Source organism: Aquarana catesbeiana, linkage group LG13 (genome assembly GCF_042186555.1).
Source record: "Aquarana catesbeiana isolate 2022-GZ linkage group LG13, ASM4218655v1, whole genome shotgun sequence".
NCBI classification, from domain to species: domain Eukaryota; kingdom Metazoa; phylum Chordata; class Amphibia; order Anura; family Ranidae; genus Aquarana; species Aquarana catesbeiana.
In genome coordinates, this window is record NC_133336.1 from 125,780,589 (window position 1) to 125,852,677 (window position 72,089).

Genomic DNA, 72,089 nt, shown 5'->3' on the forward strand with positions numbered 1-72,089 from the left:
TTTTCTGGGTGCTGCCTGAAGGTGAAGATGACGCCATTCTTCTGCGTGTGGGAGTGTTGCTGTTTGTGGGTTCTGTCAGATTTAATTTTAAAAGGGTTTGTTGTAGTTCATCTGCTGATCTGCTTCTGTAAATTGTACCTTGGTAGTTAAATCTGACTGAAAAGGGGAAGCCCCATTGATACATAATGTTGTGGCGTTGCAGTTCCATTAGTTGGGGTTTCATGGATCGTCTTTTAGTAATAGTAAGTTGGGATAGGTCAGCAAAAATTTGATAATTGTGTCCTTGAAAATTAAGTTCCTTTTTTTCTCTTGCAGCAATTAGTATTTGTTCTTTCGTTCTGTAATAATGAAATTTTGTGATTATATCACGTGGGGGTCCATCTTTCTTTTTGGCTGTGAGGGCTCTGTGTACTCTGTCCAGTTCTAAACGTTCAATAGGGATATCTGGCTTTAGTTCTTGTAATAGAGCAGTAATAGTAGATTGCAGGTCTGTCACAGTTTCAGGTATTCCCCTTATGCGCAAGTTTGAACGTCTGGCTCTATTTTCATAATCTTCGAGCTTAGTTTGAAGTATTAAATTCTCTTTTTTTAATTGTTCCAATTCTGTTATATTTTCTTGGGTTGTAATTTCAATTTCATCCATTTTTATTTCTAAGGCTGCGGTGCGGTTTCCCAGCTCTCTTATTTCTTTGGTTAGGCTTTTTGTTATTTGGTCTGAGGTTTGTTTTAAAGCCTTATGAAGCATCTTTTCAAATTGTAATAATATTACTGGGGATGCTGAGGAGGCTTGTGGAGAAGTTTGTGAGAGGATTTGTTCTGTATCTGACTCAAATGGAGAGTCTTGCTGTGACATTTTCTGTCTGTGAGAGCGCCCTGATGCTGTATCTTGTGAGGTGACTGGAGCTGCTTCAGCTGCAGTGAGTGCCTGTGAGCTCTTTGTGAGGTGATTTTTATTTCTGCCACGGTTTCCTCCCAGTACCATATTTCCTGCCCAAACTTTCACAGTTTGTTCCCTGGGGCAAAAAGGTTCAAATGGATACCTTTTGAGCCTGCAGGCTCCGCTTTGTCCTTCTCTTCTCTCCTCAGCGGTGTGGAGCTCTAACAATGCATGTCTGCTCTGCTAGGCTCCGCCTCCTGCCCCCTTGTAGCCAGTTTTTAACCCATCTACTCACTCTATGGTCCATGCCAACGGACCTTATTTTGTACAGTAAACATTTATGGGCAACTGTGTCAAATGCTTTTGCAAAATCCATATACACTACGTCTACGGGCCTTCCTTTATCTAGATGGCAATTCACCTCCTCATAGAAGGTTAATAGATTGGTTTGGCAAGAACGATTCTTCATGAATCCAAGCTGTTTACTGCTAATGAGTACCGTTCTCATTACTAAAATCATGTATATAGTCCCTTATCATCCCCTCCAAGAGTTTGCATACTATTGATGTTAAAATCTAAATTTAAATGTATCGCCACAAGATGGCGTTTTGGATACAGATAAGTATGCCAATTGTGCCAACGTCTTAAATATATTGCAAAATTTATTCAAGAGAAGGAAACATGGACTTTAGAGGCACATCCATAGGATTGAAGTACAAAATAAACTTTTATTTTAGTTTAATATTCACATTGTTGACATCACATGTTAAAAACAAAACATGGTGTTTGGTCTATACAACGCTCGCACCACCTAACACAACCATTACCACAGTGAAACAGATTGATCAATAATGATTCAAATGAAGTGATATCAATAGAAGGAGCAGCTGGTTGGTGGTAGAGACGTAGCAAAGAAAACTCTACATGTTACATGCCCTTATGCGCTTCTCCAGGAGCTTGCAATCTAATATATACATGAAAACAGTAAAAATACTTCAAAAACAAAGACAGCCAAATAATGTATCAAAATGAAAATATAACAATTATTTGATAATAATAAAGTAAACAATAACTAACATGTCAAAAGACACACCCTATCTGTAAAAAACAGCCAAAGTGGCTATATAGAGTTCAAAAGGTGCTTCCCGAAAAAATCCTTATAAATTGTGTGGTAATCACCATATCCTCAACGGCCAAACTAGGGAACTTTGAACCAGGCACTAGTACCATACAAAGGGAAAGCCCAATATGGCTTTCCCTATGTAAAGTCCACTTTAAGTGTAAGAGGCCAGTGGAGCTACAACAGTTGTAATGCTAAAAAAGAAACAAAAGGAGGAATTTCATCAGTAACCTAGTGAGCACTATCAAGATAGAGTAACAAGACCTTGTTTAGAAAAAGGAAAAAGCCTTGTATCCAAAGAAGTAGACAAGGCACATGCAATGCATAACCTACCCAGAGCTGGTAAATGTAACGAAGACCCACCATCCTTACCTCTCCAGAGTAAATCTGTCTCTGTCTGAGAGGTGCTATGGCTGCGTGTATATATGCCCCGACCGGAAGTGCGTCATTCCCGAAACCAGAAATGATGTCGCCCGGAACCAACCGCACGCTAGTGCGCATGTGCCAGACTCCCCACTGATGCAGGTAGGGCGGGACACTGTAACAAAAGCAGGGAGGGACCAATTCAAGCAGAACAAGTCCCTCAGCTGCCTCAGTCAGGCAGCAACAAGTGTTACCATGCATACGGCGCTGAGCGACCCTACAACTGGGAGATGACATCCATCACACTAACCACAGGCCACCAAAACGGGGTTGAGCAGACAGATCGACATGCTAAAAATAAAAAAAATAAAAATAAAGCAAATATTAGTGATAAATATACATAAATGATTGATTGAGACAGCAACAATCCAATATTCAATACGGACAGCCCAAACAATAATTGTTTAGGTCATTATATAATGCATATTTGAGAACTTTTCACCATGATACAGGACAGCAATGGAGATAACCATATGAAAACAAGCATCGTATAGCATCATACCAGAGTCAATCTAGAAATTGTCATATAATGTAGGTCAATGAGGACCAGCAAACTACATCAACCATAACCAAGAGTATAACTCAATCAATTTATATTATTATAAAGTGAAAAAACATGCAGCAATTAGACTCTAAGATGTCAAGTATCAAACAGGTTCTAAATACTAGTTATAAGTTGAAATATATATATATATATCACCCAAACGTCAAATTTTAAAGGAAGAGCTTATATGACTGGGTTTCATTTATCCCTGGAGCATATGTGACAGCTAAACACTCAATCCACAATGTCTCCTTTTGAAGAATAAGATTGTCCCATTCTCCTCCTTTTGGACATTTGGGAACGACGGCCAGAGCAATAAACGAGACACAGGATGTGTCGAACTTATGGTACAAATCCAGATGTCGACTCACTGGAGTCAGCATTTTTCCATTTGTTGATCCGTGATCGTTTATCCTTTGTCTGAATTGCCTGGCCATCTTGCCCACATAAAAAGCTCCGCATTTGCAGAGCATCAAGTAGACTATGCCCTGTGTATCACAATTGACAGGGAAGTTTTGGTCAAACATTTACCCATTGGGAGGCAAGAACCTATTACCTATATTCACCCAGGGGCAGAATGTGCACCTGCCACATCTATAAATGCCTCTGGGAGGTCTACGGACTTTGGAGTCGGCAGAGTAGTGACTACAAACAAGTCTGTCATGAAGCGACGTGGCTCTCCTGAAAGTTATCTCAGGGCGTAGCCCAATGTATTTCCTCAAAATTGGATCCTCATGTAGCAGATGTCAATGATTGGTCATAATATGTCTTAATTTGAGGTGTTGAGAAGAAAATCTTGTGACATATTTAACTGTAGACTGACTATCGGAAATCCTAGCTCTATACAACAATTCATTGCGAGACTGATGCATTGTGAATATAAATGAAACTCCGCGCCAACCTTAAATGAATGAAAAATTATAAAAAACTGCTGCTCCCCTGAGAGAAGTGAATACTCCTAGTGATATGTGAAAAAGTGAGGATAGGGGGCGCTGTGATCATTGACTGGTATGTGATCTAAACCAAACAACGAGGCATCCTAAAAATACAATCTTAGTGACAAAAATATAATCAGAGTGTATTTGTAAATTGTCCACCTGGACATAAAATCACTAAAGTCCATCCATAGTGACAAACAATTGTGAATCAGTGAGAATCTTTTAGGGAAGTCCACATACAACAATAAAATCCCAATCTTCCAAATGTGATGATATCTTCCGACACATAGTAAATATTCCTTCACCAGAAATAACAATCGACACCCAATGTGACTGGATAAGTGATCTGCTTACCAGATCTATTTGACCTCTTTCCTGGGAAAGACAGTCAAATAGCACTTTTGCAGGATTGTGCCTGCTCACATAGGTTGGACTGGAGATGATAGGAACCTTCCTCCTCATGGGTAAAAGCAGGACATATAGAGAGAGCAAAAGACATCCATAGCATAAAACCGTTTATTGAGTAAAATTATAATAAAAAATAGCCAAATGGCTCCTTACATTTAAAAGTGCATAACCCAGCACTGGGGCTGCTGGCTTCTCATAGAGAGTGGTGTATGGAGTCACCTCTGCGTCCACCTCCGTGGATGGCGTGCGTTCCAGCGGTCCGCACCGACAACCAGCTGCACCGGATGTGGCGTAGGCAAGACAAAAAACTTGACCAGGTACCGCCTCAATGTACGTTTTGTGATTGACGTCCTCAGGAAGCGTACCTGGTCACTGGAGGTCACGGTTTAAATAGTGGAAATGGTTGCTATGTAGAGGTGTTTGCGCAGCCTCAGTCCTGCTCAGGGAACAGAAACGAGCCAAATCTCCATTGAAATCTCCGTTGCCATAGACAACGTCCAATAGGACGAAACGTACGTCGGAAGGCAGACGCACTGACGTCATCGTTTCTACCCCACTGTGAACGGGTGCATGCAGGCCGGCCGGCTGATTTACAATACAAGCTGTTACTCGAGATTTTAATGTGAGTGTGCTACTTTAATTTTTTATTCATTAAATTGTTTATACCGATTCACACTATGGAGGATGTGTCTTTTTTCCCCCTGGGTTCCTCATGCTGAGTTTTTGGCTTGTATGTTGGAGAGTTCCGGGTGATCCTCCCTCTATGTTGTGATCGTTGGTGGTGTCCCCGCTGAGTGGATTTCATACATAAGCCTTATGAAAGCTTGCCTTCGGTAAGCATACATCCTTATAGGTGGCGGATCCTTCTCACGAGGTGTTTTTTGTTCATCAAGCCCGTAGTCACTATTGGTGAAATTATTTGCAATAAGGACTGTCTTTATTTGAAGTCACTATTAGCCACGGACTTATTCCTTTTTTTCTCATCATTTTTTATTATTCTTTTTTTCACCAATTTATTTGCCTATAGTCACAATATTTAATATTTATAATATTAATCACGATCATGTTGTGTTGATATTTGGGTCTAAATTATAATATCTTGTTTTGTTTATAACGCTATAATCAAGGTAATAGGTTGATGGGTATTTATTCACTATAAGATTTATAGCGCAGTTCTGTTGACTGCTTTACTAATTTGATTCTTACCTATGAATGAGAACTGCAGCTTAGGGGTGTAGGGAAGCGCAGTATTTTTATTGTTTTTGTCGATTTACCACCCTTGTCTGCTGGCTTTATTACCAAATCAGAATTATTTTGTAGTTTAGATAATGCCTGTCGTTGTATTGATGTGAGATTTCATTAGGAGCAATGACGAGACGCTTAATGTCACTAACTACACTACACAGAAAGGCCTATATTTGGGGATTAATTGTAAGATCTGGGAAATTCCTAGATTTAGGTTTAAATTTTCTTGCTGGTATTGCAGTGGGTGCTTTCAGAGGAGAGCCAGCAACTGAATCCTCAGTGCCGTCGTTCTCATCCAAAAGCAACATTAAATCTCAGAGGGCTCGAAAGTCCTACATTTTAAAATGCTTGATAGTGTCAGAGACTTCACGTTCCTGTTTGGATCGCAACCGATCCTGGTTGAAAATACATTTAAATGTCAAATTTCATTAAATGTCAAATAGCTTCATATTTATCCAAATCCTGCAAGGGAAAGAAACGAAGTCTATATCTCAGAACCTGTATTTCATGTTCCGAGAGATGGTAAGAGGTAAGATTTAAGATATCCAATCCTACTTTGGAGGCAGGTGTGGTGTGGAAATTTGAAAATTCCGAGTGGGAGTACTGTAGGTGGCTGGTGTACCACAAGTGTACTCTGCTGCATGAACATTTGTAACTGTGTAGTAGGTGTAAGTGTTGGTGTATGTGAAATAATTTGGGTATTAGCTTGTAATAGTGTATTACCATTAAAAATTGGTATATTTGAACCAGAGGGAAGATTGGTCATAGTCTTAGGCGCATTAGATGTAGTAGGAAGTGCATTATGTGAGGTTTGGGTATTTATGATTTGTAATGCTTGTATAGCCGTAGTGCCCATGTATTTAGTTTGTGATAGGTTACCCACACCACTAGTAGAGGGGGCACCTAGACTTTGTGCATAATCAAAAGTAGTGTTGTCTATATTGTCTGGTCGTTACGCTTACGTGATCCCGACTCATGCATTAAGGTATTTCCTCCTCTCCTGTTTGGTGGCTGTGAAGGAAAAGTAGACAAAGAGGAATCAGATTCTGTATCTTCATCTGTAATACCAGTTTCATTACCCCTACGCTGGATTTTACGATTGTTTCTAGGGCAATTCCCTTGGGGGATTTTGCCAATGACAGCGTATACCTCAGAGAATGACATCCTATCCTTGACCAGTTTATTTTGTTTTTAAAAATAATATCCTTGCTAATTTTGGTAATATATTCCTTAACTTCTTGCCACCATTTAGTGAACTGAGTATGGTCTTTCATGTGTTCATTGGTGGATTGTAATAACAGTATCTCCTGGTCAAGGCTATTAAGCTCAATCTGGTATTGGGTAATTAGGAGTTTCATAAGATCTGAACTACATTGTGTTAATATTTTCTCCCAGATTAACTTAAGTTTCGGAATTACATTGTGAAAAGATGGGTACAATTGCATACGTAGGCCCAGGGGACTGATATTTTCCTTTACATATTGCTGAAAATAATCCACATGCTAATGTAAATTTGATTTCTTCTTTAAAGTGGAGTTCCATCCACTTTTGAAAGATGGTCTTAAATGAAAGACCACCTCTCTACCCCTCGTTTTGGATGAAAAAAAAAAAATTCTTCTACTATCGTACCTTTTTATGAAGTACAGCCTGTACTTCCGATCCATCCGGTCCGTGGCGCAGGACGTCATTTATTTTTGTGCGGCGAGCCCCCCCACTGTCTTCTGGGACCTGTGTGTATTCCAGAAGACAGCTGGCCACAACGCTGCGCGACTCGTGCAGGTGCAGTAGGAAACGGGCAGTGAAGCCGCAAGGCTCCACTGCCGGTTTCCCTTAGTTAGAATGGGGGCACCTGCACCTTATCCGATGGATGGATCGGCCTTGGGAGGGGCCGACATTGCAAGCTCCCTGGACAGGTAAGTGTCCTTATTAAAAGTCAGCAGCTACAGTGTTTGTAGCTGCTGACTTAAAAAAAAAAAAATTGCAGGTGGAACACTGCTTTAACAACCTTTTCATTTTAGTCATATACTGATTATTCCCTATTTCTTGGCCTGTATTTGTATCGCAAGTGGTTTGAATCTTATTCATATAGCCAGTCCAAGTTGTACCTGTAAAGTCCATATCTTAATAGTCTCAAATAGAGATCCTAAAACACTGGATTGTTTAATATCGCTATAAAAGATAATGAATTGTATAAACCATCAAAAAGGTTTGGGTGCTTCCACGCTATTAATTGACATTTAAATGTATCACCACAAGATGGAGTTGTGGATACAGATAAGTATAAGTGTGCCAACGTCCTAAATATATTGCAAAATTTATTCAAGAGCAAACATGGACTTTAGAGGCACATCCATAGCATTGAAGTACAAAATAAACTTTTATTTTAGTTTAAAATTCACATTATTGACATCACATGTTAAAAACAAAACATGGTGTTTGGTCTATACGACGCTCGCACCACCTAACACAACCAACTATTACCACAGTGAAACAGATCTATCAATAACAATTCAAATGAAGTGATATCAATAGAAGGAGCAGCTGGTTGGTGGTAGAGACGTAGTGAAGAAAACTTTACATGCCCTTATGCGCTTCTTCAGGAGCTTGCAATCTAATATATACAGTATCTCACAAAAGTGAGTACACCCCTTACATTTTTGTAAATATTTTATTATATCTTTCCATTATATCTTTTCATGTGACAACACTGAAGAAATTACACTTTGCTACAATGTAAAGTAGTGAGTGTACAGCTTGTATAACAGTGAAAATTTGCTGTCCCCTCAAAATAACTCAACACACAGCCATTAATGTATAAACCACTGGCAACAAAAGTGAGTACACCCCTAAGTGAAAATGTCCAAATTGGGCCCAAAGTGTCAATATTTTGTGTGGCCACCATTATTTTCCAGCACTCTACTAACAGTCTTGGGCATAGAGTTCACCAGAGCTTCACAGGTTGCCACTGGAGTCCTCTTCCACTCCTCTAGGACAACATCAAGAAGCTGGTGGATGTTAGAGACCTTTGCGCTCTTCCACCTTCCGTTTGAGGATGACCCACAGATGCTCAATAGGGTTTAGGTCTGGAGACATGCTTGGTCAGTCTATCACCTTTACACTCAGCTTCTTTAGCAAAGCAGTGGTCAGCTTGGAGGTGTGTTTGGGGTCGTTATCATGTTGAAATACTGCCCTGCGGCCCAGTCACCAAAGGGAAGGGATCAAGCTCTGCTTCAGTACGTCACAGTACATGTTGGCATTCATGGTTCCCTCAATGAAATGTAGCTCCCCAGTGCCAGCAGCACTCATGCAACCATGCTTGAATGTGGGCAAGACACACTTGTCTTTGTACTCCTCACCTGGTTGCCGCCACACACGCTTGACACCATCTGAACCAAATAAGTTTATCTTGGTTTCATCAGACCACAGGATGCGGTTCCAGTAATCCATGCCCTTAGTCTGCTCGTCTTCAGCAAACTGTTTGCGGGCTTTCTTCTGCATCATCTTTTGAAGAGGCTTCCTTCTGGGATGACAGCCATGTAGACCAATTTGATGCAGTGTGCGGCGTATGGTCTGAGCACTGACAGGCTGACCCTCCCACCCCTTCAACCTCTGCAGCAATGCTGGCAGCACTCGTACATCTATTTCCCAAAGACAACCTCTGGATATGACGCTGATCACGTGCACTCAGCTTCTTTAGTCGACCATGGCCAGGCCTGTTCTGAGTGGAACCTGTCCTGTTAAACCGCTGTATGGTCTTGGCCACCATGATGCAGCTCAGTTTCAGGGTCTTGGCAATCTTCTTATAGCCTAGGCCATCTTTACGTAGAGCAACAATTCTTTTTTCAGATCGTCAGAGAGTTCTTTGCCATGAGGGGCCATGTTGAACTTCCAGTGACCAGTATGAGAGAGTGCGATAACACTAAATTTAACACACCTGCTCCCCATTCACACCTGAGACCTTGTAACACTAACAAGTCACACGACACCAGGGAGGAAAAATGGATAATTGGGCCCAATTTGGACATTTTCATTTAGAGGTGTACTCACTTTTGTTGCCGGCGGTTCAGACATTAATGGCTGTGTGTTGAGTTATTTTGAGGGGACAGCAAATTTACACTGTTATACAAGCTGTACACTCACTACTTTACATTGTAGCAAAGTGTCATTTCTTCAGTCTTGTCACATGAAAAGATATAATAAAATATTTACAAAAATGCAAGGGGTGTACTCACTTTTGTGAGATACTGTACATGAAAACAATAAAAATAATTAAAAAAAAAACAAAAAAAAAACAAAGACAGCCAAGGAGGCACCCAACCTAGAAGGCATGTGATCATAGGTGAACAAGACCCAATTGTAGGGGCCTATATAACTGTAGAAGTATGATCTATTAAAGCAGGTAACAGCTAGCATATAACAGGGAAAGGAAAACAACTTACGGTGCATAATATACGAAACAGTATACGCAAGCAAACCTGGTGGGATCATCCACCAATCAACGGTTCTCATGCCTTAAGCAATATAGAGCTCTAAAAGGAAGTGCACAAATATATATATATGTCTATACGTATAGAAGATCAAAGCATGAAAGACACACCCTATCTGTAAAAAACAGCCAAAGAGGGTATATAGAGTTCAAAAGGTGCTTACCAAATAAATCCTTATAAATTGTGTAGGACGGGGGTAATCACCATATCTTTAACAGCCAAACTAGGGAACTTTAAACCAGGCACTAGTAGTACTATACACATGTAAAGGGAAAGCCCAATATGGCTATCCCTATGTAAAGTCCACTTTAAGTGTAAGAGGCCAGTGGAGCTACAATAGTTGTAATGCTAAAAAAGAAACAAAAGGAGTAATTTCATCAGTAACCTAGTGAGCACTATCAAGATAGTGTAACAAGACCTTGTTTAGAAAAAGGAAAAAGCCTTGTATCCAAAAACGTAGACAAGGCGCATGCAGTGCATAACCTACCCAGAGCTGGTAAATGTAACGAAGACCCACTGTCCGTACCTCTCCAGACAGAGTAAATTTGTCTCTGTCCGAGAGATGCTATGGCCGTGTGTGTATACGCCCCGACCGGAAGTGCGTCATTCCCGAAACCGGAAGTGACCTCACCCGAACGTGCACCAACCCGAAAAACCGGAAGTGACGTCGCCCGGACCAACCGCACGCTAGTGCGCATGTGCCAGACTGATGCAGGGAGGGCGGGACACTGCAACAAAAGCAGGGCGGGACCAATTCAAGCAGAACGAGTCCCTCAAGTGCGGCAGTCAGGCAGCAGCAAGTGCTACCGTACATACGGCGCTGGGTGGCCTTACAACTAGGGGATGACATCCAACACACTAACCACAGCCACAGCAAATATTAGTGATAAATATACATACATGATTGAGAGAGCAACTATCCAATATTCAATACGGACAGCCCAAACAATAATTGCTTAGGTCATTACATAATGCATATTTGAGAACTTTTCACCATGATACAGGACAGCAATGGAGATAACTATATGAAAACAAGCATTGTATAGCGTCATACCAGAGTCAATCTAGAAATTGTCATATAATGTAGCTCAACGGGGACCAGCAAACTACATCAACCATAACCAAGAGTATAACTCAATGAATTTATATTATTATAAAGTGAAAAAAACATGCAGCAATTAGACTCTAAGATGTCAAGGATCAAACAGGTTCTAAATACTAGTTATAAGTTGAACTATATATTTATATATAGCACCCAAACATTAGATTTTAAAGGAAGGGCTTATATGACTGTGTCCCACACGAGCGGGGTATCGAGACGATCCGCTTCTTTCTCCAGGAGGAAGACCACCACCAGTGGAAATATAATGAGTTTGTATTAGACCTCCTTCAATACATTCTGACCCATAACTGGAGCATGGCCATGGGCACCTGTTGTGCCTCGGCCTAAGCCAACCTGTACCTGGGGGGGTGGGAACGTAATCTGTTCTCCAATGATGTATTATCTTTCTTTAGAAACTATATATTATGCTGGATGTGCTATATCGATGATATCTTTATTATCTGGACTAACACTTATGCCCCGTACACACGGTTGGACTTTGTTCGGACATTCCGACAACAAAATCCTAGGATTTTTTCTGACGGATGTTGGCTCAAACTTGTCTTGCATACACACGGTCAAAGTTGTCGGAAAATCCGATCGTTCTAAACGCGGTGACGTAAAACACGTACGTCGGGACTATAAACGGGGCAGTGGCCAATAGCTTTCATCCCTTTATTTATTCTGAGCATGCGTGGCATTTTGTCCGTCGGATTTGTGTACACACGATCGGAATTTCCGACAACGGATTTTGTTGTCGGAAAATTTTATATCCTGCTCTCAAACTTTGTGTGTCGGAAAATCTGATGGAAAATGTGTGATGGAGCCTACACACAGTCGGAATTTCCGACAACAAGGTCCTATCACACATTTTTCGTCGGAAAATCCGACCGTGTGTACGGGACATTAGGCATCATTGGAGGCTTTCATTGAATCCCTCAATCACAACTCATTTAATTTAAAATTTACTCTTAGCCATGATACTTCTAAAATCAAATTTTTAGATCTTACCATCTTTAAGGATAAAGACAAGTAAGTCTTTACGTGTACGTCTCCTGGAAAGGGGGTACAGCAAGACTACTCCGTCGGGCATACAATGAAGCAATGCGTCAGTCTCGCAACAAATTCATTCATTTAAGGTTGGCGCAGAGTTTCATTTATATTCACAATGCATCAGTCTCGCAATGAATTGTTGTATAGAGCTAGGATTTCCGATCAGTCTACAGTTAAATATGTCACGAGATTTTCTTATCAACATCTCAAATTAAGACATATCATGACCAATCATTGGCATCTGCTACATGAGGATCCAATTTTGAGGAAATACGTTTGGCTACACCCTGAGATAACTTTCAGGAGAGCCACGTTGCTTCGTGACAGACTTGTTTGTAGTCACTACTCTGCTGACTCCAAAATCCGTAGACCCCCAGAGGCATTTATAGATGTGGCAGGTGCACATTCTGCCCCGGGTGAATATAGGTAATAGGTTCTTGCTTCTCAATGGGGAAATGCTTGTCCCAAAATTCCATGTCAATTGTGACACACAGGGCATAGTCTACTTGACGCTCTGCAAATGCAAAGCTTTTTATGTGGGCAAGACAGCCAGGCAATTCAGACAAAGGATAAACGATCACGTTTATTATTCAACAAACGGAAAAATGCTGACTCCAGTGAGTCGACATCTGGATTTGTACCATAAGTTCGACACATCCTGTGTCTCGTTTTTTGCTCTGGTTGTCGTTCCCAAATGTCAAAAAGGAGGAGAATGGGACGAACTTATTCTTCAAAAGGAGACATTTTGGATTGAGCATTTAGCTGCTACATATGCTCCAGGGATAAATGAAACTCAGTCATATAAGCCCTTCCTTTAAAATTTGACGTTTCGGTGCTATGTATATACATTTCAACTTATAACTAGTATTTAGAACCTGTTTGAACCTTGACATCTTAGTGTCTAATTGCTGCATGTTCTTTCACTCTATAATAATATAAATTGATTGTGTTATACTCTTGGTTATGGTTGATGTAGTTTGCTGGTCCCTGTTGAGCTACATTATATGACAATTTCTAGAATGACTCTGGTACGACGCTATACAGTGCTTGTTTTCATATGGTTATCTCCATTGCTGTCCTGTATCATGGTGAAAAGTTCTCAAATATGCATTATATAATGACCTAAACAATTATTGTTTGGGATGTCTGTATTGAATATTGGATTGTTGCTGTCTCAATCAATCATTTATGTATATTTATCACTAATATTTGCTTTATTTTTAAATGTTTTATTTTTAGCATGTCGATCTGTCTGCTCAACCCTGTTTTGGTGGCCTGCCTGGTTGGCTGTGGTTAGTGTGGTGGATGTCATCTCCCACTTGTACGGCTGCCCAGCGCCGTATGTATGGTAACACTTGTTGCTGCCTGACTGCAGCGCCTGAGGGACTTGTTCTGTTCGAATTGGTCCCTCCCTGCTTTTGTTGTAGTGTCCCACCTTGCCTGCATCAGTGGGGAGTCTGGCACATGCGCACTACCGTGCGGTCGTTCCGGCAACGTCACTTCCGGTTTTGGGTTGGTGCACTTCCAGTTGATGTCACTTTCGGTTTTGGGAGTGACGCACTTCCGGTCGGGGCGTATATACACGTGGCCATAGCACCTCTCAGGCGGAGACAGATTTACTCTGTCTGGAGAGGTACGGACGGTGGGCCTTCGTTACATTTACCAGCTCTGGGTAGGTTATGCACTACTTGTGCCTTGTCTACTTTTTTTGGATACAAGGCTTTTTCCTTTTTCTAAACAAGGTCTAGTTACTCTGTCTTGATAGTGCTCACTAGATTACTGATGAAATTCCTCCTTTTGTTTATTTTTTAGCCTTAAAACTGTTGTACTCAACTGGCCTCTTACACTTAAAGTGGACTTTACATAGGGATAGCCATATTCGGCTTTCCCTTTACATGTGTATGGTACTAGTGCCTGGTTCAAAGTTCCCTAGTTTGGTTGTTGAGGATATGGTGATTACCCCTGTCCCACACAATTTATAAGGATTTTTTCAGTAAGCACCTTTTAAACTCTATATACCCACTTTGGCTGTTTTTTACAGATAGGGTGTGTCTTTTATGCATTGATCTTCTATACGTATAGACATATATATATATATTTGTGCACTTCCTTTTAGAGCTCTATATTGCTTAAGGCATGAGAAACCGTTGATTGGTGGATGATCCCGCTAGGTTTGTCTTTGTTTACTGTTTCATATATTATGCACCGTAAGAAGTGTTTTCCTATTCCTGTTATATGCTAGCTGTTACCTGCCTTAATATATCATACTTGTACAGTTATATAAGCCCCTGCAACTGGGTCTTGTTCACCTATGATCACATGCCTTCTGGGTTGGGTGCCTCCAGAAAGGGGGGGTAGTGAGCAGACTCTTTGACATGTTAGTTATTGTTTACATTATTATCAAATAATTGTTATATTTTCATTTTGATACATTCTTTGGCTGTCTTTGTTTTTTAATTATTTTTATTGTTTTCATGTATATATTAGATTGCAAGCTCCTGAAGAAGCGCATAAGGGCGCGAACATGTAGAGTTTTCTTCACTACGTCTCTACCACCAACCAGCTGCTCTTTCTATTGATATCACTTAATTTGAATCGTTATTGATCAATCTGTTTCACTGTGGTAATGGTTGTGTTAGGAGGTGCAAACATCGTATAGACAAAACACCATGTTTTGTTTTTAACATGTGATGTCAATAATGTGAATTTTAAACTAAAATAAAAGTTTATTTTGTACTTCAATGCTATGGATGTGCCTCTAAAGTCTGTGTTTCCTTCTCTTGAATAAATTTTGCAATATTATTGATGTTAGGCTAACTGGTCTAATTCCCAGGGATGTATTTTGGGCCCTTTTTAAATATTGGTGCTACATTGGCTTTTCTCCAATCAGATGGTACCATTCCAGTCAGCAGATTGTCAGTAAAAGTTAGGGACAATGGTCTGGCAATTACTTGACTGAGTTCCCTAAGTACTCTCGGGTGCAAGCCATCTGGTCCCGGTGATTTATTAATGTTAATTTTCCCAAGTCTAATTTTTATTCTGTCCTCTGTTAACCATGGAGGTGCTTCCTGTGATGTGTCATGAGGATAAACACTGCGGTTTTGGTTACTGAAGCCCCCCGATTCCCTCGTGAAGACTGAGGAGAAGAATAAATCCAACATCTTCGCCATCTCCCCCTCCTTTGTAACCAGATGACCTTCCTCATTCTTTATGGGGCCAATATGGTCTGTCCTCACTTTTTTACTGTTTACATACTTAAAGAATTTCTTGGGATATTTTTTTGCTTTCCTCCGCTATGTTTCATTCGTGTTCTATCTTAGCTGCCATAATTGCACGCTTACATTTCTTGTTGCATTCCTTATAAAGTCTGAATGCTGATGATGATCCCTCAATCTTGTATTTTTTTGAAGGTCTTCTCCCCTGCTTTTATATGCATTTTTACATTGGAGTTAAGCCATCCAGGACTTTTGTTTGCTCTTTTAAATTTATTACCCAATGGGATGCATTGGCTAATGCCCTTATTCAATATGCTCCTAAAGCAAACCCATCTCTCCTCCGTGTTCTTTGTTCCAAAGATTTTATCCCAGTTTATGCCTTCTAGCAAAGTTCGTAGTTTAGAGAAGTTGGCTCTTTTGAAATTCAGTGTCTTTGTATTCCCCCTATGTTTCCTATTTGTGTGATTTATACTGAAGCCAATTGCCACATCCGTGATCAGGTCTGTATTGTTGGTAATCAGTAAATCCAGTAATACTTTATTTCTAATTGGTGCGTCTACCATCTGAATCATGATTGTTCTGCAAGACATTTAGGAACGGGCGAGCCTTAGACAAATGCGTGGTTCCCTCCGCCCTGTCTATGTCTGGATAATTACAATCCCTCATTATGATAACACTTCCCATCCTTGCTGCTAATCCAAATTGTGATAGGAGATCCGTCTCCCCCTCCTCCCTCAGGTTAGGAGGCCTATAGCATGCTCCCAGTATTAATTTCCCCTTAGCTTCATCCCTTTGGAGCTCTACCCATAAGGATTCCACCTCATCCCTAGCTCCCTTAGTGATGTCATCTCTCACATTCATTTGTACATTATTCTTGATATATAGGCATACCCCTCCCTCTTTTTTACCCTCTCTATCCCTGCGATAAAGGGTATACCCTTGAATGGTTGCCAGCCAATCATGAGAGCTGTTGAACCAGGTCTCTGAAATTCCCACAAAATCCAAATCCTCCTCGTACAACAGTATCTCTAGTTCACCCATCTTGTCCGCCAGATTCCTGGCATTGGTGAACATACCACGTATTTTAGACCAGTCGCATACTATCCTCTTGTTGGGTGTTCTGAGATTGCAACTAGGACTTGTTACTATACTTAACTTGGGTTTATGTGCTTTAGTCAACCTACCACTGATGCCCCCAATACTACCCTCTGGAATATGTTCCCCGCTGACTATCGGGGACTACCTCTGGGCCCTCCCCCCGTCACCTAGTTTTTGGCCATCTTTACTCCCAGCTGATCTGCACCCTCTTCATTTCGTGCAGTCTGTCCCTTCTATAGTACTGGTGATCGACTGAATAGTCGGCCCAGTCCTCCAGGAATCCAAATCCCTCCTTACAGCTCCTCAGCCACTTGTTTACTTCCCTAATCTCCCTCTGCCTTTCTGGTGTGGCTCGATGTACCAGTAGTATTCCAGACAATACACAAAATGAGCAAGTGAAATAAAGTGTTCAAAGTGAGCAAAAAAATGTGCTTATATATATATATATATATAAACCTGCTGCAAAACCTAATAAGTGTTCACAATACACAAAGCAAAAATAATGATTATAAAGTGATCTTGTGCAATGGTGAATCAGCTTCAAAGAAGCTGACAATAATGGGAAAATCAATATAAAAATCAATATATAACAATATATATGTTAATAAAGTTCAGAGAAAACAAGGAGATGGTGGGTCTTCAAAAAATGGTGAAAAGTGAAACAAGAAATGACAGGAGTCCATACACAGATGCAGGTAAATATATCAGTGTGAAGACCCCCTTTTCAATATATCCAATTCTAAACTTCAATTGCATCTGTGATGTATATCCAACAGAAAATGAGCTCACAGAACTCTCACCTCAAATCTGTCAGTAACCAGCATCAACACCATATCATCAGCCTTTAACCCTCTATTCTTCCATCTTCCACTAGGGCGTCTCCATCTTTAAATGATTCTCCAGGTAACACACACCGAATAAACATGATTTGCATTGCAGTTTCTTCCCAAATACAACAGCTCTTTGTTAGATAAGTTTGCTAGGGAAAAGGCATCTGAATATTGTCTGCAGTCTGGCAAGTATTTGACTTGAAAAATCATGTGCTGATGCTGGTTACTGACAGATTTGAGGTGAGAGTTCTGTGAGCTCATTTTCTGTTGGATATACATCACAGATGCGATTGAAGTTTAGAATTGGATATATTGAAGAGGGGGTCTTCACACTGATATATTTACCTGCATCTGTGTATGGACTCCTGTCATTTCTTGTTTCACTTTTCACCATTTTTTGAAGACCCACCGTCTCCTTGTTTTCTCTGAACTTTATTATCATATATATTTTTATATATTGATTTTTATATTGATTTTCACATTATTGTCAGCTTCTTTGAAGCTGAGTACTGATTCACCATTGCGCAAGATCACTTTATATTCAACAAACTGTGTTTGTTTGTAGCCAGGACTAAGGATCCTTCAGCGCTAGCCTCAGATGCCTTGATAATTCCCTGGTCTCAGTTTAGGCTAATCTATGCCTTTCCTCCAGTGCAAATTCTGCCTCATCTGCTCAAAAAGATAAAGTAGGAGAGAAAAACTGTGATTTTCATTGCACCGGATTAGCCCAGAAGAAACTAGTACACAACATAATCAGATTTCTAGCAGATGAACCCTATCCTATTTCCAACAGGCCAGATCTGATATCTCAAGGCCCTCTCTTCCATCCTGCTTTTCAATCATAGGCTTCAAAAAAGGGTGGTCTCGGGGGCGACGTTGTCTGGGGGGGTGCCGCCAATGACTTGAGCGGCCGAACGGGTGGGGGCTTCAGTGCTGTCCATGACCCGACCAGGGGGGGTGTCGACGGGTTGTTTGCCACCCCCCTAAAAAACCCACCAGCCGCCACTGTTTAAAGGACAGTCTCAGCTTTGTCCATTCTCTTTCAAAGACTTCTCCCTTGTAAAAACTTTTCTTCAAGGTGTATCTCACATTAAAGTAATTGTAAACGATCACCTTGTAAAACAACCCATTCAGTTTAAAATAGAAATGAAAGGCAAAACATTTGTGATCACATTCCCTCTGTTCTGAGCTGCATAAGAGCTGGGGGGGGGGGAGCAGCTGCACACTGAGCTTCCCAGTGAAAGGCTGTGCGGGGGGGGGGGCATGTCAGGACAAGTTTGATTATTGGAGGAGAGCAGGCTAAGTTCTCAGCACAGCTAGAGAACTGACCACGATGTGTTCTTCTGCTTAGTGTGGTCAGTTTCTAATAAGAAGGCAGAGGAACTGGCAGAAACACCAGAGATTTCACACAAAGGAAGCAATACAAAGATATTAGGATATTTTTTCATGCAAGTGCATGGTACAGCAGGCACAAATCAGGAATATGAAATGTTGGTGTAACAAACGCTTTATGTCCTTCTTGCAGCACCCTGTGCTTTCTTGTGATATCAACTTGGTTCTTTCCGCCCTGCAGAAACCACACTTTGAACCCATCAGTGATATTCCCTCTTAGAACATCTCTCTTGCAAAGTAGCGTTTTTGGTTGCTAAGGTGTCTGCTAGATGTGTCTCTGAGTTGGCAGCCCTCTCCTGTAAGGAGGCATTAAGACTTCACAAAAACAAGGTTGAAATATAACATTGGTGCAGCGCTTAAAGTGTGCTGCTGAGCATAGGGGCATCCTCCCTTCCATTCCTTGGTTACTCTGCATTGCTTGCTGAGAGTTCAGTAGGGTAGGGCTACAGGGAAGGTGCCCGGAGGGCATGTCCTTGAACGCCTGCCAGTCTCCAATCACCTGAATGTAAGAACCTTTATCCCAGGGTCTGTGAATACTTTGCCTATGTCCTTGACTGTACTCCAAGATATGGAATTTACAGGTAAGTCAAAATTCTTTTTTTTTTGTGTGACAATTATATTTCTGAAAACTCTGCAATCATATGAGTCAGTCTGTGGTTTCTGCAACCACAATAATTAATAATAATAGGAAACCAATCAAATGTATATAAAATATACAAAGTATTTTTTATTATAAACAAAGACTAAAACAGATAAGAGAGTACAATAAGTCGTTGAATTTCATAGAGTATCTCCATTATGGTGGTTAAACATAGAGGCTTTATAGAGATTGAATGGTCGTATGTTATTCTGGCATGTTTCGCCTCACGGCTTCATCAGGGGTTATTCACATCAACCATAGACTAGAGAAAAAGCTATACAAAGACAAAAAAATATATGTAACATGAGAAAAGACTCACCACCTGAGGGCCCACCCCCCCCCAGCACAAGGGGAGGAGAGGGGTCAACCACGATGCGGAGAACGCCAAGAACGGAGAGCACTATGCAGCCATAGTGAGCACACACCACGACCAAGCTAGCAAGAAAAAAAGTAGGAAAAGACCTACAATAAATCTACTCATTTAATATTATCATAAAAAATAATAAAGGACCCTGAGGTAGTGAGTCTTTCTTGGTCTTTTGGTGAACTTTGGCAAAATCGCTCCTGTTTTTTAACATCTACTTTATTTTTTGTTATATTTTTCTCATGTTACATATATTTTCTTGACTTTGTATAGCTTTTTTGCTAGTCTATGGTTGACGCGTATATCCCCTGATGAAGCCATGAAGCAAAACATGTCAGGATAACATACGACCATTCAATCTCTATAAAGCCTCTATGTTTAATCACCATAATGGAGATACTCTATAAAATCCAACGACTTATTGTACTCTGTTATCTGTTTTAGTCTTTGATTATAATAAAAAATACTTTGTATATTTTATATACATTTGATTGGTTTCCTATTATTATTTGTATAAGCACCGCTATAGTCCCTTCCCAATTCCTCTCTTTCTTTTGAAAAAATTATGTCTTGGGATGAGGTGCATATTTTCAGGTGTCTACCCTTATGCCCCGTACACACAATCGGATTTTTCGACAACAAAACCATGGATTTTTTTCCGAAGGATGTTGGCTCAAACTTGTCTTGCATACACACGGTCACACAAATGTTAATTAATGCTAATTTTGTGTTTATCTCGTGTTAACAGAAGTTTGGTGAGAGACGATTCACGCTTTTCAGCCTCGTGCTTTTCAGTTTGTGCTTGTGGGTTTGTATCTGTTCTTCAGTGCGTGTTGTCAGTACGTTCCTGTCTTTCAGTGTGTACTATTTACAGTTCGCTTCTGTTTTTCAGTGCATTCTTGTCCACTCGTTTCTGATTTTCAGATCTTTCTTCTCAGCACCTTTCTGATTTTCAATGCGTTCTGTTAGTTCGTTCTGACCATCTGACAGTTTTCTAGCTATGTTGCGGTTACGTTCTCGTCGGAGAGCTCGTGCTGTTGTTGGGGTTGGTGTTGGAGTTCTTGCTTTGACCAAAGCCAAGTCCATGAACAGGGCGAGGAGGAATTCACGAACGAAGAATTGGTTGCTCCAGCATGACCAATTCTGTCATATGCCTTTGGCTACGGGAGATCCAAGAGAATAATCCTAATGATTTCAGGAATTATCTCCGGATGACGGACCCAGTTTTTCACCACCTGTTGGCTTTGCTGTCCCTTTATATTACAAAGCAGGACACATGCATGCGGGAAGGCATTTCTCCCGAGCAAAGGCTAGTCGCCACCTTGCGGTACTTGGTGACAGGGAGAAGTCTCCAGGATAACAAGTTCACAACTGGGATCTTGCCCCAGGCTCTGGGAATAATTATTCCAGAGACCTGTTCTGACATAATTCAGGTCCTGCAGAAGGACTATATTAAGGTAAGTTTTATCCTTTAACATCACATTCTATGTATTTAATGTTTGCTAATGTATTGTATTTATTTCATCATTCCCTAATTACCATGATCGAAATATGCTGTGAATGTCCTCTTTGTCCTCATGCATGCTGTAAGCTTTTAATGCTCCTTTTTTGTCCTTCATGCATATTTGCCTTCACTAACCTCCCCAGCATGCTATCCTGGGCTCATTCTCACCTAGCCTAGTCACTTAATGTATTTTGTCAGCTCCATTGTAGTGCTTACCCCAAACACCCCCTAAAATGTGTTCAGATGTTATAATTGTCCTTAAATTCATGCAGAGTGCAAGAGGCTTTTTTTGGGGAGCCAAAACTCATTTGGAACCCTCCCTCCCCCCCAACAACTAAGTCAACCGATACCAATACTCTATCTGCTGACTTTGCCAAACCCATACACACTATACTTACCTCTTTTGTGTTCATATTTATGGATGAATTCACCAAAGCATGTAGTGCAAGGGCCTGCCTGAATACTTTCAAATGGTACTGTTTAAAGTTTTGTTTTCCTTATTATCTTGATGGGTAATTGCAGAATGTAAAAATGTGCTTCAATTTGTACAGTGTGTAATCATATTTTTGGATTATGAAACTTCTTACCTGTCCAGTGGGTTGCCAATAGTGTAAGGCAAGGAGGGGCTGGCCAAAGTAACACACATTATTTATGCATTCATCTCTCAATGAAGTGGAGAGGGTTACCTGTCCAAAACATTCCCCCCCTAAAATTTTTACAATGGGCCATCAGAGGGGGTGACGAATCTGATAAGTGGATCTTATACTTTTGACTTTAAATACTCATTTCAATAAATGTTATACTTATGTTGGCCAAGAACATTTGTGTCTAATCTGCTTGCAATGTTATGTGCAAAAGTACTATTTTTTTTGTTTGACTCCACAGTTTCATTCAAACCCACAGGAATGGCAGACTGTGGCTTCCCAGTTTGCCCAGCAGTGGGACTTTCCCAACTGCGGTGGGGCAATAGATGGGAAACACGTCCACATTGTCCCACTCCCCAACTCGGGGTCGTACTATTACAATTATGAGGGGTATAGTAGTATCAAATTGTTGGCAGTGGTGTCAGCGACGTATGAATTCCTCTGGACGTGGGGAAGAATGGCGGGAGTTCTACAGACGGCCTCAGAATGGCAGCTTGGGCTTGCTACCTCCAGAAGACAATGTGGCGGGACTCCCATTCGTCTTCGTAGCGGATAAAGAATTTTCACTGGGGAACCATCTTATGCGGCAATTCCCTATGAGGACCCTCACCCCGGACCAGAGGGTTTTTAATTACCGGCTGGCCAGAGCCAAAAGAGTGGTTGAAAATGCCTTTGGCATAATGGCCAGCCGGTTCCGCCTAATTCTTACTGCAATCAATATTGCAGAATATAAACTAAATCGCATTGTTCTTTCCTGCTGCATTTTACACAACTTTTTACGCAAAAATGCAGCCAACTATGTGGCTTCAGTTGCGACTGAGGCTGGCTTACCGGATCAAAATTTGACGGCATTTGAAGCTGGCCGTCCTGGCTTGCCCCCCCCCCCCCCCAAAGCGCCCGCGAAGTACGGCAAAGCTATCTGGAGTACTTTGCAGGTAGGGGGGGCCATTTATATGCCAGATAATGTGTAACATCTTTTAAATACAATTGTTGTTAAAAAATGAACTCATAATTCATTTGATTTACTGCTTTTGTTTTTTTTAGCTGTCTCCTAGGTTCTCCAATGGTCTTTTTTTTTGGGCCATTTTCTTCAATAGTGCAAACGGAACTTATTTGATACATGAGGTGACAATCTCTTCTTCAGCTAACTATTATATTGTGGGTCTGCTACACACACACATTGTTTTTGTTGTTAATGTATGTAATGCATTAATGATAAAAAATAATCAGCCTTTTCAACTCCATGAATTGCTTGCAGTCCCTAAAATGGCCTGATTGGGGCAAATTTTAGAGCACCATGGGGGTTATTTTTTAAAGGCAAATCTACTTTGCACTCCAAGTGCACTGAAAGTAAATAACCCCCATTGCCACTGTAACTACACCAACTTACTCCAAAAACTGGTATTGAGCATTGAAAGAAGAAGCCACACATTGTTGAGTATAAAACATTTTACTCCAAGCACATTCACATGTGCGTTATTAAAAGGGTTTTTTAACAAACCAACATCTTTGGTGCTTGAATTAGAAAAGGGCTGACGACTCGGATGCTTTTGAATGAAAGTCCTTTATATGGTTACATGGGTACAGGCTGCGCTATCATCTTTGGTGTATAACATGTATGTGTGACAGTATATAGCCTTTTTTTTGTGGCTAAACAGGCATGTTTAAAACCATAACATCCACAACTCAGGAACTTACAAAGTTCTTTGATAAAGTGAAGGCCATATGAGACATTAGTATGTCAAAACTGTGTTGCTTTTTCCTTCATCAGATGGGGTGATCTCACCCATGTAAAAGCCAACTTTTGAAGATGCACACAAATTGGGACTCAAAAATGTGGATTTTTTTATCATGATCCCATGCCTAAAATGTGCGTCTTTTCTCTCCATCTATTTTGATAGATGTAGGGAAAAGACACACAGTGTGTCAACATGTGCTATCTCCATCATGGGATATCAATGTACGCATTTTGTGGGTGCAACCCCTTCCTCGCAACTAAAGTAGATGAGAGGAAGGGGTTGCACCCACAAAACGCGTACATTGATATCCCATGATGGCTGATAGCACATGTTGACACACTGTGTGCATCTTCAAAATCTGGCTTTCAAATTACTTTAAAATTTATATAAAAAATTTAAAAATACCGACACCATTGAATTTTTCATTTTGGTTAGATTTTGGCTAAAACATCAATGATGTTGGTTAGTCTTTTTTTTAACATTATTGATGTTTTCCTTGACCCTCTTTAATTCACGATTGCACACCATTATTTCGCTGAACAGGATCTGTGCACTTGCACTGTTGAAGTGAGTTTCTTCTTCCACAACATCCACATCACCTAAAAAAAAAATACGCACGATGTATTATAAATATGCAGGCATAAACCTATAACCTGAAGCTGTGGTCTCAGACACTGACCTGTTGTGGTGACTATTTGCCCACTTCCTGAACCTCAGAAACCTAATTTTCCGGGTTTGTGGGGATTCCCCCTTCTTCAGGAGATGTGGGGTTCCTGGTGTCCTCAGATCTCCCGATTCTTTTCTCCCCTATGTGAATACAAAAAAAGTATACAAAAAAGGCACACAGATATTTGAGGCAAGAAATAGTAATATGAAACATTGCTCGGAAGTCCAATTTTCTCTGTTTTGGCAGAGTTCCAAGCTGAAGACATAATTTTTTTCCCTTTCCAAAGCTGGAATACTTACCTGTTTTGTTAAAGTTTCACACATGGAGAGACCCCTAGTATCCACTGGAGCACCTGCATGGGACACCATAGTTACATAGTAGGTGAGGTTGAAAAAAGACACAAGTCCATCAAGTCCAACCTATGTGTGTGATTATGTGTCAGTATTACATTGTATATCCCTATATGTTGCGGTCATTCAGGTGATTATCTAATAGTTTCTTGAAGCTATCAATGCTCCCCGCTGAGACCACTGCCTGTGGAAGGGAATTCCACATCCTTGCCGCTCTTACAGTAAAGAACCCTCTACGTAGTTTAAGGTTAAACCTCTTTTCTTCTAATTGTAATGAGAGAATAAGTTCAGTGCTTGCAACCTTTCCTCATAACTAAGATCCTCCAGACCCTTTATTAGCTTTGTTGCCCTTCTTTGTACTTGCTCCATTTCCAGTACATCCTTCCTGAGGACTGGTGCCCAGAACTGGACAGCATACTCCAGGTGCGGCCGGACCAGAGCCTTGTAGAGTGGGAGAATTATCGTTTTATCTCTTGCGTTGATCCCCCTTTTAATGCATGCCAATATTCTGTTTGCTTTATTAGCAGCAGCTTGGCATTGCATGCCATTGCTGAGCCTATCATCTACTAGGACCCCCAGGTCCTTTTCCATCCTAGATTCCCCCAGAGGTTCTCCCCCCAGTGTATAGATTGCATTCATATTTTTGCCACCCAAATGCATTATTTTACATTTTGCTACATTGAACCTCATTTGCCATGTAGTCGCCCACCCCATTAATTTGTTCAGGTCTTTTTGCAAGGTTTCCACATCCTGCGGAGAAGTTATTGCCCTGCTTAGCTTAGTATCGTCTGCAAATACAGAGATTGAACTGTTTATCCCATCCTCCAGGTCGTTTATAAACAAATTAAATAGGATTGGTCCCAGCACAGAACCCTGGGGAACCCCACTACCCACCCCTGACCATTCTGAGTACTCCCCATTTATCACCACCCTCTGAACTCGCCCTTGTAGCCAGTTTTCAATCCATGTACTCACCCTATGGTCCATGCCAACGGACCTTATTTTGTACAGTAAACGTTTATGGGGAACTGTGTCAAATGCTTTTGCAAAATCCAGATACACCACGTCTACGGGCCTTCCTTTATCTAGATGGCAACTCACCTCCTCATAGAAGGTTAATAGATTGGTTTGGCAAGAACGATTCTTCATGAATCCATGCTGATTACTGCTAATGATATTGTTCTTATTACTAAAATCCTGTATATAGTCCCTTGTCATCCCCTCCAAGAGTTTACATACTATTGATGTTAGGCTAACTGGTCTGTAATTCCCAGGGATGTATTTTGGGCCCTTTTTAAATATTGGTGCTACATTGGCTTTTCTCCAATCAGCTGGTACCATTCCAGTCAGTAGACTGTCTGTAAAAATTAGGAACAACGGTCTGGCAATCACTTGACTGAGTTCCCTAAGTACCCTTGGATGCAAGCCATCTGGTCCCGGTGATTTATTAATGTTAAGTTTCTCAAGTCTAATTTTAATTCTGTCCTCTGTTAACCATGGAGGTGCTTCCTGTGTTGTGTCATGAGGATAAACACTGCAGTTTTGGTTACTGAAGCCCCCCGATTCACTCGTGAAGACTGAGGAGAAGAATAAATTCAATACCTTCGCCATCTCCCCATCATTGTAACCAGATGTCCTTCCTCATTCTTTATGGGGCCAATATGGTCTGTCCTACCTTTTTTACTGTTTACATACTTAAAGAATTTCTTGGGATTTTTTTTGCTCTCCTCCGCTATGTGTCTTTCATGTTCTATCTTAGCTGTCCTAATTGCACCCTTACATTTCTTGTTGCATTCTTTATAAAGTCTGAATGCTGAGGATGATCCCTCAACCTCGTATTTTTTTGAAGGCCTTCTCCTTTGCTTTTATATGCATTTTTACATTGGAGTTAAGCCATCCAGGATTTTTGTTCGCTCTTTTAAATTTATTACCCAATGGGATACATTGGCTAATGCCCTTATTTAATATGCTCTTAAAGCAAACCCATCTCTCCTCCGTATTCTTTGTTCCTAAAATTTTATCCCAATTTATGCCTTTTAGCAAGGTTTGTAGTTTAGGGAAGTTGGCTCTTTTTGAAATTCAGTGTCTTTGTGTTCCCTTTCTGTTTCCTATTTGTGTGATTTATACTGAAACGAATTGACCTGTGATCGCTGTTACCTAAATTGCCCCGTATTTCCACATCCGTGATCAGGTCTGTATTGCTGGTAATCAGTAGATCCAGTAATGTTTTATTTCTAGTTGGTGCGTCTACCATCTGACCCATAAAATTGTCCTGCAAGACATTAAGGAACTGACGAGCCTTAAATGAATGCGCGGTTCCCTCCGCCCAGTCTATTTCTGGATAATTAAAATCCCCCATTATGATAACACTTCCCATCCTTGCTGCTAATCCAATTTGTGATAGGAGATCTGTCTCCACTTCCTCCCTCAGGTTAGGGGGCCTATAGCATACTCCCAGTATTATTTTCCCCTTAGCTTCATCCCTTTGGAGCTCTACCCATAAGGATTCCACCTCCTCTCTAGCTCCCTCAGTGATGTCATCTCTCACATTCGCTTGTACATTATTCTTGATATATAGGCATACCCCTCCCCCTTTTTTACCCTCTCTATCCTTGCGATATAAGGTATACCCTTGAATGTTTGCCAGCCAATCAAGAGAGCTGTTGAACCAGGTCTCTGAAATTCCCACAAAATCCAAATCCTCCTTGTACAACAGTATCTCTAGTTCACCCATCTTGTCCGCCATGCTCCTGGCATTGGTGAACATGCCACATAGTTTAGACCGGTCGCATATTGTCCTCGTATTGAGTGTTTCGAGATTGCAACTAGGACTTGCTATTATACTTACCTTGTGTTTTTGTGCTTTGGTCAACCTACCACTAATGCCCCCAATACTACCCTCTGGAATATCTTCCACGCTGGCTATCTCTGTCTCTGAACCCCCCCATCGCCTAGTTTAAAAACCCCTCTAACTTTTTGGCCATCTTCATTCCCAGCAGATCTGCACCCTCCTCATTTAGGTGCAGTCCGTCCCTTCTATAGTACCGGTTACCGACTGAGAAGTCGGCCGAGTCACCCAGGAACCCAAACCCCTCCTTGCTACACCAGCTCTTCAGCCACTTGTTTACTTCCCTAATCTCCCTTTGCCTTTCTGGTGTGGCTCGATGTACCGGTAGTATTCCTGAGAATACTACCTTGGAGGTCCTTTTCCTCAATTTAGCTCCTAAGTCCCTAAAATTGTTCTTTAGGACACTCCATCTGCCTCTGACTTTGTCATTGGTGCCAACGTGCACCATGACATCCGGGTCTTCCCCAGCCCCTCCCAGTAATCTGTCCACAAGATCCATGATGTGCCGAACCCGAGCGCCCGGTAGACAACATACTGTTCGGCGCTTCAGGTCTTGGTTACAGATTGCCCTCTCTGCCCTTCTAAGAATTGAGTCCCCTACCACCAGAATCTGTCTTTCCTTTCCCTTTGCTGCCCCCCCACTCTCACTGGAGGAGTTCTTCCCCTGGCAGCTAGGAGAGTCCCTCAGCTCCAGCAGTGCTGGTCCCTGACTGGTTTCACCAATGTCACTCAATGGAGCGTACTTATTGGGATGCTCCAGTCCTGGATCGGCCTCCCTGGCACTTCCCCCTCTACCCCTCCTGACTGTCTCCCATCTACTCTTTGCTAGTGCCTGCACCTCTTTGTCTCCACCCGCCTCTGTGCTGGCCCCTGCCGGCACCTGCCGTGTACGTTCCTGGCTCTCCTTTAGTATGGAGGGACTTCTCAGTGCTGACAGTTGCTTCCCCAGATTCAGAACCTGGGCTTCCAGGGAAACAATGTGCTTACATTTTGCACAGCAGTATTCGCCCTCGATCGGATGATCAAGGAACGCATACATGCAGCAAGATGTACAAAGAGTCGCCTCTCCACACCCGCCGGGCATCGTACCTATTAAATTTAGTGAGGATTTGGGACCCCGCCCCCTTACGACGTCATGGTCCCAGCATGCGCAGGGACTCTGGGGCCACGCCCCCTTATGACGCCAGAGTCCCTGCGCATGCTGGGACCATGACGTCGTAAGGGGGCGGGGTCACCGCCTATATAAATGGCTCCGCAGCTCGCACACAGCATTCAAGCCGGAGAGAGCGTCGTGTCAACATCGGGGAAGAAGAGAAGAGGCGGCGAGACAGCGGCGGCAAGACAGCGGCGGCAAGACAGCGGCGGCAAGACAGCGGCAGCAGACCGGGCCCCTCGCTGGCAATAGAGCTGGAAGAAGATAGCGGCGGGGCCCGGGAGAAGAGGCCGAACACCGGGAGAAGAGAAGAGGCCGAACACCGGGAGAAGTCGGAAGGAGACCCCCCGAAGTCGGAAGAAGACCCCGGAGCTGACTAATAAATTACTCTTAAAACCTGTGTACTGTGTTTTTTTTATATTGACACTTTTCCCTAGGTGAATGGGTAGGGGTACCATGTACCCCAAACTCATTCACACAGGGTGGGGGGCCGGGATCTGGGGGCCCCCTTATTAAAGGGGGCTCCCGGATTCTGATAAGCCCCCCGCCCGCAGACCCCGACAACCAACGGCCAGGGTTGTCGGGAAGAGGCCCTTGTCCTCATCAACATGGGGATAAGGTGCTTTGGGGTGGGGGGGCCCCCGCAGGGCGCCCCCCTCCCCCAAGGCACCCACCCCCCCATGTTGAGGGCATGCGGCCTAGTACGGCTCAGGAGGGGGGGGCGCTCCAATTTTTCGGCGTAGGGGGGTTCCCCTTACAATCCATACCAGACCTAAGAGCCTGGTATGCTCCTGGGGGGGAACCCACGCCGGTTTTTTCATTTAAAATTTGGCGCGGTGTTCCCGCCTCAGGATTCATACCAGACAGCTGTCAGCACTGCCTGTCACTCATCGCGGGAGGAAAACAAAGTTTTCCTTTCCCGATGAGTAAGCCAGCGCGACATGCACAGTACCCTGTCGCCGAGAACCAGCGCGATGGTATCGCGCTGGAAACACAATCTCGCGGTCAGGTACTGTAACAGCTAGCTTCCTGGCACTAATACTCAAGACAATACACAGGTACACAACAAGACAATACCCAGGTACTCACAGACCTACGTGCAATCGCAGAACAGTCGCAGACCTACATGCACTCGCAATACTCAAGTATACAGTACACAATACACAAGTACTAACGATCCACACACACTACTCAGAAAACACTCAGGTACTCACACTACACAGGTACTATGACCCCTGTTATAATTTCCTGTTTTAAACTCTGTTTTTTAACTCACCATATATACCAGTTCCACTTACACAAAGTTCCACAGCCTCAGACTGAGCACGCTCAGAATGAGTTCTACACAGAGTTATATAGGCACCTGTGAGCAATTAACCACCCCCCTTAATTGATAGCCTGAAGGAACCAGAGAAAAAAAAAAGCTATTTAAAAAGTGACAGAAAAAGGTGATTGAAAAACTAAAAGGAAAAGCCCCAAAAATGCAGCCCAGCAAACAAAAAGCAAGACTTGTTCACTCTTCCTCTGGTTTTTAACTCACCACTTATACCAGTTCCACTTACACAAAGTTCCACAGCCTCAGACTGAGCACGCTCAGAATGAGTCCTACACAGAGTTATATAGGCACCTGTGAGCAATTAACCACCCCCTTAATTGATAGCCTGAAGGAATCAGAGAAAAAAAAAAGCTATTTAAAAAGTGACAGAAAAAGGTGATTGAAAAACTAAAAGGAAAAGCCCCAAAAATGCAGCCCAGCAGACAAAAAGCAAGACTTGTTCACTCTCCCTCTGGTTTTTAACTCACCACTTATACCAGTTCCACTTACACAAATTTCCACAGCCTCAGACTGAGCACGCTCAGAATGAGTCCTACACAGAGTTGTATAGGCACCTGTGAGCAATTAACCACCCTCCTTAATTGATAGCCTGAAGGAATCAGAGAAAAAAAAAAAAAGAAAAAAGCTATTTAAAAAGCGACAGAAAAAAGTGATTGAAAAACTAAAAGGAAAAGCCCCAAAAATGCAGCCCAGCAAACAAAAAGCAAGACTTGTTCACTCTCCCTCTGGTTTTTAACTCACCACTTATACCAGTTCCACTTACACAAAGTTTCATAGCCTTAGACTGAGCACCCATAAAAAGGGTGTTCTGGTGTCCCACACTAGTGCTCCTGTGTCCAGATGTGTAAACAGTTGATGAGTGTCCTCTCCTTACACTGAATCAAGTTACAAACACATCTAGACAACAATGTACTAAACTTCTTTTCATACAAATAGGCATAAACAAATGTAGTTAACCTGCATCTGCTAAAAATGTCGTATTAGTGGATGAACGAACGATGTTTAATAAGAACGATTACTGTGCCCACGAACCTCAAACTTGCCATTTTAAACTGTACAACAGTAAAGAAAAGCACATGGAGCAGCACTAAAGTAAGAATAATAATAATAATAGGAACACACGACAAATACTTCCTTTTTAGAAGCAGTTTCCTGATCCTTCTGTACTGATCGTGGTCCCTCAATTTAAGGCCTAACCAGCGTTTCCACAATTGCTCCTTGGATCGTCGTACCCCAAAATTCCTGTGCAGACTTCTCACAACTTTAGTCACGATCTTGGCCTTTCTCACATTTGGGTTTGTGTAAGGTCCATACTTCCCATCATAGTCTGCCCTCTTCAAGATGTCCACCATCTCCTCTATCTCTACAAAGGACATATTTGAGGCCTCATATCTCCTCCTGGACCGGGAGCTGCCTTGCTCCGAGCTTTCCTCCTCGTTGCTGCTCTCTGCATGCACCTGCTGCCTCTCCGCCATGTGCTCTTCCATTGCGCTGAAAGAGAAGGAGCGGGGAATACACTAGAAAGAAGGTCAGGGGCAGAGTTTCACGCATGTGCAGTGTATATAAAGCATAACATGCGTGCGTCGTATGTATGATCTGTGAGCGGAGGACGGAGTATCATAAGCACCGATCGTGCAAACCAAGGTACAATTTTAACTTGGGGCATCAGTGGTTAGTGGCCTATACTGCTTATAGAATTGAGGCCTATATTGGGACAAGATTAGGAGAGTTTAGCCTGACATTAGGGTTTGTCTTGTGTTGTGTCTTGCATAGAAAATGGATACATTTACAGACCCAGACTTCCTGCCAAACTTCATAGACAGGTACAGGGAGCTGCCATGTCTCTGGCAAGTCAAAAACAGAGAATACTCCAATAAGCTAAAGAGGAAGGCAGCGCTGGAGCAACTGTTAGAACCGGTGAAGCCGGTGAAGGCCAAAATTGGTGGCCTGAGGAGCACATATAATAGGGAGCACAAGAAGGTCCAGGATCTACACTTCCTTCCACACTTCCTTCCTCATCAGATGAGGCTTCAGATGGGCAACTTGGACCTTCCACCCAGGAAGATGTGGAGGAGCCCAGCTTGAGCCAGGTATAGCATTGTTCAACATATTTCTTGTCAAAAATTTAATGATGTTAACTAGATGCTATTATTGAACACTAATTTCTGATTTAACTAATTGGTTTACATATCAATAGACAATAGTAGCCAAAAATTATTGGGACAAGAATGAAAAATGCTGGGGTCAGAATGATAGTCTTTTCTATTTGGTAAGATAGAGTCATGAGCTCTAAATTGTGTGTGATTGATGACCAAAATACTGAAACTATGTACCATTTTCATACACAGGAAAGTCTCAGCCAGGAGGAGGCCATAGAAAGTCTCAGCCAGGAGGTGGCCGTGAAAAGCAGCCTGACCGAATCCCAGGTTCCTCCCCTCTGCCTTCCAAAAAAAGGACCAGGAAGGAGAGGAACCTGGAGGAGTCAGTGACTACTTTAATTTGCCAGACTACTGCGGTCCTCACAACAACCCCTGGTGGCCCCGAGTCGTATGGCTGTCTGACAACCAGTAAACCTGAACAAATGGAGGAGGGCCAACGCCTCATCTATAAGGAGATAATACTTCAGGCCCAAAACAAGGCGATGAGGGGTCAACTCACAACTAAAAGCCACCTGTGTGAGTTGGACCATACTACTCCTCCACCACCTCCAGCAACACCTTCAACACCACAGCCACCCAACCCACCACAGCAGCCTGGAAAGAAGCGTTGAAGGAAGTGTTGAGAATGATGGCCTGGGTTTGGTGTGGTCTGGCAAAAGATGTAGGCTGTTGTAAGACCACAGCCTCGGGACATATATGTCATCTGCTGCTGCTCCTGATCTCTCGGAGTCCTGGACTGCATTGTGCTCCCTATTAAATGGACTCCTCAGGTTATCAACTTGGACAGTCAAATAACTGATGTCTGCCCAGGAGTACAAAGGCTTCACCAATTCCAACTGTTTCTCCAGCGTGCCTTCCTCTGTATTTTTTTAGGACCCCTAATAAATTTAAAATGTTTGTTTTGACAAATACTTGGCTATGTGTTTTACTTCAAAAAGGACAGTTTGTGAGTAGGCAGGCACATTTCAAAAATGCAATGTCAAATTAACAAGGGAAACCAACACCAACCAACCTATTTGAGGTAAAAAAGTACAAGATAATAATGGTGTTGTGGTAACTTGACACACAAAACGACAAATAATATTATGGAGAGCACTATAAAAAAAAAATAAAAAAAAGATTCTGGAGATCTGGAGAAATGAGAAATCTGGAAAAATGAGAAAAAAAATGAGATCACTATAAAAAATTAAAAAAAAATATTTTTCTGGAGATCTTGATAAAAAACAAAAAAAACAAAGATTATTCATGGGATCACAAGAAATAATAAAAATTCTGTTTGTCAGAACTCTGTGTGAATATCAGCAGCAAAGCAACTTCATTATTCTAGCATTATAAAGAAGAAGAGAATGCACTGCATTGGAAGATTTCAAAATTTGCAGCGTGACAAATGTGCTCTCTCTATTACAAACGCTAGTTTTACAAGACCGAGCACTTCCGTCTCGTACTTGATTCTGAGCATGTGTGGATTTTTGTGCGCGGAATTGTGTACATACGATCGGACTATCCGACAACAAAGTTTTGTTGCCGGAAAATTTGAGAACCTGCTCTCAAACATTTGTGTGTGGAAATTCCGACAGCAAATGTTCGATGGAGCATACACACGGTCGGACTTTCCGACAACAAGCTCACAACGAACATTTCCCGTCGGAAAGTTCGATCGTGTGTACGCGGCATTAGTCGGACAAAAACTATACAATTTACAATATTTAATAATGCTTACAGTAAACTCTAGAATCTATTACAAAGTTAAGGTACTAGTTATAATAAACCTGCTTAGCCTATAAACCTGTATTTCTACATGTAAAATACACATGAACAATGTAACAATATCAACCTTTCAACAATTCCCATTTTATTTACTAATTGTTGAAAAGATAATTTTAGCCTGTTTTTACCATTCTAGTGTATATCTTGATTTACCTTCTGCATTTCATTTTACCTAAAACAAATCAGAAAATGTCTGTTTAATGTGACGTCTGCAGATTATGCGGAGAGAGGAATGTTTTCTGTAAAAGAACACGCTGCATTAATTGCCTTCTTTGTGATGTGAAAAGGTTGAATTAGCTGTGAGTGTTGCTTAGAATAACTGTACCCACCTACACACATCATTTACAGACCTATTCTTTTGTACTGAAGGCAACCAAGGCGTTTGATTTTCCTAACTAGTTATTTGGGCTGTGTTCATAACCTGGTTTAAACAATTTCACAGTGGTAACTAACATTTCTAAAGAAGAACGTAGGATTAAAGTGCATCGGGAACAGAGAACAATTTGCACACATTTATAAAGCTTCTGGAACAAATTTTTCTTGTGATGTTGCCAGCAACAATGGCACAGTATTTCCGGCCACCTCCAGGATGACTCACTGAGCTCTCTGCTGACTTAATTTATCAAGGGATTCACAGCCCTGTTCCAAACAAGCCAGGTGTATTTTTCCACAGAAAATTGCATAAGCACAGTTGGGAAACTGCTACTTCAATAACTTTGGTAGTTAAGATCACAGCAAAATGAGATCTCACTCAGAGTTGTCATGTTTTACATTATGGAGAATGCTGCAAGAGGAAAGAGACTCTTGTTTGCCATTGTGTCGCTACAGGGGTGGGTAGTACTATGAACGCTAATTGTAAGATCTGAATTTTGGGAGTGCAAGAAATATGTCAGTGATTGACTGAACTTTCCATCCATAAAAAAAAAAAAAAAATTGCAGTTTTAACCACTTGCCTACTGGGCACTTAAACCCCCCTCCTGCCCAGACCAGCTTTCGGTGCTCTCACACTTTGAATGACAATTACTCAGTCATGGAACAAAGAAGAAATACCCCCCTCAGTGGGACTTTGACAGACCATCAACTCTTTATGATAAAAAATATTGTATTTAATGATATACAGTAAAAAGACGAGAAGCGTCTACATGATACAAAAATACATAACATAAAGAAACAAGGCAAGAAATATACAGATATGAATCATCATGTCATATGTACTCTCCTAAGGGTAATATACCCTAATACCCAATACTCAACATTTGACATGATGGAGGTCTCCTTCTTCATTACTCAGTCATGCAACACTGTACCCAAATTAATTTTTTGTCCTTTTTTTCATACAAATAGAGCTTTCTTTTGGTGGTATTTGATCACCTCTGGGTTTTTTTTTTTTTTTGCGCTATAAATGAAAAAAGAGCAAACATTTTGAAAAAAAAAAAAAACGCATTTTTCTTAGTTTCTGTGATAAAATTTTGCACATTATTAATTTTTCTTAATAAATTTTGGCCACAATTTATACTGCTACATATCTTTGGTAAAAATAACCCAAATTAGTGGATATTATTTGGTCTTTGTGAAAGTTAGAGAGTCTACAAGCTGTGATGCAAATCATAAAAAAACATTACATCTGATGTACTGACGGCCTATCTCATTTCTTGCGACCCGAACAAGCCAGGAAAGCACAACTACCCCCCAAATGACTCATTTTTTGAAAGTAGACATTCCAAGGTATTTAGTAAGATGCATGGTGAGGTTTTTGATGTTGTCATTTTTTCCCACAATTCTTTGCAAAATGAAGATTTTTTTTTTCACAAAATTGTCATTGTAATAGGTTTATTTCTCTCACATGACATGTGTATACCACAAATAACACCCCAAAATAATTCTGCTACTCCTCCTGAGTATTACGATACCACATGTGTGGGACTTTTCACAGCCTAGCCACATAGAGAGGCCCATCATGCAGGGAGCACCGTCACGTGTTCTAGGAGTATAAATTACACATCTAACTTGTTGACTACCTATTACAGTACAAATACCCCCCTAATGACCCCTTTTTTGAAAGTAGACATTAGAAGGTATTTAGTAAGATGCATGGTGAGGTTTTTGATGTTGTCATTTTTTCCCACAATTCTTTGCAAAATGAAGATTTTTTTTTTCACAAAATTGTCATTGTAATGCCCCGCACACACAGTCGGATTTTCTGACGGAAAATGTGCGATCGGAAAATCCGACCGTGTGTGGGCTCCATCAGACTTTTTCCATCAGATTTTCCGACACACAAAGTTTGAGAGCAGGCTATAAAATTTTCCGACAACAAAATCCGATCGAGTCAATTCCAACCGTGTGTGGACAATTCCGACGCACAAAGTGCCACGCATGCTCAGAAGAAATTCAGAGACAGCTCGGTCTGGTAAAATTAGCGTTCAGAATGGATAGAGCACTTTCGTCAGGCTGCAATGTTAAAAATTGTTTAATGCAGCGCACTCTCTTCTTCTTTATAATGCTAGAAGAATGAAGCAGTTTTGCTGCTCATATTCACACAGAGTTCTTACAAACTTATTTCTTTATTATTTATCGTGATCCCCTCAATATATTTTGATTTGTCACATCTGAAAAAATTATTTTAACGTTATTTTTTTGTTTTGTATTTTTTCAAGGCTGATTTTTTTTTTTTGGGGCTTGTATTTGTTTCAAGGCTGATGGTTTTTTTTGTTTTTTTTGTTTTCCTTCAGAATATTTTTGTGTGTGTTTTGTGTGTCAAGTTATCATAATACCATTATTATCTAGTATTATTTAATCTCAAGGAGATTGTTTGGTGTTGGTGTCCCTTGTTAATTTCACATTGTATTTTTGAAATGTACCTGCCTCCTCACAAACAAACTGTCCTTTTTGAAGGAAAACACACATAGGCGAGTATAATTGAAACAAAAATTCCTTTATTAAGGGCTCAGAACCAAACAAAGAGGGAGGCAACACTGGAGAAACAGCAGAAATTGGCAAAGACTTTGACCCCCAGGGCAGACATCAATTATTTTCCTGCAAAATTGGTGGCCTGAGGAGTCCATATCTAAGGGAGTGCAGTCTGGTCCAGAAGTCCCAGAGATCCGGAAAGCAGCAGATGACATCTATGTCCCCAGGCTGTGGTACTACAAGAGCCTGCATATTTTGCCAGACCAGACTGAACCTAGGTCATCACTCTCTGGTCTTCCTTCCACGCTTCCTTCCCAGCTGTGGCTCTGGTGTTGGAGATGTGGCAGGAGGAGGAGTAGGACCTGGAGGAGGAGTAGGACCTGGAGGAGGAGGAGGAGGAGGACCATGGGTGAGGTGACAAATGTGGGTTGCACATGTGAGTTGGCCCCTCAACCCCTTATTTAGAGCTTCCAAAATTAAAAACTCACATAGGAGTCGTTGGCCCTCCTCCATCTGCATCATTTTGCATGCAGTTATGCCAGCAAAGTCCTCCTCCACACTGTGAGGTGTTCTGAGGGCCTCAGTAGCCTTCCAAAAGAGGCCTATGGCAGCCTCCTCCAGGTTACTCCTCTTCCTGCCACTTTTTTATTGAAGGTGTAGGGTAGGGACCTGGGTATCGGGCAGCCTGCTTGGCCCGACCTCCTCCTGGCTGAGACTTCCCTGTGTATGAAAAAGGGACATGGTTTTAGTTTTTGCATCATCAATCACAATCATAAATTAGTACTCCTAACTAACATCTATTTAACATCATTGATTGGACAACCAGAAATATTTAGAAGAATGCAATACCAGGCTCAAGCTGGGCTCCTCCACATGTTGCCGCCTGGAAGGCCCAGGTTGGGCGTCAGAAGCCTCAGCTGGGGGGGAAGGAAGCGTGGAAGGAAGAGTGGAGAGTGCTGGCCTGGGTTCAGTCTGACCTGCCAGAAAATGCAGCCTGTCATAGTACCACAGTCTGGGGATATAAATGTCATCTGCAGCTCCTGAGCTCTGGGAATCCTGGACCTTCTTGTGCTCCCTTAGATAAGTGCTCCTCAGGCCACCAATTAGGATCTTCAAATAGATAATGTCTGCCGTGGAGATCACCGACTTCACAAATTGCAGCAATTTATCCAGCGCTGCCTTCCTCTTTGTTTGGTTCTTATATTCAGGGTGGTTTATCTGCCACAGACAGGGCAGCTCCCTGAACATATCTATGAAGATTGGCATAAAGTCCCGATCCTTCAAGATATCCATTTTCACTGCAAGACACAACAAAAGACAAACCCTAATGTCAGCCTAAAGTCTTCTAAACTTGTGCAAATACAGGCCTCAATCTAGGAGCAGTATAAGCCCAATGTTAAATCTTACCTTCGCTATCACGATCGGCGCCTCCGTTACTCCTTCCTCCGCTCACAGATTGTACGTACTACGCATGCGTGTTACGCTTTATAGATACTGCGCATGCGTGAAACTCCGCCCGCCCCTGACGTTCTTTCTAGTCTATTCCCCGCCCCTTCTCATTTTTCACAGTGGGGAAAGAGCACATGGCGGAGACAGAGCAGGTGTCAGATAATTACAGCAATGAGGGGGAGGAGGAGCAAAGCCGGAGCCTGAAACGTCCCGATCCAGAAGGAGACGATTTAAGGCATCAAATATTTCCTTTGGGGATATGTTGGAGATGGTGGACATCCTGAAGAAGGCCGACTATGACGGGAAGTATGGACCTTACCCCAACCCCAATGTCAGAAAGGCCAAGATCATGGCGAAAGTGGTCAAAAGTTTGCACCAGAATTTCGGGGTATGACGATCGAAAGATCAGCTCAGGAAGCGGTGGTCGGACCTCAAATTAAGAGAGCACGAGCAGTACAGAAGGATCCGGAGAGTGCTGCAAAAAAGTAAGTAGTTGTCCTGTGTTCCTATTCTTTATTTTTATTACGTTCGTGCTGCTCCATGTGCTTTTCTTAACTGTTGTACAGTTTAAAATGGCAACTTTCATGTTCATGGGCACATTATTCGTTCGTATAAAACATAGTTCGTTCGGCCTAGAAAACACCATTGTTTTGGCCATATGCATTTGCCAACATTTTTTATGGCCTACTTGTCTGAAAATAATTTGGTTGTGTAGATGGGTTTGTAACTAGAATGAAATGCAAACTAGATTCTGTGTAAGGAGAGGACACTCAGCAGTTTTCACATCTGGACTCTGGAGCACTAGTGTGGGACACAAGAACACACTTTTTATTAGGGGGTCCACACAGGTGCTCCAGTATATACTACAGGGGTGACTCCATTTGTGAAGCTTGTACTAAACAGGTAAAGTATTGAAGCTTGACAAAGGACAATAAAAATTCTACATCTTGGAACTCTGCCAAAACAGACAATTGTACCCCACTTCCAAGCAATGTTTCATATTCATATTTCTGCCATCAAATACCTGTGTGCTAAGTATACCTATTTTTTTTTTACATAGGGTATAAAAGACTCGGACACCCCTCATCCGAGGAGACCAGAGACCCCCCACCCCATGAAGAAGTGGAGACCCACCAAAGCCAACAGGAGGAGGAGGAGGAAGGAGATGTGGTGGAACTAGTCACCACAACAGGTGAGTGTCTGCGACCACAGGCTCAGGTAAGAGATGGATGCCGGCAGATGTATAATACATGGTGTGTTTTTGTTTCTATCTTTTTAGGTGATCGTGATGTTGTGGATCCAGGGCATTTCACCTCAGAAAGTGCACAGATTCTGATCGGGGAGATCATGGGGTTTAATAGGGACTTGGAAAACATCCAGAAAAGCATCAATGATGTTCAAAAAAAAATGAAGAACACCATTGATGTTTTAGGGAGAGTTTAAAACCCCTCGAAATACCTTTGTTTTTTTGTGCTTTTTGTGAGCTAAAAATTTTTACCATTTTTTGACATATTTGTGAAAAGCCAAATTTTGAAGATGCACACAGTGTGTCAACATGTGCTATCTGCCATCACTGGAGATCAATGTAGGCGTTTTGGGGGTGCAACCCCTTCCTCAATAATAAAGTAGCTGTGAGGAAGGGGTTGCACCCACACAACACGTCCCTTGATCCCCCGTGATGGCAGATAGCACATGTTGACATTCGGCAATTGTGTCTTTCTTGTTGGTTTTAAACATGCCTGTTTTATCTTAAATGGACATTTCTACTTTTTCTAATGTGACCCCAAAAATTGTTATACAACAAACATGTTGGTTTGTTTTAAAAACCTTTTCTAAATGCACATGTGATTGTGCTGGTATTAAAAAGATTGTTAATCAAGAATGTGTGGATTATTGTTTCAACGCTCCAAAACTTTTGTTGTGCTCTAATTGGTGTTTTCAGTGACAATGGGGGTTATTTCCTAAGGGAAAATCTACTTTGCAGTACAAGTGCAGTTTCAAGTGCACTTGTAGTGCAAAGTGTCTTTGCCTTTAGTAAATAACACCCAACAATGCTTTGTAATGTTACACAATCACGCCATTTTCAGGACTCACCACATTTCTGTCAGGGTCAGCTAAAAGAAACACAAGCAGTAAATGTCACCAAAGATTTTAGTAGTTAATTTTTTTTTCTATTTGAAAAAGGTTTCAGACATTGTCTGGCATATTGATAGCCCCCCTACCCACAAAGTATTCAAGGTATCTTAGACGGACATCACGGGCACTCGGGGGGGGGGCAAGCCAGGACGGCCACTTTCAAGCGCCGTCAGGGTTGGTTCATTTTGAATTCCAGCCTCAGGCCCCTCAGTTGTGTAGAACACAGCATGCCAGGATGATGTGATTCAGTTTGTATTCTGCCATGTGTATGGGTGTAAGAAATAGGCGGAACCGGATTCCAAATGTATTTTCCACCACTCTTCTGGCTCTGGCCAGCTGGTAATTAAAAACCCTCTGGTCCAGGGTGAGGGTTCTCATCGGGAATGGCCGCATAAGATGGTCCCCCAGTGCAAATGCTTCATCCGCTACGAAGACAAATGGAAGTCCTTCCACATTGTCTTCTGGAGGTGGAAAGTCCAAGCTGCCATTCTGGAGACGCCTGTAGAACTCCGTCTGGGTGATGACTCCACCATCGGACATCCGGCCATTCTTCCCCACGTCCACATACAGGAACTCGTAAGTATCCGACACCACCGCCAACATCACAATACTATTGAACCCCTTATAGTTGAAATAGTATGACCCCGAGTTGGGTGGTGGGATGATGTGGACATGTTTCCCATCAATTGCGCCTCCGCAGTTAGGAAAGTCACACCGCTGGGCAAAGTGGGAGGCCACAGTCTGCCATTCCTGTGGCGTGGAAGGAAACTGTGGAGTCAAACAACAACAAAAAATGAGTCATTTTGCACATAAACAGGGAAAGCAGATTAGACACAAACATTCTTGGCCAACATCAAGATAACATTTATTTGAGGGATTTTTTAAAGACCAAAGTATAAGGTCCACCTATCAGATTCCCCCTCCCCTCTCATGGGCCATTTCTAAAATTTAGGGGGGGGGGCTCTTGGACAGGTAACCTTCTCCACTTCATTGAGAGATGAATGCCTAACTAATGTGTATTACTTTGGCCAGCCCCTCCTTAGTTACACTATTGGTAGCCCACTGGACAGGTAAGAAGTGTCATAATACAAAGATATAAATACACACTATACACATTTCAGCACATTTGGAAATTCTGCTATTACCTATAAAGATAATAATAGGATACAAAAACTTTAAACAGTACCATTTGAAAGTATTCAGGCAGGCCCTTGCACTCCATGCTTTGGGGAATTCATCCATACATCTGACCACTAGAGAGATGGCTATAATGTGTATGGGTTTGGCAAAGTCAGCAGATAGATGATTGAGGATAGATAGAGAATTGGTATCAGCTGACTTAGCAGTTGGGAGGAGGGAGGGTTCCAAATGATTTGGGGACCCCCCCAAAAAAGCCTCTGGCACCCTGCCTGAATTTAAAGCACAAATCACATTTAAAAACATTTTAGGGGGTGTTTGGGGTAAAGCACTACTATGGAGCTGATAAAATACATTGTTAAGTGACTACATGAGGTGAATATAGGGCCAGGAGACCATGCAGGGGAGGTAAGTGAAGGCAAATATGTATGAAGGAGAAAAAAAATAAATACAATAAAATGTGATATTAAAGGAATAAATCTTACCTTAATATACTCCTTCTGCAGGACCTGGATGATGGCAGAACAGGTCTCTGGGATAATGATCCCCAGAGCCTGGGGGGAGATGCCTGTGGAGAACTTGAGGTCCTGCAGGTTTCTTCCCGTCGCCAAGTACCGCAGGGTGGCGACGAGCCTCTACTCTGGAGTGATGGCTTGCCTCATGCAGGTATCCTGCCTGCTAATATAAGGGGTCAGCAAAGCCAACAAACGGTGAAATACGGGGTCCGTCATCCAGAGAAAGTTCCTGAAATCATCAGGATTATTCTCACGGATCTCACGGAGCAAAGGCATGTGACAGAATTGGTCACGCTGGAGCAACCAATTCTTGGTCCATGAACTCCTCCCCACCCTGTTCATGGACTGGGCTTGAGTCAAGGTAAGAACCCCAACACCAAGCCCCCGCACAGCACGAACTCTACGAGGAGTACGCATACGCAACATGGCTAGAAAATGGTCGGCTGCTCAGAATGAAGTAACAGAACGCACTGAAGAACAGCAAGGCATGTGAAGAGCGACCTGAAAAACAGTAACAAACGAACAAGAACACAATGACAAGAGTCACGCGTAACTCGCTGCACGCACTGAAGACCAGATACAAACCCACAAGCACAAACTGAACAGCAGAAAACGATCTGAAAACCACGAGTCTGAAAAAGTGCGAATCGTCTCTCACCAAACTTTTACTAACACGAGATTAGCAAAAGGAGCCCAAAGGGTGCCACGCCTGGTTCTGAACTGGCCTTTTCTAGTCTCGTCGTATGTGGTGTACGTCACCGCGTTCTTAACGATCAGGAATTCCGACAACTTTGTGCGACCGTGTGTACGCAAAACAGGTTTAAGCCAACATCCGTCGGAAAAAATCCATGGATTTTGTTGTCGGAATGTCCGATCGTGTATACGGGGCATAATATGTTATTTCTCTCACATGGCATGTGTATACCACAAATAACGCCCCAAAATAATTCTGCTACTCCTCCTGAGTATTACGATACCACATGTGTGGGACTTTTTCACAGCCTAGCCACATAGAGAGGCCCAACATGCAGGGAGCACCGTCACGTGTTCTAGGAGCATAAATTACACATCTAACTTGTTGACTACCTATTACACTTTTGAAGGCCCTGGAGCACCAGGACAATGACACGTGACACTGATGGCACGTGGCACTGATGACAGATGGCACTAATACATAGCACTGATGACACGTGACACTGATGACAAATGGCACTAATATGTGGCACTGATGGCACGTGACACTGATGTGGCACTGATGACAGATGCCACTAATACATTGCACTGATGACAGATGCCACTAATATGTGGCACTGATGACAGATGGCACTAATGACAGATGCCACTAATACGTGGCACTGATGACACATGACAGTGATGTGGCACTGATGACAGATGGCACTGATACGTGGAACTGATGACACTTGACACTGGTAACTGATGGCACGTGACACTGACAGATGGCACTGATACGTGGCACTGATGACACGTGACACTGATAACAGATGGCACGTGGCACCAGGGACAGATGGCACTGACAGGTAGCACTGGGGACAGATGGCACTGACAGGTGGCACTGGGGACAGATGGCACGGACAGGTGGCACTGGGGACAGATGGCACTGATAGGTGGCACTGGGGACAGATGGCACTGACAGGAACTGTGGGCACTGAATTTTCCATTTTTTTGTGTGTGTGCACTCACCGCTGCAGTCGTTCGCTCTCCCTCCTCACACGCTCTCTCTGTGTGAGGAGGGAGAGCCGGCGATGAGAGATGATCTCATATGTTTACATATGAGATCACCTCTCGTTGGACATGCCGATCGAGTGCTAAATGGCCGCTGTGATTGGCCATTTAGCACGATCTGTGATTGGCTGTGTCCAAGGGACATGGCCAACACAGAACTTCCCCTATGCGCGCCCGTGGCGGCGCTCAGAAGGGGAGTAAACAGGACGTCCAGGGACGCCCTCCCGGCAATTAGCGTCCGCGCTGTAGCCGTCTTTAGGCTATAGCGCGGGCGCGAAGTGGTTAAATGGATCTGGCTCTGAACGTTGTAAGTCCAACCAAAACGTTGTCTTTTTCAGTTTTGGAGATTGTGGGGAAGAGTTAGAACTGATGATGCTCTTTTTATTGATATTTGGGGCCCTGTTGGAGAAATGCAATTCACTTTTTGCCACAGTGACTACGGTTTCACCAGATAGGAAGTGAAGTCAAAGCAATAAAAAGTTGATTGGTGTTCTAGGTTTCCTCTACCATACTAAAAAAAAAAAAAAAAAAAATCTCTGTCTGTGGGAAGTTCTCCTTTACTTACCCTTTGGTAAAACTGTTGTAATGTTGACAGTAAGTAAGAGAATGTAGCACCCCTTTACCCCTGGGTGGTTGAGGAAGACCCCTAGGCAGCTCAGTAGTAGCTCTATACTTCTCTTCTGATAAATAGGTAGTTGACCCTTTAAGAGCAGCCAAGCAGAACAAAGGCCCTATGCAATCAATTACAGGTACCTTAATGGATGAGCATTAAGAAAGTTTTGCCTCGTCCACTGGCAGCAGCTTCTACCCAGCTCTCCAGGACACTCTTCAACACAGAAGCCTCCTCCTAAAATACTCTATACAGCCAATCATCTTGCTTCTCCGCTTCATCTGGATGTAACCTCCAGTTGTTGTTCAGTTGTTTAGTCGTGTCTGACTCTTCGTGACCTCATGGACCATAGCGCGCCAGGCTTTTCTGTCCTCCACTGCCTCCCTGAGCTTGCTTAATTTCATGTTCATTGTTTCAATGATGCTATCTATCCATCTTCTTTTCTGTCCTCTTCTCCTTTTTCCTTCCATGTTTCCCAACATTAGGGTCTTTTCCAATGAGTCCTCTCTTCGCATTAGGTGGCCAAAGTATTTGAGTTTCAGCTTCAGGATCTGTCCTTCCAGTGAATATTCAGGTTTGCTTTCCTTCAAGATTGACTGGTTTGATCTTCTTGCCATCCAAGGGACTTTCAAGTGTCTTCTCCAACACCATAGTTCAAAAGCATCAATTATTTGGCGTTCAGCCTTCCTTATGGTCCAACTTTCACAGCCATAGGTTACTACTGGGAATACCATAGCTTTGATTATATGAAATTTTCTCGGTAAGGTGATGTCTCTGCTTTTTATAATGTTGTCTAGGTTTGCCATTGCTTTCCTCCCAAGAAGCAAGCATCTCTTAATTTCATGGCTACAGTCACCGTCTGCCGTGATCTTGGAGCCTAGGAAGATAAAATCTGTCACGGTTTCCATTTCTTCTCCTTCTATTTGCCATGGAGTGATGGGACTGGTTGCCATGATCTTAGTTTTCTTAATCTTCCATTTCAGGCCAGCTTTTGCGCTCTCCTCTTTCACCTTCATTAAGAGACTCTATAGTCCTTCTTCACTTTCGGTCATTAGTGTGGTATTGTCTGCATATCTCAGGTTGTTGATATTTCTCCCTGAGATCTTAATTCCGGCTTGTGATTAATCGATCCTGCCATTTCGCATGATGTACTCTGCATATAAGTTAAATAAGTAGGGTGATACTATACATCCTTGTCGCACTCCTTTCTCAATTTTGAACCAGTCAGTTGTTCCATGTCCTGTTCTAACTTTTGCTTCTTGACTTGCATAAAGGTTTTTCAGAAGACAGGTGAGGTGGTCTGGTATTCCCATTTCCTTCTGTATTTGCTACATCTTGTTGTGATCCACACAATCGAGGCTTTACTGTAGTTAGTAAGGCAGAAGTAGACATTCTTTTGGAACGCCATTGCTTTCTCCATGATCCAGTGAATGTTGGCAATTAGATTTCTATTTCCTCTGCTTCTTCTAAATCCAGCTTGTACCTGTGGTAGCTCTCAGTTCACGTGCCGCTGAAGCCTAGCTTGTAGATTTTTCAGAATAACTTTGCTAGCGTGTGAGATGAGTGCGATTGTACGGTAGTTTGAACATTCATTGGTGCTGCCCTTCTTTGGTATCGGAATGTAAACAGACCTCTTCCTGTGGCCATTGTTGAGTTTTCCAAATTTGTTGGCATATTGAGTGCAGCACTTTAACAGCATTATATTTTAGGATTTTTTTTTTTTTAATAACTCTGGGATACTATCACTTCTGCTAGCTTTATTATTAGCAATGCTTTCAAAGGCCCACTTGACTTCACTCTCCAGGATATCCAGTTCAAGGTCAGTGACTGCATCATCATGGTTATATGGGACATTCATATCTTTCTTGTATAGTTCTTCTGTGCATTCTTGCCATCTTTTCTTTATCTCTTCTGCTTCTGTCAGGTCCCTGCCATTTTTGGCTATTATCATGCCCATCTTTGCACAAAGCTTCCCCTTGATATCTCCAATTTTCTTGAAAAGCTTTGTAGTCTTGCCCATTCTGTTGTTTTACTCTAATTCTTTGCATTAATTGTTTAGGAAGGTCTCCTCTTGCTATCCTCTGGAAGTCTGCATTCAGTTGTTTATATTTTCCTCTTTATCCATTGCCTTTTGCCTTCTTTGTTCAGCTATTTGTATAGCCTCATCAGATGGGCACTTTGCATTCTTGCATTTGTTCTTCTTTGAGGTGCTTTTCATTGCTGAGTCTTGTACGATGTTATGCACTTCCTTCCTTAGTTCCTCGGGCACTCTGTCCACCAGATCTAATCCCTTAAATCTGTTTGTCACCTCCACTAAGTATTCACAAGGGATCAAATTTAGGTTGATTTAGGTAGTTTTTGAAATGTCTAGTGGTGTTTCCCACTTTCTTCAATTTAAGCCTGAATTTTGCCATAAGAAGCTCATGGTCTGAGCTACATTCAGCTCCAGGTCTTTTTTTGACTGGCTTATAGAGCTTCTCCCTTTTTGGCTGCAGATAATATAATCAATCTGATTTCTGTACTGACCATCCGGTGATGCCAATGTGTAGAGTCGCCTCTTTGGTTGTTGGAAAAAGAGTGATTGTTATTACCAGTGTGTTCTCTAGACAAAACTCTATTAGCCTTTGTCCTGCTTCATTTTGTATGCCAAGGTCATATTTACCTGTTATTCTGGATATGCTTTGAATTCCTACTTTAGCATTCCAATCTCCCATTATGAGAAGGATATTTTTTTTGGAGTTAGTTCTAAAAGGTTTTGTGGATCTTCATAAAAGTGGTCAATGTCAGCTTTTTCAGCATCAGAGGTTGGTGCATAAGCTTGGATTATTGTGATGTTGAGTGGTTTGCCTTGGTTACGGACTGAGATCATCTTGTCTTTTTGGGATTGTACCCCAGTATTGTTTTCCTCACTCTTTTGTTGACTATGAGGGCTAAACCATTTCTTCTGTGAGATTCTTGTCCACAGTAGTAGATATAGTAGCCATCTGAGTTGAATTTTTCCATTCCAGTCCATTTTAGTTCACTAATTCCAAGATATCTATGTTTAGTCTTGCCATCTCCTGTTTGACCACATCCAGCTTACCTTGATTCATTGATCTTACATTGCAGGTTCCTATGCAGTATTCTTCTTTACAGCTGCGTCCTACCATCCACAGCTGAGAGTCCTTGCGGCTTTGGCCCAGCCATTTCATTAGTTCTGGAGCTACTTGCCCTCTGCTCTTCCCCAGTAGCACTATAGACACCTCCCAATCTGGGGGACTCATCTTCCGGTGTCATATCTGTTAGACTTTTGTTTCTGTTCATGAGGTTTTTTGGGCAAGGATACTGGATTGGTTTGCCTTATCTGCTTCCTCCCCCCCTCTGGTGCCACATTTGGCACCTTTCAGGGGTGGGAGGGGGAACGGGTATCGGTTTTTGATCGGTACCCTTTCCCACTTCCGGGAGATGGCGCCAAGGTGCCGTCCCTCGGAAATTCACCCCCTCCTCCTTCCTCTGCTGCTGGGCCAGTTAGAAAGCGCAGCGTGCTTCACGCATGTGCAGTAGGGAACCGACTGTGAAGCCAAAGGGTTTCACTGCCGGTTTCCCCTACCAGGCATGATGGCGGCAGCACCTGGGAGTCGATCTGAAAATTGGCTGCGGTGCCGACATTGCTGGATCCATGGACAGGTAAGTGTCCATATATTAAAAGTCTGCAGCTACAGTATTTGTAGCTGCTGACTTTTAATTATTTTTTCCCCAGGGGGAACTCCTCTTTAACCACTTGTCATACGGGTACATTGTTGGATTGGAAGGGTGATCTCGGTCATTGCAGCAGCAATGATCGAGATATAATTTTTTAGGGCTAGCGATTCTGTTCAACGTAAAAGTAATCCTAGTGGCTGAGAGGCTACTGGATTACTTTAACAGGTGGTGGAAGAGTGTCTCACCCACCTCTCACCGTCAACCTTAGCGGGCTCTCTCGTGCAATCGGGGAGCTGCTAAGGATGTGATATTGTTCCTCCCATTGTGTGACATCAGAAACGAGAAGCAAAGAGGATTTCATCACTTCCCGTTTTGGCCTCATGTAAACAAGCCTTTACTGGCTTGAACAAATATCTAATCAAAGTGATCTTGGTTTGATCAGATGCTTTGGAGGGCAGAGGAGAGATCTTTATTAGACCCCAGATCTCTCCATAAAGGGGACCTATCATGGCTCATACTATTAAATGCGATGTTGTTCAGAGATAATATAAAAAATAAAGAAACAGCGTATTTTTTTTCTAAATAAAATAAATAATAATAAAAAAATGTAAAGCCCCCCCCCCCCCGTGCTCTTGCACAAAGGTGAACACAAATGTAGATTGTGCATGTATATGTAAATGGTGTTCATACCACATGTGAGAAATCACTGCGGACGTTACAGCGAGAGCAAGAATTCTAGCACCAGACGTCCTGTGTACCTCTAAACTGGTAAACTGTAAAGGCTTATAAAGTGTTGTTGAGATTTAAGTATCGTGGTTTGGCGCTGTTCCATGATCTATTTGCTCAGCATAACATCATATTTTATATATGCTGGACGTTGCTGGATTTGGCGGCAGAGGAGTCTTTTTCGTCTTATGGCTGAGTACCTCTAGCAACAGCGGGAGTTCTGGATTTCCCATAAGGGTTGAGGGAGACCTTACTTCCCTAGGCTGGGTGAGACTGCTGCGGTGGTCATCGCTTTCTGGTAAGCAGGTTATTCATACACTTTGGGTGGTAATCTGGATGCACTTCATTTCCTTTGAAGACATGGTCACAATTCTCTTTTTGAAAATTTATTCTTGCTCATCTGGATGAACACTGTTATTTAGGAATTTATGGATTTTTTCTTTGACGGGACCTTGCTTTAGTTTTTCTTTTTTCACCTTGGTATTTACTAAACAAATTTTTTATGTATATTCATATTCACATATTTATGAGTTTTAATTAGCGCTGCATCTTCTCTTGGATAATATATTTTATATTTTACCAAACAGTGGATTATTATATTGTGTTTTTTGTGCATTTAAATTCACTAAAGTGTATTTTTTCCAAAAACAAAATACGTTTAGGAAATGCTGCACAGATACTATGTGACAAAAATTGCAACACCCACATATACACATATATACACATATACACAGTGCCTAGCAAAAATATCCCCCCCCCCCCCCTGGCTTTTTACCTATTTTGTTACATTACAGCCTTTAGTTCAATGTTTTTTTTAATCTGAATTATATGTGATGGATCAGAACACAATAGTTAAGTTGGTGAAGTAAAATTAGAAAAATATATACATAAAACGATGTTTCAGAAATAAAAAACTGATAATTGGCATATGCGTATGTATTCACCCCCTTTGTTATGAAGCCCATAAAAAGCTCTGGGGCAACCAATTACCTTCAGAAGTCACATAATTAGTGAAATGATGCCGACCTGTGTGCAATATAAGTGTCACATCATCTGTCATTACATATACACACCTTTTTGAAAGGCCCAGAGGCTACAACACATAAGCAAGAGGCACCACTAACCAAACACTGCCATGAAAACCGAGGAACTCTCCACTAAAAGTAAGGGACAATGTTGTTGAGAAGTACAAGTCAGGGTTAGGTTATAAAAAAATATCCAAATATTTGATGATCCCTAGGAGCACCATCAAATCTATCATAACTAAATGGAAAGAACATGACACAACAGCAAACCTGCCAAGAGACGGCCGCACACCAAAACTCATGGACCGGGCAAGGAGGGCATTAATCAGAGAGGCAGCACAGAGACCTAAGGTAACCCTGGAGGAGCTGCAGAGTTCCACAGCAGAGACTGGAGTATCTGTACATAGAACGACAATAAGCTGTATGCTCCATAGAGCTGGGCTTTATGACAGAGTGGCCAGAAGAAAGCCATTCAGCAAAAACAAAATGGCACATTTTGAGACTAAAATTTAACTTTTTGGCCATCAATAAAAACGCTAAGTCTGGCGCAAACCCAACACATCACATCACCCAAAGAACACCATCCCCACAGTGAGACATGGTATTGGCAGCATCATGCTGTGGGGATGTTTTTCAGCAGTCGGGACTGGGAAACCGGTCAGAGTTGAGGGAAAGATGGATGGTGCTGAATACAGGGATATTCTTGAGCAAAACCTGTGTGTGATTTGAGGTTAGGACGGAGGTTCACCTTCCAGCAGGACAATGACCCCAAACACACTGCTAAAACAACACTTGAGTGGTTTAAGGGGAAACATGTAAATGTGTTGGAATGGCCTAGTCAAAGCCCAGACCTCAATCCAATAGAAAATCTGTGGTCAAACCTAATGATTGCTCTTCACAAGCGCAAACCATCCAACTTGAAGGAGCTGGAGCAGTTTTGAATGGAGGAATGGGCAAAAATCCCAGTGGTAAGATGTGGCAAGCTCATAGAGAATTATCCAAAGTGACTTGGAGCTGTGATAGTCCCAAAAGCTGGCTCAACAAAGTATTGACATTAGGGGGGGTGAATAGTTTGCTTCACAATAAAAAAAAAACATCTTCAAAGTTGTGGGCATGTTCTGTAAATTGAATGATGCAAATCCTCAAACAATCCATGTTAATTCCAGGTTCTGAGTGAACAAAACACGAAAAATGCCAAGGCCGTGAATACTTTTGCAAGGCACTGTGTGTGCGTGTGTGTGTATATATATATATATATATATATATATATATATATATATATATATATATATATAAGGTTTGGAGGCTCTAAGTAATTTTCTATCAAAGAAATTTTGATGGATGGATTTTTACATACATGGATGGATGGATTTTTACATACATGTGAGAAGTGTCAGAATAGGCCCGGTGTTGAAGTGGTTAAAGCGGACCTTCAGTCATTTTTTCAACTTTCCATCTATTAAATCTTCTGCCGTTGTTGTTTGAACTTTGGATAGTAAAACTTTTTTTTCTGCCAGTAAATACCTTATACAGCCCACTTTCTGTTTCTTGTCTAGGCATATGACATCATGCACAGATCTCTCTCTCACTCTTGTGAGAGTTTGCCAGGAAGGAAGGGGGGATGAGTCATAAGAGGGCCAATGAAAGCTGCAGGGCTGCAGAGCTGGAGGTGTGCCTCTGTGTGTCTGTGTAATCCAGGAAGTGAACAGGCAGAAGCTTCAGTTGCCCACAGTTAAAATGGCTGCAGCCAGACTCAGTGGAATGAGATTTCTGCAGCATATTTGGCAAATACAGAATCACAGTATATATAAAATAATATGCACTGGCTGCCTTTAAAATAGATGCTACACACTGACCACTATGTCACTACATACTGATCATATACACCTACTCATTCTGTACCCTGTGCTCTGCTTTTCTTAATTCACATTCACTTCATTCTGTATTCTGTGCTGGGCATTCCCTCTTCCACACCACTTCATTCTGTAGTATGCACTGTGCGTTCCCTAGTGCACAACATCTCATTCCGTACTCTGCGCAGTGCATTCCCTATTCCACTATACCTCATTCTGTACTCTGTGTTGTGTGTTTTCTATTCTACACATCTTCATTCCGTACTGTGTGCTGCATGCTCCCTGTTCCACATTGCCTCATTCTGTACTCTGCGCATTCCATGTTCACACCACCTCATTCTACATCACTTCATTAGCCCCCCTCCACTGGTAACTGTTAACAGTTTGGCCACACCCAGTGTTCGCCATCATGTGGTGCATGCACCACATTACTATCCTTAGAGTGTCCAAAGGTTCCTCCCATTTTTTTTTTTTCAAACCAAGCAATGCACCTGGTACTGAGGAAGATTGCCCCTCCCAGCCATTACAATTTAATCACTCCCACTTTTTGCTGTGGCGTGATACATGTGCCGCAGGTCACTCGCTAAAGTGTCACTCATTCTCAAGCCTAAAATTGGGAGGTGTGCACATGAAGGAATTTCCATTCATAGAACACATGAGAGTATTTCCATACTACTCGACACTGGCAGGGAAAAGGGTTAACACCAGGGGCGATCAAAGGGTGTCCCTAGGGGGTGCTTAGTAACAGTGTAGTGGATAGTTTGACTGGGGAAAGAAAGAGATCCATGTTCTTGCTTAGCAGAAACACAAGATCCCTCTCTCTTTTCCTCTGACAGAACGGCGATCTGCCTCTTCCGGGAACGATCGCAGGTGGCCGGCGGACATCACTGATTGGCTCCCCCTCTGGCTATTCAGCGCGCGATCGTGCCTCCATCGACACGCACGCGCCCCTCAAAGCTACTGCACGAAACAACGTACAGGTACGTCATTTTACACAGCCGGCTGCTTTGCCGCAAGCAAATGTGCGAAAGGCAGTCTGGAACCGGTTAAAGAATGCTGCTGTGATCTCTTGGATAGTTTCTAAAGTTTGTACTGTATCTTACAGTTCATCTACTTTGGATCCACTTACCAAGAATTGAACTATTAAGCCCATACACATGGGCCGAACATCGGGCGGTATTGGCCGTTTCAAAAGAAACCGGCCAACATTCGGCCTGTGTGTACGGCAGCTTGTTTGACAGATGCCGGCCGAAGGTGCAGCTTCCGTTGAAGGGCATTACTGAAAAAGATCTGCCAATCTGATCCCATCAGTGCTCTCACCCAAAGGCTGAAAGCTCCGACCGGTGTGTTTTGGAGAGGGGGGTCCTCCTGTCAGAACATAATAGCTCAGTGGGAAGATCCCTGTACTAACATTGGATAGCTAGTACAGCGGCTCCTCCTGAGCTCTTCTGTTTTTTTAATTTGGCCAGCTGGGTTGAATGAGGAAAAACTGGTGGTGTGTACCAGGCTTTAGCAAAGTAGGGTAAAAGTTTGTCTTATTCTTTTAGACATCAGTTGTAACTGTGGTATTGTTCAATGGACAAACTGTCTCTTTCTACTTCTCCACTTCAGCCTCTGGGTGTTTTATGTTGTTATAATGTCTGATCTCTTTAGTGTGATTCTAAGACTACATAGTTAGTCGGGTTGAAAAAAGACACAAGTCCATCTAGTTCAACCATAAAAAAATAAAAAAAATAAAATAAAAACTATCATACAATTCCCAAATACCCAATCCTATATCCACAGTTGATCCAGAGGCAGCATAAAAAACCCAGAAAAGCAGGATCCAATTTGCTACAGCAGGGGAAAAAATTCCTTCCTGATCCCAGAGAGGCAATCGGATTTTCCCTGGATCAACTTTACCTATAAATGATAGTACCCAGTTATATTATGTACATTTAGGAAAGAATCCAGGCCTTTCTTAAAGTAATCTACTGAACTGGCCAGAACCACCTCTGGAGGGAGTCTATTCCACATTTTCACAGCCCTTACTGTGAAGAAACCTTTCCATATTTGGAGATGAAATCTCTTTTCCTCTAGACTTAAAGAGTGCCCCCTTGTCCTCAGTGTTGACCGTAAAGTGAATAACTCAACACCAAGTTCACTATATGGACCCCTTATATATTTATACATGGTAATCATATCCCACCCTAATCTCCTCTTCTCAAGAGTGAATAAATTCAGTTCCTCTAATCTTTCCTCATACCTGAGCTCCCCAATGCCTCTTATCAGTTTGGTTGCTCTTCTCTGCACTTTCTCCAGTTCCCCGATATCCTTTTTGAGAACTGGTGCCCAAAACTGAACTGCATTATCCAGATGAGGTCTTACTAATGATTTGTACAGGGGCAAAATGATATCCCTCTCTCTGGAGTCCATACCTCTCTTAATACACGAAAGGACTTTGCTCGCTTTGGAAACAGCAGCTTGGCATTGCATGCTAATATTGAGCTTATGATCTACCAAAACACCCAGATCCTTCTCCACCATTGATTTCCCCAGTTGTACTCCCCCTAGTATGTATGATGAATATTCTTAGCCTCCAAGTGCATAACTTTACAATTATCAACATTAAACCTCACCTGCCACATAGTCGCCCAATTAGGCAGTGCACTGAGGTCGGTTTGTAAATTGGAGACATTCTGTAAGGATGTTATTCCACTGCATAGCTTGGTGTCATCTGCAAAGACAAAAATGTTACTTTTAATCCCAGACCCAATATCATTTATAAAGATATTAAAAAGTAAGGGTTCCAGCACTAAACCTTGGGGTACACCACTGATAACCTTAGACCATTCAGAGTAAGAATCATTAACCACTACTCTCTGAATTCTGTCTTTTAGCCAGTTTTCTATCCATTTACAAACTGATATTTCCAAGCCTGTAGACTTTACCTTACACATGAGCCGTGTGTGGGGAACTGTGTTAAACGCTTTTGTGACTAGACTAGTCCATCAACTAGGGTGAGAAGAGTAAAAACAGTAGGAAGTCAAAAAGTATCAATCTGGCCCTAACAGGACCAAGCTAGATTGTAATAGAAAAGTCGAAATATGCATTCAACTTGTTTTCAGTGGGGTGGTTTTCAGTAAAGAAACCTCTGTTATGGTGTTTTATTTAAACATCCCATGAGTATCTCCAATATAATTCTCTGCCGTGGTGTGATTTTAGGCTAAACATACAAATGATCTTGATTATTTGCATTAAAAATCTTGGTTATAATCATAGCATCTGCTATGATTATAGGTCCTGGTCCATAATCTACTTTGAATCAGTAAGAAAGGAAACGATGAATCCACCCCTGAAATCTAGAAGAAGGTTTATAGCAAGGGGGATTTATGAACTACATTGGATTGTGATATGTCACAATATTAAAATCAGTCCATAAAGATATCTTGTTATTAAAGTTTTCACAACCCTAACAGCTAAAGATTTTTTTATCCCGTGATTATTGTCTTTTCAGATCAGTATGTATTTACATGTTGAATAGGTCTCTAATCTCCAGCAAGGTGTTTCTAAACTAAGATGGTACCTAAACTCACTGGACATACTGTACATTAAATACATTTTTGGTAAGTGCAGCTGGATCAAAATAGGCTACAGTCCTGGGAAAAGTAAATGGTCTCTTTAGTTTATTAAATGTATGTTATTCAATGGCACCTTCCAGGTTTTTTTCACAGGGGTCACTAACATTTGCTATATCTGAAATACATTGGTATAGTGTTTACTAACCCAAAACGGCACACAACTGGTGAATTTCTTGGAATGCTATGGGTTTCTAGCATTAGATGTAGCTTTTATTTTATTATTCGCTAGACCAAACTATGGCTCACATGCTACATCTGTCTCGCAGCTAGGGTAAATGGTGTATCCTCAATGTGCACAGATGCGGGATGAAGTTCAGCAGATGATGACTTTGGCCTCAGCTTTAATTTCTTCAACCATAACTCCCAACTCTGTACGGGGGATTATCGTATGGACACTAATGGGGACACTGATGTTTGGGGGGACCGTGATGTAAGGGGGAATCTGATGTAAATGGGACTCTGTTGGGGACCATAATGTAAAAGGGAATCTAATAGGGACTTTGATGGGGATTTTTTTTTTGGCCCGCCAATAATTTATAGAATTACACATACTAAGAAGTTTGGAGTACCCTGCTCTGGAACAATACCTTCTACTGGCAAGACATTACTATTAATGTTGTTTTATTCATTTAATATTTGTACTTTACCTCACTCTGAGTGAAGTTTTTTCTCCTTTATTCGCTGTAGTATCACAAAGAGTTAGTGTTTGTTTTTCTTTCTGAAAACAGAAGCAGTGTTTTTTTTTTTTTGAAGGAACAGAGATGATCAGCTGGCTGCCAAAGATGGCCCCAATACCTGCTGTGGATGAGGAACTTTCTTATTAAACCACAGTATAAAATGTTATTTACTTTATGACTGTAGCCTTTTTTAAATTTTTTTTTTACATTTTTCATTGATACTGTCATCAAATCTGCATTTCCAATTTTTATTGTATTGATTGGTTCAGACTCTATTTATTTTCTTGCTTCTTCTTGTTATCATTCCTTACAACTTTATTGCATCCCAATTATTATAAAGTTAAATCTGTTAGGCGAATGTTACGGAATGTGTGACAACTAAGGACGCAGATCACCCACAGCTGTAGTACCACTGCAGAACAAAATGTTACCACTCAGTTTATTTCTGCCTTCTTTTTTTTAATCCCCAGTTGGCATGTATTAATTCACTTTTAAACTGTTGGCTTGCCTACCACAGTCAGCTCCTTATTATAAAATATTTTTTTAAATGTATTGAAGAACAGTTATGTTTATCCTCACGTTCAAAGTCCTTCTAAAAAATGTCCTAAACTACTGAAGATTTTACAGATTTCATGTGTGTTTAATTATTGTTTTATCATAAAATTTTGTAATGCGAAAAGGTCTTTACTTCCGTATTTATTTTGGGCTTCACTCATTCCAGCTTTTATCCAATTAACCTATAGATGTAAACATCTCGTTTTTGGCTTTTCTGTCATTACAGAAATATTTTTGTATTTTTGTAGCTGTAAATTTGTTAGCTGTAAATCCTTTTTAAAATGTGCTCTATTGTATCGATTGTTCCAATACAGCTTGCTCACATTGGGATTGTGAACTAACACAGGAGTTTAAAACAAAAGGAGTCCCAAACCTGTTGGGAACATGGTAATCTTCCTGTAAGTGATATAAACATTGTGACCATGATGAGTACTAGCAAGGCTGAAGATTTTGCTCAGTGCAAAGTGTGCCGCATGTATACAGAAATGGAGCAACAGCATGAATACCACTGTGACAGATGTGAGCAAGTTACCCTCCCGAAAGCTCACATTAACATTATGAAATAGTGAACTGTAACACTGAGGATACTTGGCAACCTTAAAAGAGAAGTGTGGGAATTAAAAAAATAAAGTTATACTTATTTAGCTATCTTATCTACCTGATGCGGCATCTGTCCACCGCTGCCTCCGAGAACCTAGAACCCAATAAAAGACTCCTGATCTCTCAGCTGATGATCTCTCTTCATTGAGCAGAAAGCCAGTGACTGTCAGTCACTGGCTCGCTACTCAACCCTTCAGTGCTCACTGGAACACCGGACTGCAGAGGGGCGGGAGCAGCTCGCTCAGCCTCTCAATGGCTCACTGAGGTTCAGGCATCTGGGTGGATCCTGATAATATCAATATCTGTATATATCAAACAGCCATAACAAGGGAATTCACAATGACTAAAAAAAATGAGATGATGTGTTTTATCACCATGCACCTAACCCACTAACATTTAAAGTGATTGTAAAACAACCCATTCCATTTAAAATAGAAATGAAAGGCATAACATTTGTGTATAGATATAAAAAAAACATAAATACCTTTTTCTTTTTTTTTAATCAGTGACATCAGTCACATTCCCTCTGTTCTCAGCTGCATAAAAGCAGAGGGAAGAGCAGGCTGAGTTCTCAGCACAGCTAGAGAACTGACCACAGTGTGTTCTCCTTCATGTGGTCAGTTTTTAATATAAAAGCATGGGGACTGGCAGGAACACCAGGGATTTCACACAAAGGAAGCAACACAAAGTGAACAGGATACTTTTTCACACAAGAGAGGATCATAGAAAAATATTGGGGTATTCTCCACCGAGATCCTTGTTTGACCAATGTTATTCCAGAATGGCCGAATGTAATTTTCCGTAGACCCATGAACTTAAGGGGACACATTGCTCCAAGCAGAGTTCGTAAACCCAAAACTGTGGCCAACCAATGTTGGAGCAGTTTATTTGACCAAAAGGGTAGTTTTAAGTGAGGTGTCCCCAACTGTGGAGCATGCAAATACATGTGGCATAGGAAGAAGCAGGTTACAGGTAGCGATGGCCAAACCCATGCCATTTGGCAATTCAATTGTGGTTCACAATTTGTAGCATATTGTCTGATATGCCCCTGTGGCCTTCTTTAAGTGGGCTGCACCATCCGGGCTTTACGCACATGGTTTGGGTTTGGGACACTTTTGAGTACATTCCATAAAAGGAATATACTCAAAAGTGTCGACAACCATTCACTACCATTACATTCTTTGCATAAACATGATCATAATACATCTGGTCTTAGGCTACTTGGCTTTGAAGTAATGGGTGAGGATGCCGATACTGGCAGGCGCTTTCGGAGACTTTGTAGAAGAGAAACCTTTTGGATACATCGCTTAGGAGCCTTATCGCCTAGGGGCCTGAATGTGCAGTTGGATGTTCAGACTCTTATGTGACCCCCCCGTCTTCTTCCCCCTTCTATTTTTATTCATCTGGGTGTCCTGCCAGGAGCTCATTATACCAACATGTCCTGTTTCTTTGGTTTCTTTTCTTCTTTTTCATCCAAGTATTTGTGCACATTTTTATCTTTATTTTAATTTTTCTTTATTTTCATATTCATATTTATATATTAATATTATTCAAATTTTTACTTGAATTTACCATTGTTCTTAACGATTAGCTGCTATTGATTACCAATTATTATAGCAACAAACTTTTATATAATTTTTTTGTAGGGTTGGCTTTCACGTACTCCAGGGCTCAGCGCTTTTTATTAATTATTATACATTGGGGAATCATTATTATCGTTGTGCAAAATTCATCGTAATAAAACATTTTTATTTATTTATTTATTTATTTATTTATTTTTTAAATAAATTATTTTCTTTATTTTTCTTTTTTTTTTTAATTAATTTACTATTTCCTAGTGTTCAAGTTTTGTTAGAGAATTTTTTGTTATTATTTTTAACATTTTTTTATTAAATTTTTATATTTATTATTCTTTTCTTCTATCTTTGGCCATTCATGTCCATGAGGACATTGTTGTACTGCTCCCACCCCGGAAGTGATGTTACATGTCATCAGGAGTCGTCCTGAGTTTCCAGGAAGTGGATTTCCCTTGGTATTGAGCTGGTTCCCTGGGGTCTGGTAAGGTTCCTGTGTGACATTGGGTGTTCACTGATCGGCGCACTACAGCGGGGATGATCCTGCTGGCATCTGTTGGAGTTTTTTCCCCCTTTATTGGCTATTCTGAAGCTTCCCGTCGGGTGATCCTACTGTGTGGTTTTTTTGGACACCTCTGAGTGCCCAATGTGCCCAATCCCTCCCCCCGCAGCCACTTCAGGCATGTAGAAGTGAGACATGAATTGACCCAATTATCAATCCTGCGTCCTTTTTTTCTTATGTGTTCCGACACTTGTATTCATCTGACTAAATATAAATGAATGTGCAATATATCATGGATTTGAATCAATTATTATTTATTTACTTGTGTATTTATGATGGAGTTTTTTGTTTTGGTTATAGGTTTTTGATATGGATTCTGTCGTTTTTTTCATTAGTGCAACTATTTGTATGTATGTATGTATATGTGTATATATATGTGTTTAGGTGTATATACAGTGACTCAGCTGTTGATCTGCTCGTCAGTCCTGGCTACTTAAAGCCGTCCAGCTCACTTCATCTCTGCCTTCGCCTTTGGTCACATCTCAGAGACTTTCTCCTGCGTTCCTGTTGAAGACTTGCTCGGCTGACCTCCCTTCTGGCTCCTGATCCTGCTTGCTGTACTACTACGTTGATCTCTGGCTCTCTGACATTGGCATTGGCTGACTACCCGATCTGGTTACTAACTCTGGCTATGTATTGACTATGCTTAGTCTGTTTACCTTTTTATTATTATTAAACAAGTGTAATTAACGGTACTTCTGTCTTAGTGTGATTCATGGTTTCTGACATGCAGCTCCTCCAGAGTTACCATGGGCCTCTTGGCTGCTTTTATGAATAATGCTCTTGCTCGGCCTGTCAGTTTAACTGGACGGCCAATGTCTCGGTAGGTTTGCAGTTGTGCCATACTCTTTCCATTTTTGGATGATGGATTGAACAGTGCTCCATGAGATGTTCAAAACTTGGGATATTTTTTTATAACCTAACCCTGTTTTAAACTTCTCCACAACTTTTTTCCTGACCTGTCTGGTGTGTTCCTTGGCGTTCATGATGCAGTTTGTTCACTAAGGTTCTCTAACAAAGGGCTTCACAAAATAGCTGTAGTTATACTGAGATTAAATTACAAACAGATGGACTGTATTTACTAATTAGGTGACTTCTGAAGGCAATTGGTTCCACTAGATTTTAGTTAAGGGTATCAGAGTAAAGGGGGCTGAATACAAATGCATGCCACACTTTTCAGATATTTATTTATAAAAAATGTTAAAAAAAACGTTTATCATTTTCCTTCAACTTCACAATTATGTGACACTTTGTGTTGGTCTATCACATAAAATCTCAATAAAATACATTTACGTTTTTGGTTGAAACATGACAAAATGTGGAAAATTTCAAGGGGTATCAATACTTTAAGGCACTGTATTATGGGGAATCGCATCAGGTGGATCTGGATTGGTGATGCCAATTGCAAATCTGTACACCGCTTGTTACTTCTCATACACTAAACCCGCGTACATGCGATCAGATTTTCCAACAGGAAATGTGTGATGACAGGCTGTTGGCAGAAAATCCGACCGTTTGTACGCTTCATCGAACAATTGCTGTCAGATTTTCCGCGGACAAATGTTGGATGGCAGGTTTGAAAATTTTCCGCAGACAAATGTCTGTTGTCGGATCTTCTGAGCGTGTGTACACGTTTGCTGGTGATACCGATGGAGTTATTGCAAACAAATTTTCAAATGCTTTTTTTTCTAGTGAAATCAAGAATAATATTATTATTACCACAGTTACCACAACACCATTATCCCGTAGTTTTTAAGATCAAAGATACTATGTTGGAGTCAATTTTACATTGTATTTTTTTTAAATGTAACTGCCTACTCCCAAACTGTCATTTGAAGTAAAACACATAGCCAAGTATTATATATTATTATTATTATTAAGTATTTTTATTGTGCATTAAAAAAATAAAAATAAAATTAGACATGCTATCTGCCAATAGAACTTAACCAAAAAGTGCATTCTATGCATCCAAAAATATAGAAAATATAACAAATCAAATCATTATTATTCAACCAAAAAATAAAATAAAAGCTTCATGGATGTGTCGTGCTTCTTAATATAGGTCAACAATGCCAAGAGTTGGTAAGAGCAGGGGTCCGTCATCCAGAGATAATTCCGAAAAACATCTGGATTATTCTCCTGGAGCTCCCACAGCAATGGCATATGACATAATTGGTCACGATTAATAAAGCAACCAATTTTTGGTCCAAGAACTCCTCCTCCTCCTCTTCCTGGACTGGACTTGAGTCAAAGCAATAACTCGAAGGCCAATAATAAATAACACGTTATCTCCTCCGATTCCTCAACATGGCTGGTTGACGAACGGCCGTTCAGAAACGAACTGAAAAGCACAAAATGAAAAGCGCAAACTGAAAAGTGCAAAATGAAAAGCGCGAATCAACACTTGCCAAACTTCTGCTAACACGAAATTAGCAGAAGGAGCCCAAAGGGTCGCGTTAAAGAGCTGAAAAACCAAGTAGTACGTCACTACATTCATGTTTGTTGCCTGACAATTCCTTACCGTTTGTATGCAAGACAAAATCCAGGCACACGCCTTCTGAGGTTTTGTCTGCGGAAAATCCGATCGTGTGTACGAGGCTTAAGGCTACTTTCACACTGAGCCGTCCAGCCGTTAGCGCTGCTTTTAGCCCGCTAGAAGGACGTTTTTTACCTCCCCAAAAAAGGGTAAAAACTCCAGTTTTGTGGCACTTTCAAACTGCTTTTCAGGCGCTGCCCATTCATTGCAATGGACAGGGTGTTTTGGGTGTGCGAAATACAGCACTCCCAACCCACCCCAAAGATGCTGCACGTCCTGCAAGCGCACCGCCCCAGTGTTAAAAGGCACACTGCAATAAATGGGAGGCGGTTTTCAGGTGCTTAGCAGAGGCTATTTCTAGCCTGAAAACTGCCCCAGTGTAAAAAGGGGTCTAAGTGCAATAGCCATTTAATATTTTTTTTAAAGTTTTTTAATGATACTGCACTATGGAGCTTTTCCTTTCTTCTGGTTTTAAATGTTCCTTGGTCCGCACTGTGTCTGCAGGCTCCTGAAGTGATTCCTGTGTGGGGAGTGGGGACACCTCGGCTGCAATACACTGATGGGGTCACAGACAGAGGACAGGGGTCACTGCAGAAAAGACAGAGGATGGCGATCACTGCTGGCAGGACAGAGGACAGGGGTCACTGCAGGAGAGGCAGAGGACAGGGATCACCATTGGAAGGGACAGGATTTACTGCTGGAGAGGCAGAGGATGGGGATCACTACTGGCAGGACAGAGGTCACTGCTGGAGAGGCAGAAGATGGGGATCACTGCTGGCAGGGCAGAGGGCGGGGATCACTATTGGAGAGGCAGATGACAGGGGTCACCACTGGAGAGGCAGAGGAGAGGGGTCACCATTAAGAAGAGGAAAGAGAGGGATCACCAATAGAGAGGGAGGGGACAGGGATCACAGCTGGAGAGCGAGAGGACAGGGACCATGACTGGAGAGGGAGAGGACAGGGATCACAGCTGGAGAGGGAGGGGACAGGGACCATGACTGGAGAGGGAGAGGACAGGGACCATGACTAGACAGTCACACTGGAGCTTCAGAGGACAGGAATCACAGCTGGAGAGTCAGAGAACAGGGATCAATGCTGGAGAGGCAGAGGACAGGGATCACCCCTGGAGGGTCAGAGGACAGGGATCACCCCTGGAGGGTCAGAGGACAGGGATCACTCCTGGAGGGTCAGAGGACAGGGATCACCTCTGGAAAGTAGTAGGTAATGCTTGTCAATGTAGATAAAAGTTCCCACTGCAGGTAGCCAGATGGATGGTGTTCCTCCTCTAAGGAACACCGGATGGGCCCTTGGCAGTGTGGGTGAACCGCAACACTTCCTGTATGGCTGTTCTGGAGACCCTGGTGGACAGAGGTAGAGCTGGCATCACAGACGTCACTAGTGGTGGGCGTGGCATGCATTCAGAGCATGTATGCTCCTTCTTCAGGCCTTCTCAGGCCATAGTCTGAAGAAAGAGCACGCAGGACAGGGATAACCCCTGGGGAGTTAGAGGACAGGGATCACCGCTGGAGAATCAGAGGACAGGGATCACCTCTGGAGAGGCAGGAGACAGAAATCACCCCTGGAGAGTCAGAGGACAGGGGTCACTGCTGGAGAGGGAGAGGGCAGGAATCACTGCTGAAGAGGGAGAGGACAGGGATCCCCTCTGGAGAGTCAGAGGACAGAGATCACTGCGAAAGAGGGAGAGGACAGGGGTTACGGCTGGAGAGACAAAGGACAGGGATCACCCCTGGGGGGTCAGAGCACAGGAATCACTGCTGAAGAGTCAGAGGACAGAGTTCACCACTGGCACGGCACTTGCCTTTCCAATCCCAGCACTCTGCACAGCTTCTCCTCCTCACACTACACAGAGTTGAAATCACATTCTTTTACACACAGCCAGTCAGCCACGATCTTCACAGGGTGTGTGTGGCTGCTATGTTGTCGTTCTGGCCTATGAAATTTCCTGGTTGGATTGGCAGTGCAGCTGCAGTAGTCAGATACACCTGTGCAGATCGTAGCTGACTGGCTCTGTGTAAAGGAACATGATTTCAGCTCTGTGGAGGGTGGGGTGGAGGAGCTGCATGCTGTGCCGAAATAGGAAAGGAGCTCAGCTGCCGGGCAGAGCGCCCAGGGTGAAGGGGGTGGTCAGGGGGTGCAACTGAGATCTGGGGGAGTGCGCATCCCTCCCCAGCACCCCCCCAGATTCGGCCATGCTCAGAAACCATGGTGTGCTGAGCTTCTTCAGAAGTGCTTTGCCTCCTAATATCAGAGCTGCACAAGGAAGCAGTTGCAAGATACTACTGCTACTTATTCTGGCTCCTACTCCCTGCAATCCTTTTTCACTCCTGTGTCACATATAGGCAGCTGGAAGGTATACAAAAGTGAGATTGTGGGAAGTAGCGCCAGAAAAAGTAGTAGTAATATCTTGCAGCTATATCCCTGTGCTGCTCTGCATAAAAGGGTCGGCATGGTGGGGACACAATCTACCTGTTGTTGCATTTTCTGCAGTCTCTTTGCAGCCACTTCCTGCCTACATGCATGCACTTCAGTTATGGTTGCATGGAATTTTTCAGGGTAGGTTTTCTGTAGGTGACAATAGTGCACCACAGCTGCATAATGTATGTTGAAAGGCCCATAGTACTCTGCATCGGAAGCCCATATGACAGGAGGAGGATAATGGTGTTGTGGTAACTTGCCCAAAAAAAAAAGCATAATAATATTATTCTTGATATCATTAGAAAAAAAAGCATTTGAAAAATTGTTTGCAATAACTCCATCAGTATCACCAGCAAAGCAGCTTCATTATTATCCCATTAAAGAGAATGTGCGCTGCATTTCGAGATTTCATAATTTGCCACGTCACGAATATTAATTCTCCATTACGAATGCTAGTTTACAAGACTGACTGCTTCTGGCTCGTCCTTGCTTCCGAGCATGCATGTTTGTACTTTGGACTTTTGTCCGACGGACTTGTGTACACACTCTCGGAAAATCCGACAACAGACATTTGTCCGTAGAAAATTTTTAAACCTGTCATCCAACATTTGTCCGTGGAAAATCCGACAACAAATGTCCGATGGAGCCTATAAATGGTCGGATTTTCTGCCAACAGCCTGTCATCACACATTTCCCGACGGAAAATCCAATCGTGTGTACGAGGCTTAAGTTATATTATTAACCTTACTTTTATGTAATGAGTTAAACAAATGTTATAAAACTCAGTTTTGTCAAAATATTGGAAATTGTTCTTGTGTTCACTGAGATATTGACTAAAATCTTACTTTTCAAAAGGGGTGTACCCATTTATGCTGAGCACTGCATCTGTCCCAAAACTTTGGCAGCACTGAATGCCCATTCGGAAAGCATGCTGGATGCAGGGCAGCTCAATTGAATACTTAGCAAGTTCTGGCCAGTGGTCTATTCTCATGACCCAATAGATCGTCAACGGGGAAGTTCTCTATGTCTGTTTTCGCCCCTTGATAATCTCCCACCATATGATACAGATGCTGATGATGGGATGTGGAAGCTGGCAGCCCTGGGTGTAGAGGACTAAAAAAATGTAGCAATGCATCACTGAAGCGGCCCCCTTCTCCACCGCTCCTCTCTTGACCAACTACTTTTTCCACCAGTCTGGAAAGGTGTTACATAACATCCTCTTCAAGATGTCCTCAAGAGATTTCATCTTCTGCTCCCTCTGTGGGGACAGAATGAGTTCCGAGACTTTCCCCTTGTAACAGTGGTCAAGGAGGGTTGCTAACAATAGCGATCCTTCTCCTTGATGTCATGTATTCTCGGGTCATTTCGCAGGCTTTGAAGAAAGAGGGAGCCCATGCACCGCAAGTTTGCGGAGGCATGAGAAGCAGACTCCTCGGGGTCACAGAGGATTACAGTATCTGTGACTGCCTCTTCCCAGCCACATACTACTCTCAAGGGTACTGGGGATGGAAAACAATCTGTTAAGGGTTGACGTATATCTTCCTCAGCTTCAATGCCTCCAAAACTGCCAGAATCCTCCTCCCTCTTCTCTTGTGTGTTGTGTGGTGTCGCAAGAATGGTGTCTGCATAAAACAGGCCTTGAGAGGAAAAGAAGTCCCCTTCCTCCCGCTGCTCTGCCTTGAGTTTCCTGTTCATAATGCCACGCAGAGTCTGCTCCAGCAGGAACATAACAGGGATTGTGTCACTGATGCATGCATTGTCACAGCTCACCATCCTTGTGGTCTCCTCAAATGGTAACAGTAGAGTGCATGCATCCTTTATTAGCAGCCATTGGCGTGGGGAAAAAAACAGAGCTGGCCTGAGCCTGTCATTGTGCCATACTCACACAGGCACTCGTTGTTGGCCCTCTGCTGCATGTGCAGCCACTGCAGCATTGTCAAAGTCGAGTTCCCGGTGGGCGGTTTACGGGCAGGTGGAATTCCCACTGAATTTCAGCCAACCAAGCACTGGCTGTGTACTGTATGACCATCTGACTCTTCTGGCCTGCTTTAGCAAATCTTCCAACCCTGGGTACCTATTTAGGAAACGCTGCACCACCAAATTGAGGACATGTGCCAGGCATGGTACATGTGTCAACTTTCCCTGTCTAAGGGTGCCATTATCACACACCCCCATTCCTGGCTCCAGCTGGTGTGACGTGAACCACCTCTGGGCCTGCCCCTGCAAAGATGCAAGAATTTCTGCTCTGGTGTGTCTCCTGTTCCCTACACAGACCAGCTGAAGCGCTGCATGGCACCTTTCAGCCTGACTCATTGAATAGCCCCTTGAAAGCTTAGGGGGTAGTGGTGGTTCATAGGACAATTCAGCAGAGGAGGGCATGGAGGGGGAGGAGCAGGGGGTGGAGCGGACAAATCTCACATCATCACTAATAGCTGTATGGTGACATGGCAGCACAACAACCATGAGCCCTGTCCTGCTGGTTCAGACAATTCAGCAGAGGAGGGGTGGGTGGTGCGGACAAATCTTGCATCATCACTAGTAGCTGTATGGTGATGTGAAAGCACAACAAGCTACGAGCCCCATCCTGCATCCTTCCGAGTTGCAAGCAGTTACCCAGTGTGCTGTGAATGAAATATAGCGTCCCTGACAATGCTTGCTGGACCACGTGTCAGCAGTAATGCGGACCTTGCAGCTGACTGCCTTGCCCAATGAGACCACAACATTGCCTTCCACATGATAGTAGAGCTGAAATGGCCTTACATGAAAAGAATTAGCGAATGGGAACCTGCCATTGTGGTACAGCACATTTTGCAAAATAACGGAAGGGGGCAGAATCCACCAGATGAAAAGGCAGGAGTTGTAAAGACAGCAGCTTTGACAAGCTTTAATTTGGACGCTGGGCATGTGGGTGGCAGTGACTGTTTTTTTTCTTGCTGCAGCAGGTGCGGCGGAGAAATTTTCCTTCTATAGTCTACAGCTGGTGGTGTGCTACTGGCAGACGTGCTGCAAGGACCTGTGACACCCTTCGCTATACCATCATCCCTGTCACTGGAGGCTGCTGAGAAGTCATGAGGTATAGCGTGGGTAGACCAGAAAGGTGAGGAGTGAGAAGGAGCAGAATTGCGTCCCTTTTCTGTGGCTTTCAGGTGCTCTTGCCATCGGGCTGAGTGGTGGAAGGTTAAATGTCTTGTCAAGCATGTGGTACCCAAATTGCTGGTGTTTTTGCCACGCTTGATCTGCTTGAGGCAGAGTTTACAAATTGCAACAGTGTGTGCCAAAAAGGGCCCAGACAGCTCAGCTGTGGGAGATAACAGCTATACAATCTCATGGAATAAGGTGGCTGCTCTCTACACTTCCATGATGGCTGCCTTGGTGGGGTTGGGCCTCACCCTCAATTTCCTCCTCTGCTCTATCTGGCACCTAAGTCGCGTCAGTGACCTCATCATCATCCCCTCCATCCTCATCATCACTGGAGCCAACTTGGCTATAAGCTGCGGCTGGGGGAACTTGACTGTCAATTTGTTGTTTAACACAGGCAACATGACTAAACAAAGGAAATGATGCCCTGCCTGAGGACAGGCCACGTCCACCTTTGCCTGTGGACACAGACTCTGCTGGCCCACTCACAGTGCCATGGGAACGTCTGCCTCTCCTTGCTTGCCTTCCAGACTTGATGGGGGGAGGCTTATTAACAAAATGTAATAAAGATGGGGAAATCTGTATGTGGATGCACTTTAATCAATGGAAAGTGGTGTTTGGTGCACTTTAACTTGAGTACTCACTACACAGACACACTTCACTGACACACTACAATACAGTATACTGTAGTAAAACTGTACTGACACACTGCAATATACTGCGGTAAACGTGCACTAATGCACTGAAATATACCACGTTAAATGTGCAATAAAGCACTGAAATATACTACGTGAAACGTGCACTAACGCACTGCAATATACTGCAGTAAACTTGCAAAAAAGGCACTGAAATATGCTGGGTTAAACGTGCACTAACGCACTGCAATATATTGTGGTAAACCTGCAATAATGCACCGAAATATACTGTGTTAAACGTGCACTAACGCACTGCAATAATGCACTGCAATATACAGTGGCAAACATGCAGTAAAGCACTGAAATATACTGCAGGAAACCTCCCCTGACTAAGTAAAATGACACTAAAGTAAAAAAGAACAGTCGCACTGCCACTAGATTCACACTAAAGTGACACTAAAGTAAAATTGAACGGTCCCACTACACTCACACTGCACTATCACTAGATTCACACTAAACTGATACTTTACACTCACAATAGAATCAGAATAGCCCACTATAGCACTCTTAACTAGTTAGTAACACTGAACAGAGCCCTGTTCTATCTCTCTCTAAGCCAATATCACACTGCAAATGGCAGCTATGGGAAGAATATTTTTATAGTGTGGGGTAGGACTAAAAGCAATGAGCCTTGATTGGATAGAGTCATCATGAAAGTGTCCAATCATGGCTCTGACAGTGCTATGTGCCCTGATTGAGCAAAGCTGTCATTGCTTTAGCCAATTGGGTGTTCCAATGCACTGTGCGGTGGCGCAGTGCATTGTGGTAATTCAGCAGGCCAATTAAACGGTCGAACGTCCCGATAATTTGGGTGTTCATCAAACAGGCGAACATCCAATGTTCGGCCAGAACTCATGCTCAGGGTGAACCGTTTGCCCAACGCTATTAGAATGGTATCATTAGCAGTAACCAACATAGATTTAAAGGGATTGTAAACCCTCTGTGTTTTTCACCTTAATGCATTCTATGCATTAAAGTGAAAAACCTTCTTTACTGCAGCAGCACCCCTGAGCCCCCCTTATACTTACCTGAGCCCCGTAATTTCCGTGACAGGAATGAGCACACCAGCTTCGGCCGGTGTCTTGTGTCCTGATTGGATAAATTGATAGCAGTACAGCCATTGGCTCCCCCTGCTGTCAATCAAATCCAATGACGCAGGCGCCAGGGGCAAGAGCCGATTCCTGCTGTCTGTGTCAACAGATGCAGCAGCAGGACACGGGAGCGCGCCTGAATGGGTGTCCCGACGAGACACGCGAGAAGAGGAGGAGCCAGGAGTGCCGCGGAGGGACCACAGAAGAGGAGGAGGTAAGCATGACATGTTTGTTTTTTTAAACCTGAACCTTTACAACCCCTTTAAGAAGATCCATGATTGCCAGGCCAACCTTTAAACATTCTATGGAAAGGTGAGCTGTAATTTGGAAAGAAGAAGGCCTGTGTATCTACGTAGGTTTCACTAAGGCATTTGATACCACACAAATAATGAATTTACAAATTAAGGTCTTTTGGCATTAATTAAATAGTATGTACCTGAATAGTAAACTGGTTGCAGGAGTGCGTCCAGAGAGCGGTGATTAATGTTATTTTTTCTGAATCTGCCATTTTTTCTGAATTGTGAGCAGAGTGTCTCAGGGCTCTGTCCAGGCACCAATTCTGTATACCTTGTTCATAAACGATATAGAGGTTGGAATAATAGTTCAATCTCAGTGTTTGCTAATGATATATGAGGAATGAGATTATGAGGAATGACTGCAAGCTTTAAACTTATTCTCCCTGAGAAGTGACACTTAAAGAGGGCATATGATAGTAATATACAAATTCTTGAATGGTGACTCTATTGGGAGGAAGCTTTTAAATACTAGGTCTCTAAAGAAGACACATGGTCACACAATTAAGTTGGATGAGAACCAGTTCAATCTTAAACTGCATAAGGGGTTTTTACACTGCTATAAGGATGTGGCACTCCCTTCCACAGTTGGTGGTGTCAGCGGAGAGTGTAGCGAAGTTCAAAAACTTTTAGATGTGTTTCTTAGCAAACACAATGTTCAGGGATATGGAAAATGTTAGTCTCACACACAGACACACACGCTCAAGGATGAACTGGATGGACTGGTGTCTTTAGTCAACCTTCCAACTATGTAACTACATACAAAGATGTGTGATAGTGACTTCCTTGCTGATATATTACTGTTATGCCACGTACACATGGTCGAATTTTCCGACGGGAAATGTTCGATGGGAGCTTGTTGTTGGAAATTCCAATCGCGTGTAGGCTCCATCGGACATTTTCCGTCAGAATTTCCGACAAACAAAATTTGAGATCTGGATCTCAAATTTTCCGACAACAAAATCCATTGTCGTAAATTCCGATCGTGTGTACACAATTCGGACGCACAAAGTTCCACGCATGCTCGGAATCAAGCAGAAGAGCCACACTGGCTATTGAACTTAATTTTTCTCGGCTCGTCGCACGTGTTGTACGTCACCGCGTTCTTGGCGATCGGAATTTCCGACAAGATTTATGTGACCGTGTGTATGCAAGACAAGTTTGAGCCAACATCCATCGGAAAAAAAAACGCGGATTTTGTTATCGGAATGTGTGATCGTGTGTACGCAGAATTAGAGTTTTTGCAGAAACTCAGCCCCCCCCATTGCCCAGGAGTGTGCTATGTAAAGAGTGCAGAGTTGAGGAGTAGCCTGTGTGCTACGTAAAAAGTGCAGAGTTCAGGAGTGAGGAGTGTGCCATGTAAAGATTGCAGAGTTCAGGAGTGCACTGTGTACAAATTGCAGAGTTCAGGAATATGCTACAAACAGTGCAGAGTTCAGGAATGTGGTACAGAGTACAGAGTTCAGGAGTGTGCTACGCAAAGAGTGCAGAGTTCAACTGTGCGCACCACACAGAGTGCAGAGTTCAGGGTTCAGCAGTATACTGCATACAAAGTACAGAAGTGTGCTATGTAAAGAGTACAGAGTTCAGGAGTCATCTTCGGACAGAGTGCAGGGTTCAGGAGTGTACTACGTACAGAGTTCAGGAGTGTGCTACGTACATAGTGCAGAGATCAGGAGTGCATTTAGGGTTGCCAACTGTCCGGGATTCACAAGGACAGTTCAGGTTTGGAAACATGCGTCCAGGTTTCAGGCTGCCTGAAACCCGGACACATTATTCAGATTGGACTATGGCTTCCCAGCAGGGTTGCTGGCTGCAGTTGTCTAAGCTGAGAGTGTCTGTTACACTCTCTTTCATGCTGCCCAAAGCCAGCACTAACAATTCCCCCTCCCCCACACAGACGGGAGAGGAGAGAGGGCTTGATCTGCACCTCTTCCTCTCAGCCCTACCCCTCTGTGTCTGCCCACACTCCTTAGAAAAGGAAAGTGCGGGCTGGAAATTTGAAGTCCATAGCCTCAGATACATCTGGATGAGAGGTGCTGACTGCCAAGGGTTGAGTGAGCTCACCATCAATCTCTGTCTGTGACTGAAGTCTCCCCCCTTCAATCCCCGCCTCTGAGTGAGTACATGAAGGTAAATTAGGGTTCTCAGAGCACCCCTTACTTTAGAGTTCCTCTTTATACCAGAGGCCACAAGTGTTCCCCGTTCAATCAGAGTCCCTCCGTACATCAGAGTTCTCAGTGTTCCCTCTTAAATCAGGGTTCCCAAAGCATCCCTTATGTTAGAGTCCCCAGTGTTCTCCCTACATCAGAGTGTGCAGAGTCCCCCCTTACATTGAAAGGGAACTCTGTGAGTTCAGATGTAAAAGGGGAACTCTGGACTTTGATGTAAAGGGTGACTCTTGTTATTAACTTCATATGATTAGAAATGTTATTTAATAGCAAAATATATGTATAGTTTATACTACAAAACAAAATTGTTGTGCGCTGCTAAAGTGTTCGGGTTTGACTTGAAGAAAAGGTGGCAGCCCTATGCGCATTACATACCGAGTGCAGAGTTCAGGAGTGTGCTACGTACATACTGGGAGTATGCATAGGCACCCTAACCTGAGGGAGGAAGGGGAG

General features: G+C 42.5%; 1 long non-coding RNA gene across 1 annotated transcript; it reads right to left on the reverse strand.

The window, feature by feature from the left end:
• Positions 1-23,942: 23,942 nt before the first annotated feature.
• On the reverse strand, positions 23,943-54,505 carry LOC141117769 (uncharacterized). The gene is made up of 3 exons (XR_012237209.1): positions 54,307-54,505; positions 24,303-24,430; positions 23,943-24,222 (listed from the first exon to the last, which is right to left on the reverse strand). It is a non-coding gene; the product is annotated as an uncharacterized lncRNA (long non-coding RNA).
• Positions 54,506-72,089: the final 17,584 nt, after the last annotated feature.